The 72,089-nt window shown below is 36.6% G+C and overlaps 1 protein-coding gene and 1 non-coding gene across 2 annotated transcripts; one reads left to right on the top strand and one right to left on the bottom strand.

Moving 5' to 3' along the window:
• Nucleotides 1-16,578: 16,578 nt before the first annotated feature.
• LOC131169398 (vegetative cell wall protein gp1-like) lies at nucleotides 16,579-61,050 on the bottom strand. Its single transcript, XM_058128619.1, has 4 exons — nucleotides 60,502-61,050; nucleotides 60,078-60,159; nucleotides 59,914-59,987; nucleotides 16,579-16,659 (listed from the first exon to the last, which is right to left on the bottom strand). Exons 1-4 carry the CDS (start codon nucleotides 61,048-61,050, stop codon nucleotides 16,579-16,581), a joined length of 786 nt encoding a protein of 261 aa, XP_057984602.1.
• A 6,036-nt stretch (nucleotides 61,051-67,086) lies between these two features.
• LOC131170181 (small nucleolar RNA R71) lies at nucleotides 67,087-67,193 on the top strand. Its single transcript, XR_009141117.1, has one exon. It is a non-coding gene; the product is annotated as a small nucleolar RNA R71 (small nucleolar RNA).
• Nucleotides 67,194-72,089: the final 4,896 nt, after the last annotated feature.

Here is a 72,089-nt window from a genome sequence, read left to right as displayed (position 1 = left end):
TTGGGAATTTTGTGACAAATTTCCATATGACTAAACAAGAATGCACCTTGGTTGGTTTACTCAACATGCTAGTTATTGCCCAAAAGAATATGTCGAGCAATAAAGGAAAAGAGGTAGCTTTGATTGCATCTTCTTCTACTGGAAATTCCAACAAGAAGAAGGGTAATAAGAAAAAGAAACCTTAGATTCCTGGTCCTTCCAAGAAAATAGCTAAAAAGAAAGGGAAGACTAAAGCTGATGGAGGCAAAGGAAAGTGTTTCCACTGCCAGAAGGATGGGCACTGGAAGAGGAACTGCCCAGAGGATCTTGCTTCTCTGAAGGACAAGAAGGATAGACCTTCGGAAGGTATGTCCATATCTTGTTATTTAGATTCTAATGATACTCATAGTTTATCTACAGCTTGGGTTTTAGATACTGGTGCCAGTTCTCACATTTCTAATTATATGCAGGAACTAGCAAATAGTAGCAGCTTGCGTTCTCGAGATGTTAGACTCTGAATTGGTGATGGCTCAACTGTTGAAGCTTTAGCCATAGGATCTAAATCTTTTTACATGTCTGGACATGTTTTGTGTTTGGATAATATTTATATGTACCTGATGCTTTTAAGAACATCATTTCTATATCTAGTTTGACTAGAAATGGCTATGAATTTTAGTTCACAGATGATGTTTGCAATATTTATTTTGGAAATAAATATGTAGGTTCGGGTTATATGAATGATGGTCTTTATTATTTGGATAATAAAGACAAATACAAAATGAATGCAAGTGATCTAAATGAATGCAATGCCATAGTGAAAACCAACTCAAGTTCAAAATATATTTGGCACTTAAGGTTATGTCATGCTGCAGAAGATAGGATTGCAAAACTGGAGAAATTGGGGATTCTATCCTCATTGGGCTCTGAGCCTACTCCAACTTGTGAATCTTGCCTTTAGGGCAAAATGACTAGATCACCCTTTGTTGGACAAGGGCTAAGAGCTAAAAATATTTTGGAGCTAATACATAGTGATGTATGTGGTCCATTTAAGGAAATGGCTAGAGGCAATTTTCATTACTTTATTACCTTTACTGATGATAAATCAAGGTTTGGGTATTTGTATTTGCTGAAATACAAACATGAATCCTTTGAAAAGTTCAAAGAATTTAAATCTGAAGTAGAAAATCAAACAGGAAAGAGTATTAAAGCTCTTCGATCAGATCGTGGAGGTGAATATTTGAGTACTGAATTTGATAAATATTTGAGAGAGCACGGCATTGTTTCCTAGCTGACTCCTCCACGAATGCAACTGTTGAATGGTGTATCAAAAAGGAGAAATCATTCCCTATTAGATATGGTAAGTAGTATGATGAGCTATACTGATATGCCAATCTCCTTTTGGGGATTTGCATTAGAATCAGCTTTATATATTCTGAATAGGATTCCATTAAAATTAGTTTCTTCCACACCTTATGAGATATGGCATGGAAGAAAACTAAGTCTTAAGCATGTTAAGATTTGGGGTTGTCCAGCTTAGAAAAAGGGTCGATTTGTTGGATATCCAAAAGATAGTTTTGGATATTATTTTTATTTGCCTACATCACAAAAGGTAGTGGTGAGTAGAGATGCCATATTTCTTGAACAACAGTTTGTTCAAGAAGGAGGCAAAGGAAGGCAAATAGAGTTAGAATTGGAGAATTCTGACCAACCAACAGATCAGATGGATATAGATCCATCTAGTCAACCTACACCCATTGATGAAACATCTATAGCTGTTCCTCGTAGAACAACCAGGGTAATCTCACCCACCAGTGAGATATGGTTTCCTTCATGAAGAAGAACAAGAGTTGTCTACTCATGAAGAAGTAGAACATGGAGATGATCCAGTTACCTATGAAGAAGCTATATCAGATATAGACTTTTCAAAATGGATTTATGCTATGAAATCCGAGATTGATTCTATGTATAAGAATCAAGTTTGGGATCTTGTTGATCCACCTGAAGGTATTGTACCTATAGGGAACAAATGGGTTTTCAAGAAGAAAATTGGTTCTGATGGAAAGGTAGAGACCTATAAGGCAAGGCTAGTAGCGAAAGGGTTTCACCAAAGGCAAGGAATCGACTATGAGGAGACTTTCTCGCCCGTTGCCATGCTTAAATCAATTAGGATTCTATTAGTAATAGTTGTATACTATGATTATGAGATTTGGCAGATGGATGTCAAAACAGCTTTTCTCAATGGATACATTGAAGAAAACATTTTCATGGAACAACCTAGGGTTTTCGAATCTCAAGATGGTTCCAAGGTATGCAAGCTAAAGCGATCCATTTATGGATTGAAACAAGCTTCGAGGAGTTGAAACATCCGTTTTGATGAAGCTATTAAATCATTTGGTTTTATCAAAAATCAGGATGAGCCATGTGTATATAAGAAGGTTAGTGACAGTGCTATCACTTTCCTTGTCTTATATGTGGATGACATACTGTTGATGGGTAATGACACAGGTATGTTGACAACTATAAAGGTATGGTTGTCAAATACATTCTCCATAAAAGACTTAGGGGAGGCAACCTATATTCTTGGGATTCGCATCTATAGAGATAGAGCGAAAAGAATAATTGGTTTATCCCAAAGTCTATACTTGGAAAAGGTGTTAAAGAGGTTTAACATGCTTGATTCCAAGAGAGGATTGTTACCAGTGAGACATGGTATCCACCTTTCAAAAGAGATGTCTTTAAAGACACCTGAAGAAAGAGATAAAATGGCCAGGATTCCATATGCTTCAGCTATTAGAAGTTTAATATATGCAATGTTGTGTACTAGGCCGGATATCGCATATACTGTTAGTTTGACTAGCAGGTATCAATCCAATCCAGGTTTGGAATACTGGATAGCGCTCAAGAATATCCTTAAATACTTGAGAAGAATTAAGGATTTATTCTTGATTTATGGAGGTGGAAACTTGCAATTGGATGGTTATACTGATTCTAATTTTCAATCAGATATCGATGATCGAAAGTCTACCTCTGGATATGTGTTCATTTGTAATGGAGGTGCAGTCAGTTGGAAGAGTTCCAAACAGAGCACGACTGTAGATTCCACTATCGAGCCTGAGTATATTGCTACATCAGATGCTGCAAAGGAAGCTATTTGGATAAAGAAGTTCGTGACAGAACTTACAGTAGTTCCTTCCATTGAGTCAGTAGTTCCACTTTACTGTGACAACAATGGAGCAGTCATACAGGCTAAGGAACCCCGGTCTCATCAGAAATCCAAACACATAGAAAGGCACTACCACATTATCAGAAAAATAGTTGGGTAAGGCGATACAGCCATGCAGAAAATATCATCAGCTGAAAATCCAGCTGATTCATTTACTAAGCCTTTGTCACAGACTCAGTTAGACCGACATCTTGAGAAGATGGGTCTAAGATATTGTAATGAATGGCTCTAGTGCTGGTGGGAGATTATTAGTAATATGCCCTAGAGCATATCATTTAGTATGTATCTTGTACATCTTTTATTAATAAAAGACATTTCCACTTTTCCATTTACATAATATATTTATGTGTAACAGAAAAGGTCTGTAACACCCCTATTTGTATAGCCTGGTATATTTCACTATTCTAGTGACCGGAGTCGGTTCAGACAATTGAGGGGATTAGAGTCACACTTAGGACAACTAGAAAAGTCATAAATACAAATAATTAGTAATTGCCAATTAGTTAAGTATAAGTAAGAAAAACAGAACATAAGAGGTTAAACGAGCCGAGAGTTACAGTGATGGGTGATCTTCTCGGGAACGACTGCGAAGTCATTTTAAACTCAAATTTCGAACCGTAAAATGTGACGCTGCGGTCCTTAGGACCATTATAAACACAGTGGAAAAGAGAAAATCACGAAAAAGAACTGTTAAGCCAGTCAAATAATTAGGTCAGGGAGCCGAAAGAAATATTGAATTATTCGCAAACCGGGATGAACTGGCGAGGGGCAATTTGGTCAATTGACCCCGAGAGCTGACTCCTGACCCAACTGTCAAATAAAATCGGAGAAAAGAAAATTTCTGAATCGAGAATTAAATTAAAGAACTAATAGAAAAAAAAAAGAAAATGAAAAAGGTGTAGGGAGATGACATCATGCATGACATCATGCATGATGCCATAAATATTATAATTAATATTTAATTAATTAGATTTTTTTTGGGGTCTTCCATAAGCTAAAATAGATAAAAGAAAAGAAAAGAAAAAAATAAATAAATCCATCTTCCTTGCCCAAACTTGCCGCCTCACTCTCTCCCTTATTTCTCCATGGGAATTCTTCCATTAAAGCTTGTCTTCAAGCTTTGAAACCCTTACCAAATCCCAACTTTTTCCATAATCACTTCATAAAACCTTATTCCCCTCCCTTGAGAAAGAAATTTAACAAGAAAGAAAGAAGAAAAGAGGAGAAAAATTGAAGATTGGGTATTAAAGTGGAGGTAAGTATATCAATTTGAAAGTTTGAGATTTGATTGTTGTGTTTTTAGTTTGAATTAGCTTGTAATATGCTTAAAATGAAAAAAAAAAAAAAACTTGTGAGGGACCATTACTGAAATTTCGGCCAGCTTGAAGGGGAGTATGATTTGCATAGTTTGATGGATTTGAATGAGTATATAAACCCCAATTAACTTAGTGATTATAGTTAAAAGCATTAAATGTAGTTAAATACAACAATTTACTAAGTTAGGGTTTTGGGACTTAGGGTTTATGAACCAAAAATGTAAGAAATGAGTAAATGGTGTCTTTGACCTATTGTGAAGTGAAAAATGGTCATTTATGACCAAATGAGTTGTGTTGGAATGATTGGAATTGAAGCTAAATTCGGAGGGAGTGTGGTCATGCTGCTGGCAGCATGACCAAGTCAACTTTGAAGGACCAAAAATGAAATTTTACAAGTCCAATGGATATGGGACCAATTGGGGATGAAAATAGACGTAAAATGACACAATTTTCATTTAGGAACCATGCCCAAAAAGTGACCAAAACCTAGTGAACAAATTGACCAAAGTTGGATAAGTGCAGGCTGCCCTGTACAAACTAACCAAATGAACAGTGTTTATTCATTTGGTCATAACTCGAGCTAGGAAGGTCCAAATGACCTGAAATTTTACCAGTGGTTAGATGAGATATAGACTTAAAAATTTTATGAAGAACATAAACCCAAATTCTGCCAGCAACCAAGTCATTTGGCCACCCCAAGTTGGTGACCCAAAACTGCCAGCACCAAAATTGCCCAGAAAATTTGGGTTGTTTCCAATCCGGCAGCCATGGTTCAAATGGCCATAACTTGAGCTACAAAATTCCAATTGGGGTGATTAAAAAATGAGAATAAACTTAAGACAATAATGAATATTTTCTATGAAGGAAGTTTTATCAAATTCTAACAGTAAAATTACCAATGAAACAGTGCAACTAGGAGCACCAAAACTGAAAATTTGACAATTTTGCCAAAAGGACTTAAGCTTTGAGAAAATGACCAAAACCAACAAATTTAATGACCAAAATGTGGTATGTGGGTGAAGTTGGAGTTCCCATACCTATTAAGCCTTAAAAATTCAATAATTTAACTTGAATAGTGTAGTGAATAGCAACCCGAAACACAAAAACTTCAAGAACGTCGAATTTAGCACATTAAAACTAGGTAAAAGTGAAGTTAAATTTATTTTTAGATTTATGCTAAGTTATGGTACTGAAACACTGTGAAACTGTGTGTTTCAGCTGAAAAAGACTTGGAAGCTCTGAGAGACTGAGTCAAGGCCTAATGGCGACTCATGTCAGGTCTGTACACAATAATTCTTGTTTAAATGTTTTATTCTCAAAAATTTGACTTCTGTGATTAATTATGTACTGTGTTGCCATTTTATAATCGCAAATATGACTTTGGAAATTGATCAGATTTCTCACAAATTATTTGAATAAATTGTTTTGAATTGATTTTGTGTTCACACTTAGCCTGACAGTATCACATTATTCCTTCTCCATTTATGGGGTTGAGATCGTTTATTTTCCTCCCTCTCTGGCTTGCCAGTTGAGGTTGAGATCGGATGAGTACTCATTAGCTAGCTAGCCAACTCCCTCATTGATTTCGATTAATGGGGTTGTAGATTGCTTTGTCGTGGTGTACAACACGGCATTGATTGGAAATTTTGTGTCATGGCTTAAGTTGTGTATGATTTTGGCAACACTATGTTTATTAAATTATTTGATTAAATTGTGTTATTATGAGTTTTGATAATTTGTGAAATGTGATTGAGAAATATTTAAATTGCCTTTCATCAATGAATGATTTATGTATTATATTTTAAATTTTTATTGTGCACCACTGAGTATTTTTATACTCAGCGATAGCTTATTTTGCTGTCGCAGATAAGAGCAAGGAAAAAGCAGCAGAGTGAGCTGCTATTGAATTTGGGCCTACACTGATCTTTTGTATGGGTATTATTTTATACCCTTGTAGTTAATTTTGATGTAAATATTATAACGCTTTATGTATCAATATAAAGTTGAGCAGTTGTAAAATAAATTGTAATAATATTATTTTTGGATTTTCTTCTGTAAATTAATATTTGTACTTGTGAATTTCATACTTTATGCATTGTGCATGAAGTTATTAAATATTTTGAGATCATAAATTTTGATTTGGATTGTGGAATTATTTCGAAGTGAATTGAATTGAGTTGATTTGAGATTAATTGAAGGTTGGGAGTTGAGAAAATTATTGGAAGTGTTTTTTTTTAGGTATTTGAAGAACTGTTTTCTTCAAATACAAACGGAACTCTGTCAAAATTTTTATAAAATTTGCGGCAAAATTTAAATGGACAAAAATTTTTACTAGTATTTAAACTTCGAATAAATAGTTTTTAATTCCTACCAAAATGCTCACCACTTCCAAAATGTAAGAAAATTGTTTTAAAATCCCTTGTAGGGTACTTAATGAGTTATCGGTAGGTAAAGTTCGGTAGTTCATTGAGTATTCTACGGGATCATGTTATGCCTTACAGAGGGGTAAGGTGTGACAAGGTCCATTGATATTTTGTTAGAAATTCTATTATTAAGTTATTAAGAATATGAGTGACAGTATTTCTAGTATAAAGTATCATAAATAGGTTCACAATCGAGGATACTTCATAATAAGGACATGACTTATCCAGAAAGATTGTATTCATGTTTGTTCCCAAGTTATTTATATGAGATATAATAAGATGGAATGGTGTGTCTCATGCCATATAACAAATATCATAGGCACTTATACATGATAAGTAGGCCGAACCAGTGACACTTATGACAAGCACATAGAGTTTACTCTTGTCAATGTATTGTCATAAATCATATCAGTGCATATAATCTTTAGACTTAAGATAGCACAGTTATCTTGTATATAGGTGGTTTGAGTTTGATACTGCTTTCATACTTGTACTATGTATGGGTATATGGGCATGTGTTGGCTCCTCCTAGTTAAATATGGAGGTAGGTGTTGATCAAGATGGAATCTGTTCCTCTAAGTAAATAGAGATAAAATCCTATGTTCATGTAACGTCCTCACCGTAGGTAGTCTGTACATTTTACTGTTCCGACGACTAATATCTATTTGGACAGTCAGGATATTTGGAACTACACTTAAACTATAGTGAGGAGGCATAAATTAATGAAATAAATATTAAAAAAATATAGGAAAAATTTTGAGAAATAAAATAAAATTTAGAGAATTTATTAATTGGTATAAATAATAAAAATAACCCGATGAGCACCAGGAATGGCATTTTGGTCATTTCACCGCTAGAGGTGAATTTTGACCTAAATGTCAAATTAAAATTAGAAAATAAAATAATTAACATAAATTAAATTTATGAATTTGAATTTGGAAAATGAGAAGAGAAAGAAGAAGAAAAGAAAAGAAAAGAAAAGAAAAGGAAAGAAAAGAAAGAAAGGAAATAGATTTATGGCATTTAAAAAAAAATAAAGTACAATAATTGTAGAATATATATAAGACACAAGAGACAAGAATTCACCAACCACAAGTCTTCTTCATCTTCCTAGATTTCCCAAGCTTTCTCCCCATAAAACCTTAACCTCCCTTCACAAAAAATACTCCCCACACCCTAAGGAAGCTTTAGATACCCATTTGAAGAAGAGAAATTGAAGTTTGCAAGTTGGGTCACAAGGTAAGTGCAAAAATACCACTCCTTCTCTTCTTTAAATCTTGTAAGAATGATGAGATGAGTGAGTATTCCATGAAAATGAAAACAAATAAAAAGGAATTGAAGAACCCTAATTTTGGCAGCCATGAATCTTGTGAGGTTTGCTGTTTTTAAATGATAAAAAATGGTTCCATAAGGATGTTTGAATAGTTGATATGATAAGAAGTGTAAAAGAGTTGAGTTTGTGTAAATTGGGTGATTGGAATTAAGGTTTACGTATATGATGTGGGGACATTATGTAAATTCTTGAAATTGACTTGGTTGAGTTGAGATTGATTCTTATAGAAGTGCCATACATGCTTATGTGGAGTTTGGAAGAAGGAGGAGATTGAAATTGGGAGTGTGAATTTTCTGCAGGTTGTGTTGTTGTTGAATCCAGTAGCTTTTTATTGCCATATCTCCCTTTGTGTCGCCCCAATTGGTATGAGGCTAATTGGAGGTGTTTTGGGACATCCAAACCTTCATTTTTCAAGAGGAAACCCTGCCCAAATTCTGTCAAAATAATAACTAATTCTCTACCTAAACCTGGATGACCAAACACTGCCAACCCAGAAAATGACCAAATGAACAGTACGTGTTCATTTGGTCATAACTCTCTCTATACTGGTCCAAATGACCTAAAATTTCATCAATGGAAAGCTTAGACATAGGGCTACACTTTTCATGAGGACTACCTGACCTAGTTTTGCTTTTAACTAAATCAAATTGTTAGCACAAGTTGAGTCACTAAAACTACCAACCTAGAAATTATCCAAAATACTGCTCCTTTGGTATGCTTGACCAGTTTTGGCAAAAATGCCATAACTTGGTCTCCAAAGCTGCAAATTGAGTGAAACTAGTGCCAAATGTTTTATAAGACATAGCACAAGAATTTTTATGTTTTGACCAAGCTCTAGAAACCATTGCATCCTAGGGAAAATATTAGCCAAAGTTAGGAATTGAAATTTGGAAAATATTAAGTTGAACCCAGAATGCCATTTGATACCCATGTGTTCATTTGGCCATAACTCCCACTAGGAAATTCCATTTGAGATGTGCCAATATGATCTGGAAACATGATACTTAGGGCTACAACATTGATTTAGACACCTTTGCCAAATTCTAAGTGTAAAGACCCTAAAAAGAGGGTCAAACATACTGCCCTGAAGTTGGTTATTGCCCTTATAGGACTGAGAGTCCAGGTTAATACACTTACTATAACTCACTATACCAAGCTTGAAAAATTATGAAATTGTACCTGGGAGTCCCTAAGACATAGAGGAACATATCCTGTGAAGGAACCTAAGTTTAAAAATGACCATAAAATGATAAAATGACTGGTCAAATTTTGTTGACTAGGAATTGTAAATTCTGGATAGCTTAGAGGCAAACGGACCAGTTATGGTATTTTGACCATAACTTGAGTTCTGTAACCCCAAATTCAGTGATTCAAAAACTGAAATTCAAGTTTAAATATAGAGGAGCAATTGTTATGAAGGAAGTGTGACTAAATTGACATCCTAACCTAGTTAAATTCCTAGATAAGAATAACACATCAACATAAACCTAAAGAAAGGTTCATGGGAAAAATGCTATATATGATAATTAAAATACTCATAAGGATAATTAAATATTAAAAATGATATGAAAATGTAAATTGGGACTATTGTCCTATTAATATGAAATTAATGTTACCAATGAACAGTACCAGAAAATAGTAACAGTGAATAGTGCTAAAATAATTAAAAATGTTTAATTACCCATAGTATACCTAGACTTATTTATTTAGTTTGGATAAATTGGTATATCAATTAGGGACCACAGATAGCAGTACTGCTTACAGAGCAAATCATGAACTGACATTATATGTCTGGTATGATTGTTCTACAGGCTATATACCTACTTCATCGATGAGGTCTCGTGTCTCGATACCGCCTCGTGCGACAAACCGCCTCATGCCTGACAGATGTATACTGGGTAGACATATGGCTGTCTAACCCATATACTCCCGTGTATCCAGCTTTTATAATTTGTTATAGGTTTCTTAGGCATTGATAATAATTAATTAATACTGAATATACAATAAGTAAACAGGAAAGATCCCAATAATTTTAATTGTTTCCAAAGTGTAATAAAAAAATGTAAAAGACCCAGAAATTATGATTCGCAGATATTAATTCAATTGTTTAATTATTGTTATTATAAATTATGCACCACTAAGCGTTATGCTTAGCGCGTTGGTTTTTCATTGCGTAGGTACTGGAGATCAGTCTCAGGAGCCGTCACAGCACCAGCTGCCACAGTAGTATTCGGATAGAGTTCCGACCAGATCTGACACCGACCAGAGTCACCTCACCAGTCTTTTGTATTTTGGTAGGGCCCATGTATAGACTAGTATTTTGGTTCATTATGTTTAGTCATGATGTATTTCATTTTGGACTTGTAATTAAACTTTGAGATTGAAATGAAAACTTGTAATTTATTATCTATGAATTTCTATATGAATGCAATAGATGATACTTCATTTTTAGATCTCATAAATAATTGTAAATGATATGATACAAGAGAATATGATATGGAAATGTGTAAAATGAATATGGACATGTTAACAGGTGATTAGTGGAACCCGCCAGATGCTAATAAAATAAGGGAGGCTTTGTTCGGGTCTCTACAGAAATAAGATATATATATATATATATAAATTCTACACATAGATTACTACTTTTAAATGATATTAAAAGTTTATAATAGATATGATAAAACATGATAGGGTGCTCCGGCACCGAATGTGGCACTTATCGCTCGGCTACACTGTAGACGGGTGAAGGGGGTCACATTTTTGTGGTATTAGAGCCGCTCTGCGTGCAACCTTGAGTGATGGTGGGGCAAACCTCAGCGAGGACGCTGAGTCCCATAAGGGGGTGGATTATAACACCCTAAGCAAATCTCACATCGGCAAAACACGGGAGAGATGCTGGGTTTATAAGTTGGTGGTTCATAACCCCTAGTGACACATTTTAAAACCATGAGGGTTTCAGCCCAGAGCGGACAATATCACTAGTGGACCGGGCCATTACAGTTCATTTAATTGTTCTTGATGTTTCAAGTTCCTGGCCAGGACAGATAGATTTAATCAGAAAAGAGTTTATGATGAGAAAATCTTTTAATCAAGAATTGGAATTAAAAGAGAACATAATATTCATAGCAAATGGGGTTTGACATAAACCATGACTCCAGCTTGAGTTGGGATTTTGTAACAGAGAGATTCTAGTGCATGGTAACATATGGTTATAGGTTCATTCAAGGTAAACCTTATTGCTAATTGGGTGGCCATGGCATGGTATACTAGGTGTTAACCATGGTCTATGAGGTGCATAAAATGATTTAGATAAATCATTTATGGTAAGAAAGAGTTCTGATGATATTAAGAGTTAATATCATGTCTCATTGTCAATTAGTGATGAGCCTAGCAAGTCACACACATACATAAGTAATCACCAAATTAAATATGATTTAATTAATTAATTAAAGAGTTTAATTGATTAATTAAACATGTTTGGTTTGTAATTAGATTGACCCTAGCATGACTTGAAACCAAATCTAGGTTATTGGATGTATAGTATAAGTTAAATTTATATTTAAAGTATTTAAATATGAATTTAATTATTGAGAAATTAATTAATAAAGATTAATTAATTAATTTATATTTGATATAAATTGATTAGAAGAAGAGAAATAATTATTTTGGGTTGAGAACTCAAAATTAAGACACAAGGGTATTTTGTTCATTTCACAGGGTGACATATGGTATCATGAGATGGTAACACATGGCACTACACATAAGCTTGCCAAATATTTTTAATCATATAAGATGATTAAAATTAAGATTAAATATAGGTTTGACACTTGGCACAATGTGATTGGGTCAATTAAACCTAGACCAATCAGAAGGTGACATGTGGCAACGGTTTTAAGTGGTGACCTAACTATATAAGTGTTGTTATGAAAAAGAAAAATAACAACCAGCTGCTGCCTTCCATTTGTGCCGCCACCCTTGAAGCTCCCATTTTCTCTTCTTCTTCATCTCTCATCAATTCTAAGAGATTAGCAAACAATCTCTTGAATTAAAAATACTAAAAATTGTTTCTAGTGTCCTGTTTACATCTTTAATATCTTAAAAGGCAAAACTTGATTTTCTAATTAATAGAAAAAGCTTTAGAAGTTGTTCAAGGGCTGCCATAGGTGATCTTGGTGTGGACAAGTTAGAGGGACAACGTCTGGTGTCCTAAGGACGCATCCCAAAGGTACAAATACGCTGCAGTGCATCAAGAAGTTAGTGTATTTATTCTTGATTTAATCTAGGGTTCTAAAATTAATCTGATTAATTTTAAAATCTTAAATTGCAAATACAGATCCAAAAACATATTAAAAGAGTTTTAATATGTTGTTTATCATTGAAATCAAATAGATAAAAATAAATCTTGCATGATGCATGTGTCCCTAGGTGAAATTTTTTTAATTCAATGATATAAACTTATGTTTTTCATGCTTCCGCTCCTTCAGTGACTGCCATATTTTTGTACTTAGCTTGTTCTATCCTAGGTTGAGTGTGTTGGGGAGTCTGGTGATTAGGTTAATTAGTTGAATACTACAAGCTAAGTTTTTCCTAAATTTTGATTAATAAAATTTATTATTACTTATCCAAAAAAAAAAGAAAATGATTGTTGTAGTATTAATTTATAAATATTTCATGGGTCAATTTGAATATTGTTTGAATTTGAGTTTTTTTCTTTAACCACTGATAACTGATTTCTTTTTAGGGAGAAGTACAAAAAATTACTATGTAGTTTTATGCTTTGACATATAAAGGACTGTAGTTTAATTTTTATCAATTTGATACCCTATATTTTCCTCCGCTAATAAACGTGGTCCAAACCGTTAATTATTATTAAATGATGCTAACGCGGCGAACACATGGTGCTGACATAGTGACACATGGGTGCCCCACCAGCGCCATGTCAAACTTTAAAATAATTTAAAATAAATATATTAAAAAAGAAAATAATAAATTATCCATTATATAAAACAATTAAAATTTAAAGGCTTAATTTAAAAAAATAAATTTTTCATGTTTTGGCAATCTAATTCAAGCATTTAAATATTGGCAAAAATAGCCAAAGTAGTTCAAATTTTATCTAATTTTCATTAATTGAATTTTTGAACTTCATTTTTTGACTTGTTCATGGCAACTATTGAAAATCCAACATTATAACATTCATCAACATTTCCATAATTTCTTTTTAATAATCATTAAGCATCAAATAATAATGAGATTTGGTGGTGGTGAAAAAAGAGAGTTCATGACTAAAACCTTCTAATTTGATCAAATGACCAAAAATTTTGATGCATTATGGATGTCAAATGAAATTTGAAAGTAATTGATATGTAAGGTTTGATCAATCAGAAAATGAAGTAAAAGAATAAGTATTTTAAAATTTTTGCTGATTATGCTAAAATTGAAATAATTAATTGAATAAAATTGATAAAAACACAATAAGATTTGACGTTTTTTTAAATAGGCCAAATTTAAGTGATCCAATTCCTTTACTGCCTCTACTTATAGAAGTTATAAATATTAACTATGCTTAACTAAAGCTGTTACTTTGAAAAAAAAAAATGTTAATAAAGTGTTTTCTCTCGCTTTCAGTGGCGAGTTTCATTTCATCATGGAGTCTTTTTTTGATAATCTGACTATTGTTGACAATGAAGAAGATGTGTTGATTTTGGATTTGCCTGAAATTGGGGAAAAAGTGGACGAGAATCAATTTATGTTGGTGGGTCACTTGTTAACGGATCGACCGATTAATTTTGGAGCTTTGCAAAACATTTTGTCGAACATCTGGAGGCCGAGTCGAGGGGTTTTCATGCTAGAGTTGAGACCAAATCTTTATCTAATTCACTTTTTCCACCCGATTGAATTGAAGCACGCGATTGATGGAGGGCCATAGTCGTTCAATAACCACCTCTTATTTACCCATCACTTGCAATCAGGCGAGAATGCTCTTTAGGTTTCTCCCAATTTTGCTGTATTCTGGGTTTAGATTCACGATGTTCCTCTTGGGTGTGTATTTGAGCCTGTTGCTAGGCAATTGGGTAATTATATTAGCACTTTTATTTCCTATGATTCTGCTATGACTAATGGAGGCTGGAAAAGTTATATGAGGATTTGAGTTGCGTTAGATGTTCGTAAGCCCATGAAACGTTCGAAAAAAGTCATGATTAAGGGTGATCATGAATTTATTGTTAATTTTAAGTATGAGTGGCTTCCTGTTTTTTGCTTCATTTGCGGTCATTTAGGAAATAATGAAAATTTCTATGATACTTTATTTGAAACAATGGATAGTACAATGGTGAGGGGATGGGGTTCTTGGCGTAGATCATTAGTTAGACAATCCTCCATGGTAGGGAATCAGTGGCTGCGCGATAGGGGAGGAGCTCGAATTCCTGAAATTTCACCAGGATCACAGGGGTTCAAAAAAGATTATCCAACTCCATTTACATCACAAACTATGCATGTTAATCTCGAAAATCATGAGAAGTCAAATTATGTACATTTGAATTCTCCTTTAGTTGTGGATTTTCAAATGGGTCAGGGAGTTAGGCCTTCTTCAGGAAATAATGGCCCAGTAGTTGATGAAGGTGGGTTGTCCAATTCAACTGATGAGGATGTTGCTATTCAGCTTACTGAAAATAATACAAGGTAGAGGCTTGCTGCTCAATAACTGAACTAGGAGGTGAATGTCGATTCAGGTGCATCACCCATTCTTGTTGCCTATTCTTCACCTGATAATCTTCCAACGGTGAGGTGGGACTTGGTCACCAGGCTTGCTGAGAGCCTTGATTTATTTAAGTTGGAACTGCAGAGGGCTCGGCAACCCGTGGGCAGTTCGTGCTCTTAAGGAGCTTATTAAAAATAAAAAGCCGGACATCATTTTCCTTTGTGATAATTTACTTCATGCTAATCAAATTGAAGAAATAAAAATATGTGTTGGTTACACTAGTTATTTTAGGGTTGACCGAAAGGCTGTCATATGGAGATGTGACTCTCTTGTTACCATTAGTGGGTATTCTTTGAATTTTATTGATATGATAATTGCTGGTCATAACAATGTTAGTTGGAGGCTTATACGTTTTTATGGTTTTCCATAGCATACTAGACGCTAGGATTCTTGGAATCTTGTAACTAATTTGGTAAGGACATCTTCTATTCCGTGGGCTTGTATTGAGGATTTTAATGATTTGCTTTCTATGGAAGATAAAAGTGGTGGTAATCCCCATCCTGAAAGCCTCTTTTGTGGTTTTCGTGATACAGTTGATAGTTGTTAGTTACATGATCTGCCTCTTTTAAGCTGCCCTATTATGTGGGAACGGGGTAGAGGGTTAGCTAATTGGATCCGTGAGAGACGTGATAGAGCTTTGGTTTCTCAAAGTTGATTGGATCTGTTTTTAAATTGTAAGCTCTCAAATTTGCACTCTTCTATCTTAGATCACTCTCTAATTTTATTAGAAACTGATTGTAGTAACTGGATGGATTATGTGAAGCATTTTTTGTTTGAAAATTTTTTACTCTCTTATCCTGACATTTTTGATATCGTTAAAAATTCTTGAAAGGCTTCGGTTTGTAATTTTATTTTGCATAAAATTGCTTTATGCAATCAACAGCTGCATGATTAGGGTAAGTCTCTAAGAGTAATTTTAGGAAAGAAGCCACAAGAATTCATAGAGAGCTTGATGCCATTCGTGGGAGAGATGACGAGACTTTTGTAGTTCTTAAGGACAGTCTTAAGGAAGATATTAATAGGATTCTGGTGGATGAGGAAGTTTTTTGGAAGCAGAGATCAAAGAATTTTTGGCTTGAGGGGGACAGTAATACCCATTTTTTCCATGCTCATGCTTTGTAACACCCTGAATTTTTAAATAATTATTATATATGTAAATTATAATATTTTTATTTTATTAAATATTATGGGAATTAAATTAGAATTTTCAGGATTTTTAAAATCGGATTTGATTTTCTTGAGACAATAAATTCTATCGATTTTTAAAAATTTATTTAAAGACCACGAGACAAATCTAAATATATATTTGGACTCCATAAATTTTTTTGAGTTTTCTGTATTTTCTTTAGAATTTTCGGGCCTCGTTTTAAGTCCGAAGACAGAGTAAAAATTGAATTTTGAGTACTTTGAATCGAACCGGTCGAATCAAATTGAACTGAATTGAACCGATCAAATCGAAACGATCCATTTCTTTTTTTCTTCCTCTTCCCCTTCACATTCGACACCCTTCCTTCCCCTCTCATTTTCTCTCTCCTCTCCCCTCCCTACTGTCGGCCAGCCACTCTCTTCTCTCCCCCATTCGCTGGCACTCCACCAAGACGCCTCCTTGCTGTCGGCCGCAGCCCCTGTCATCGAAAAAATGAGCCCAAACTCCCTCCTATGCACAGCATGCCGTTTCGACTTCCAGGACCGATTCTGACCAATTTGGCCACCAATTGGACTGGGTCCACTCCCAATTACATTCTACTCTCCGAGTGCTTTCCAAAGACACCAGGAACACAAATTTTTGTCTAGTGGTTTGTCCTATTTAAGCCCATGAAGCTTTAGCCTATTTTAACTTTTGGGCTAAATTTCTCTCAAACTAGGAATCCCACGGCAATTCCGAGACTGCCAGCACACTCTATTTGACGAGAGCTTCGCAATGATATAAATTTCAGAATTTTTTGACATCGAAAATTCAATGGGTCCCGCAAACTTCGCAGTATTTTTTTGAGCCATTAATGAGCTTATTTAATTAAATAAAAATTATATTCTAAATCGTGATATTGCTGGCAGATAGAGATCAGTTATACAGGTGATGAAGGTGGTAAGGCAAAGAAGAATAAAGCTGAAGGATCATTTGATATGCCCTATATGAGTACCATGGGTGGTGGCAGCCAGAGTCATCATAGTGAAAGAACTAGGGGTAATAAGAAAGGTGGCTTCAAACACAGATCTAGAGGGTAATAAGAAACCTTTTGGACTCATTAAAGCACCATCAGCCTTTATGGATTTAATGAACAGGGTGTTTAGGCCATTCCTAGACTGCTTTGTCATTGTCTTCATAGATGACATTTTGGTGTATTCCCAAACTAAGGAAGAGGATGTTTGGCACCTGAGAATAGTGTTGCAGACACTGAGGGAACATCAGTTGTATGTAAAATTTTTAAAATGTGAGTTCTGGCTGGAGAGCATCTTATTCTTGGGACATGTGGTTTCTAGTGAAGGTATTCAGGTGGATCCCAAGAAAATTGAAGCAGTAATTGATTGGCTAAGACCTACCACAATTACTAAGGTGCAGAGTTTTCTAAGCCTAGAAAGTTACTATAGGCGTTTTGTGCAGAATTTCTCTAAGGTAGTCGCTCCTTTGACTAGGTTAACTCGAAAGAATGTCCCATTCTTTTGGTCAAACAAGTGTGAGGAAAGCTGTCAGAAGCTCAAGGAATGTCTAAATACGCCCCTGTGTTAACCCTACTAGTGAGTGGAGAAGGATATACAGTGTACTGTGATGCTTCCAGAGTTAGGTTGGGGTGTGTTTTAATGCAGCACAGTAAAGTAGTGGCTTATGCTTCAAGGCAGTTAAAGAGAAATGAGCAAAATTACCCCACTCATGACTTAGAAATAGCAATTGTAGTCTTTGCATTAAAAATTTGAAGGTACTATCTGTACAGTGAGGTGTGCATATATACCAACCATAAAAGTTTAAAGTACATCTTTCAGTAGAGAGATTTAAATCTAAGGCAGAGGAGATGGATAAAGCTTTTAAAGGATTATGATTGTACCATCCAATACCATGCAGGTAAGGCGAATGTGGTGGCAGATGCCTTGAGCAGGAAATCTTTTGGCAGCTTGGCATATATATCAGCAAAAATGAGACTATTGATTCGAGAGATATATGAGTTGATGGATTAGGGTCTACTCTTGGATGTGATAGATGTGAGTGCACTTTTAGCACACTTCAGAGTAAGGCCAAACCTAAGGGATAGGATTAGAGTTTCCCAGCATCAAGACCCATAATTAATGAGGATTGTGGAAAGGGTACACTAGGGAGAAGAATGTGAGTTTGGGTTTGCTATAGATAGTACCCTTATGCAAGGCTCCAGGATATGTGTGACAGATGTGGATGACCTCAAAAATGAGATTATATAGGAGGCACATTATACGCCCTACAGTATTCACCCAGGCTCCGCAAAGATGTACCATAATATGAAAGATAGGTACTGATGGAATGGCATGAAGAGGGACATAACAGATTTTGTGTCCAAGTGCTTAACTTGTCGAAAGGTGAAATTTGAACATTAGAGACCATTAGGGAAGTTGCAGGATATTTCCATCCTAGAGTGGAAGTGGAAAATGATCACCATGGACTTTGTGACTAGGTTGCCTCATACTACCAATGGTTATGATTCTATTTAGGTGATAGTGGATCATCTGACCAAGTTGGCTCACTTCTTGCTGGTATGGACCACTTATTTAGTAGCTCAATATGCAAGAGTGTACATCTATGAGATAGTAAGATTATATGGAGTTCCTTCTTCTATAATATCTGATAGAGGGCCTCAGTTTACTTCTCAATTTTGGAGGAAACTTCAAGAAGCCCTCGATACACAGTTGAACTTTGGCACTGCTTTCTACCCACAAACAGATGGGCAATCTGAGATGACAATTCAGATATTAGAGGATATGCTACGTATGTGTGTCCTGGACTTTTGAGGACAGTGAGATCATCAGCTGCCATTAATGGAGTTTTCTTACAATAACAGCTATCATTCCAACATTGGGATGGCACCCTATGAGGCATTGTATGGTAGGAAATGTAGATCCCTTTTATGTTGGATAGAAGTGGAAGAGGAAAAGGTACATGATGTAGACCTGGTGTAGTACACTTTAGAGATGATCCTTTTAATTAGGGAGCATTTGAAGATAGCCTTTAGCAGATAGAAGAGTTATGCAGATCCTAGGGGGAAGGATGTAAAATTTATAGCTGGTGACTATGTATTCGTAAAGGTCTCTCCTATAAAAGGGGTTATGAGATTCGAGAAGAAAGGTAAGTTGACGCCTCGTTACGGAGGACCTTTTGAGATCACTGACAGAGTGGGAACAGTTGCTTATTGGTTGGAGTCACCACCGAGCCTTTCTCATATCCATTCAGTATTCCAGATCTCCATGCTTAGAAAGTACATTCCTGATCCTTTTCATGTGCTGTAACCAGATACAGTGGAGTTGAATGAGGACTTAACTTTTGAGGAGCAACCAGTAGCTATAGTGGACTATCAAATGAGACAGCTTTGGTCAAAGTAGGTCCCTGTGGTTAAGGTTCTGTGGAGGAGCCAATCAGTGGAGGAATGCACCTAGGAGTCAGAGAGAGATATGCGCAGCAAGTACCCGTATTTGTTTAATATGTAATCCTGTATTTTTATTCTGCCTTATGTAAAATTCAAGGACGAATTTTCTACAAAAAGGGGGGGGGAGAATGTAACACCCCAAATTTTTAAATAATTATTATATATGTAAATTATAATATTTTATTTTATTAAATATTATGGGAATTAAATTGAAATTTACTGGATTTTTAAAATCGGGTTTGATTTTCTTGAGACCATAAATTTTATCGATTTTTAAAAATTTATTTAAAGAACACATGGCAAATCTAAAATATATTTGGACTCCATAATTTTTTTTTGAGTTTTCTGTAATTTTTTCAAAATTTTTTAGCCTCATTTTGAGTCCTAATGCAAAGTAAAAATCGAATTTTGAGTACCTTGAATCGAATAGATCGAATTAAACTGAACTGAATCAGACTGGTCAAATTGAACCGGCCCATTTCTCTTTTTGTTCCCCTTTCCACACCCGTTGGACACCCTCCCTTCCGCTCTCATTTTTTCTCTCCTCTTCCCTCCCCACCATTGGCCAACCACTGCCCTCCCTCCCTCACTCGCCGGCTCCTCATCAAGATGCCTCCCCACTGTCGGCCACTGCCCCAGTCACTGGAAAAATGAGCCTAAACAGCCTATTATTCGCAGCATGCTGTTTCAACTTCCAGGGTCAATTTCGGCCAATTTGGCCACCAATCATGCTGGGTCTAATCCTAATCACGTTCTATTCTCTGAGAGCTTTCCAAAGACACCAAGAACACTAGTTTTCATCAAGCAATTTGTTCGATTTAAGCCTGAAAGTTTTAACTCATTTCGACTTTTGGGCTAAATTTCTCTCAAATCGAGATTCCTACAGCAATTCTGAGACTACTAGCATGCTCTACTCGACGAGAGCTTTGCAATGATATAAATTTCAACATTTTTTGACATTAAAAATTTGGTGGGCCTCGTGAACTTTGCAGTATTTTTCTGAGCCTTTAATGAGCTTATTTAATTAAATAAAAATTATATTCTAACTCTTGATGTTGTGGGTTTCGTGTTTTGTTTAGCAGAAATTCCACCGACGTTCGGATCTGCATTTTAGGGTCGGGATGCATTTAGCCGCCGAGTCGCTCAAAACTAGTTGAAATTACAGTCCTCACCACCATTTTAGACGCCCTAGACGCATTTCAAGAGTCAGAATTGGCGTAGATAAACCCAAACTTCGAGTTCTTTATTTTTGCCTAATACTGAGCTTAGAATAAAAATTCATAAAATATTCATAGCTGGTTAGAAAATTATATTTCCTTTTGTAATAATGTTATAGCATTGTGGTGGACCCCGGGGCACAATTTTAAAATTTTTAGAGCTAGTTTGGATGATTTTTATAGAATGTCAGGTTTAAGGACTATAAATGAATTGTCTGATTATGTGGATTTTGCCTAGTATAGAGGGCCCAGGAGGAGCCACGTGATGTTGTTAAAATGTAGACTTGAGGCTTGTGACCTTAAAAGTGTTATTTAATCTATCTTGCAAGTTGAGTAGATCCTAGGTATAGAGAAAACTCTGTCAGATTTTTAGCATAAATTAGAGTATCTTTTGCCTCTTTAAAGTCTTATTTTGGTGTTGGTACTGATGAAAGTATAATATAATTGTTTAGGTGATCAGGGTTAGCCCTCTTTCTCCACTCACTGCCACAAAGAGCTTCAAGTTAATCACAAGAGATATTAATTTTATTTATAATTTTAATATTATTATATATATTCAAGGCATGCTTATGTATTCACTTATAAATATATGTATATAGTTAATTATGAGACACGCCTTGTATTGCATATGTATATGAAGAATTTGTTATGGATGTTGCTTTATAGTAATTTAGAGTTGGGTCTGTGTCGGCGTGCGTGCGGTGTGATTATGGATATGGGTAGGATAGGTAGACATGGTTGGAGCTTGACTCTCTGGGACCCGATCTTTTTTGTGAATAAGTCGAGGTAAGTATGGCTTTGAGTTGATCTCATTGATCCCTGTATTTGGATTATTAAGCAAAAGTCTGGCTTGAGTTGATCTCGCTGACAGAGGTTGAAAATAAGAGAGTTGTATAGGGGATCAGCTCCCATATATATATATATATATAATGCCCTCAACGTAGGTAGTCCGTACATTTTACTCTTTCGACGACTAATGTCTGTTCGGAGAGTCAGAATGTCTGGAACTACATTTAAACTATAGTGAGTAGGCATAAATTAATGAAATAAATATTAAAAAAATATAGAAAAAATTTTGAGAAATAAAATAAAATTTAGAGAATTTATTAATTGGTATAAAATAATAAAAATAACCCAATGAGCACCATAAAGGGCATTTTGGTTATTTCACCCCTAGAGGTGAATTTTGACCTAAATGTCAAATTAAAATTAGGAAATAAAATAATTAACATAAATTAAATTTACGAATTTGAATTTGGAAAATGAGAAGAGAAAGAAGAAGAAAAGAAAAGAAAAGAAAAGAAAAGAAAGGAAATAGACTTATGACATTTTAAAAAAATTAAAGTTGTAACATCCTCCCGGTAGCAACTCCGTACATTCTACTGTTCCGGTGACCAGTGTCGATCCGGACAGCTAGAACGTTCGGAAAAATATTTAAACTAAAGTGAGGAACCATAATTAACTCAAATATTAATAAAAAAATTTAGTAAAAATTTTAGAAATAAAATACAATTAAGTCAAATGAGCCGGTGCCCAAGCGATGGGTAACTAGAGGGAAGTTGCGGTTCTCGCAACTAGGAGCCCTAGACCCGGGGAAAAATTCATAAAATAATTTTTGGGACTCCAGAGAAGGGTCATTGAGGTTCTTATGACATTAGGATGCCAAGAAAATACTTAGAAAATTTTTTCAATCAGTACAGACAATTTTGGCCCGTTAAGCCAAACGGAGGGCATTTTGGTCATTTTGCCTTCAGAGGCAATTTTTGGCTGACTTGTCCAGTTAAGTAAATAATTATTATGACTCAAAATATGAATAAATATTGCTAAAAATTAAATTGAAATGTGGTAGAAAAGAAAAGAAAAGAAAAATAGTGGAAATTAAGGATAATGACATCACATGATGTCATTTACTTTCTCCCAACCAATCACCATTCAACAAGCTTTCTTAAATCACTTAAAAGAGTCAAAGAAGACCAAAAAAATTCTGCTCTTCTTCTTCTTCTTCCTCAAGACGTGAACCTCTCCTCCATAACCCTCCATGAATGTTTCCTTTAATTACTTCCATTTCCCATAAAATTCCACTACTAAACCCTAAGTCACCTTCACTAAAATTAATCCACACACTCTAAGGAAGCTTTTGGCAGCCAAGAAGAAGAAAGAAAGTGAAGTTAAGCTTGGGAAAATTCTGCCCTACAAGAGGTTAGTGCACCTATCTACTTAAAACCCTTATTTTCCATGTTAGAGACTTGAAATAGGTAAAAATTTGTGAATTAAATGAACCAAATATATGTGTATGTCCACCATGAATTTCGGCAGCCCTAAGGAAGGAACAATGATGGAGTGTTTTTTATGGTTTTAATGGACTTAGAATGAATTAGAGATTATGTTTAAGGTGTATATACACATATATAATGAATGAAAGTGTTTAACTAGGTGTATGGGTGAATTGAAATGGAAATTAGGGTTTTGGGAGTGAAGAATTGGACTTGGCTTATGAAGTGATTAATGGACATTCTAATGGTCAATTAGTGACCATTTGAGGCAAGTTAATCATAATTTGAAGTGAACTAAAGTGTCACAAACCAAGTTGGTAGGCTGCCTAGTGACAGCAGCAATGAGGCTGTGATTCCAGCCCACTTAGATAGCCATAACTTTGGCTGTGTAGGTCCAATTGGTGTTTGGCCAATTGGACATAAAACTAGACTTATAATGGCACATTTTTGCTGAAGAAACCATTCCCAAAAGACCAAAGCAAGTGGACCAAAAGTTGGCCCCAATCCGGGTACCCTACAAGCCAATTCTGCAGAATGACCAAATGAACAGTAATTGTTTATTTGGCCATAACTCACTGTAGAAATGGTCAATTGACCTAAAATTTTTACAGCAACAAGTTAAGACATAGACAAACAACTTTCATGAAGAAAACTACCCCAAATTATGACCAGAACCTAACCAAAATGGCAATCACAGTCACTGTTCATGGTACTGTAGATTTGGTAATTCTGCAGTTTTTCCAATCCGGCCAGCTGTGGTTTTCGGACCATATCTGGGACTACAAAACTATAAATGGAGTGATTCAAAAAAGGAAATTTAACTAGACAAAATAAGGAACAACTTTCATGTTTACCATTTCTTCAAATTCCCACTGCAACAGTGCTTAATGGAACAGTAAAGTTAGGCTTCAAAAACTGAAAATTCTACCCTCTTGTTTTAAGCTTAGAAATGGTAATGGCAATCAATTCCAACAAGTTTTAAATGTAAAATGTGGTGCATTGGGAGTGTTAAAACCAATGTACCTATTTTCTATCCAAAAGTCAACATTTTTGTTGACCAATGAGGTGAATAGTGACACCAAAACTTGAAATTCAAAATTTGAAATTAGAAATGCATCTAGGGGACTTTAAATTGCAATTGGCAATTAATACTAGTAAATGTAAAACTCAAAATGTGGGATCTTGGTGTAATTAGAATTAATATATCCATTAAGTATAAAAAGGTCAACATTTTGGTTGACTAGTAAGGTGAATAGTAATCAAAATGATTAGTAAATTAAGATGAAGACCTAGAACCAATTCTAAGCTTAAATGCTTAGAATTGTATGACAAATGTGGACTATACATCCTAGTCAAAATTGTTAAAAAGAAATTAAGGCCATAAATTGGAAATCCATGAAATATTTATGGATTACTTGAAACATGAAAAATAAGTCACCAAATTGATGTGAATAAATAGTTAGGGCCTATATGCCCATCACAAATGGAATTCATAAAATATTAGTAACTCAACTTGAAATATAAAATTTGTAATTACATAAGTACATTCTTGAATGTATAAATGAGAAAGGAAAAATGTTTTGAATACAATGGTACATGTGAACCACTGTTTAGAAGTGTGATCAATATGAATAACATAATGAATGAATAAATGAACTATATTAATGTATGAATGAGACATTAGTTCTCATTATTATAGAAAGGAGAAGTATTTTGAGTACAATGGTATAAAAGGATAATCGATGTGAATTGTGATCATATAAATGATCTAATGAATGTATGAATTATAATTGAAATTTATCATGAAATAATGAATTCATAAAACACAATGTATTAATATTTAATGATATTATGTGCCCTTGTATTGCCTAGACACGTTTTTCAGATTGGATAGATTGGCATGCCAATAGGGTATTGTTTTAGCAGTACTGCGAAAGGCTTTATGCCTGTATTCATGGCTTTGTGCCCGTATTCATGGCTATGCACCCGCATTCATGGCATTATGCCAACATTCATGGCTTTTATGCCCGACTATGTGTTATCATGGCTCTTTAGCCATACTGACTGCATACGTGGTTGACGTTCTGCGTCCCATGGTATGACGGCCTGAGGCACCGCGGTGTCCTGTGCCAACGACCTGTTATCCAGTTTAGTCAGCTTGTCATAGGTTACTTGGGCAGTGTAATTTATTGAAACAAATTAAGACTATTAGTAATTAAAAATATTAGAAATCAAATAAATGAGTTAATAAGACTTCAAAAGAATTAGTTACAATTATGAAATGATCCAAACCACATAAAAATTGTTAAGTAAAATGATAAAAGAGTTGCAAAAATAGGTATAACTTAACTAAATACTTTAAATGTACCTTCTATTGCCATATAAATATAAACTGAGTATTTTTATTAATTCTGTATGTTGTACATTATCACTGTGAATTTCGGAATTAAACGCTTCCAAAGCGAAACAAATGAGAACAAAAGATAATTAATATTAGACACATTGTATTAAATTAAATTGATTCTTAAATATTCAAATTATGCTTCGTTCTTTCTTTATTTGTATATTTTATTTTCTCGTTCTATTATTGCACCACTAAGCAGCAATGCTTAGCGCGATGGATTTGTTTCCTCGCGCAGGTACTTTGACTAAGATTTTTGGAGTCCAATCTGCAGAAGTGGCTGGAGTATTCAAGGCTGTCACCTCCTCAGCAATGCATGTAGATAGGGCCCATATAGATCATATTTTGTATTTAGTATAAAATGCTAGATATTGTATTATAATGTAGATTATGAGCAGGTAATTAATAGAAATGTAATGTAATTTAATAAATTAGCTTTTTCATATGTACTTAATTTATATATCATGTAAATTATGAAATTATATAAATTAAAGAAATTTGAAAATTTTACTTATGTGATTTGAGCATGAATGAGATTGTATAGATTCGAAGACAGATTTGAAATATATAGATAATGAATGGAAATGAATATGAAATTGAGATATATGAATGAGATGTGAATTATGAGATGGTTATGAAAATAATTGATGAGATTTTATTTGTAAATATTATTGAAACTTTCAAACAGGTGAATAGTAAAATACGTCAACTGGTAATAAAATAGGGGAAACTCCGCTGGTTTCTCCGTCGAAAAATAATTAATATTAAAATATAACGAGATCAAAATATGAAAGGAATAAAGTAAGATAAGATAGGGTGCTCCGGCACCGAATGTAGCACACTTTGCTCGGCTACACTGTAGTCGGGCGAGGGGTGTTACATTTAGTGGTATCAGAGCGCGGTTTAGGAGTTTCTGGACCTAGATAGATTGCATATCATGCATTGCATTCATATGAGTTGAGGTGACACTAATGCAGATCTATTTTCTTGGTTATTTTAGGTTAAGGTATGGACTCAGAATTGCAGAGGGCAGTAGAAGAAGAAGTAGTAAGCCGTATCCCGACTGAGAGTGATATTAGAAATCGGGGAGATCCTACTCCACCAGTGCAAGAGGTGCCTGTACAACCCCAACAGGCCTTGTTTGAGCAGATGACTGGATTCTTTCGACAGATGACTGGGGTTGTTCCACCACTGTCTCAGCAGAAATCACCTCTAGGAAAAATTAGGAAGTATGGAGCTGTAGATTTCAATGGTAAAAAGGAAGACGATTCTTCAGCGGCTGAGTATTGGTTAGAAAGGACTGAAAGAGTCCTGCAGTAGCTCCATTGCACACCGTAGCGAGTTTGGAGTGTGCGCTTCATTGTTACAAGAAGCTGCATATCGATGGTGGGATGTCGTAACCAAGGTAGTACCACCACCGACGTAACTTGGGAATTCTTTACGATAGAGTTCGAAGAAATATATTAGTCGTGTTCATGAAGAGGAGCAGAAGAGGAGTGGTGATCAAAGAAAAGAGAAAATTTGGACAAATAGTAATAAGAGGCCAAGAGAACAATTAAGTCGACATCCGATCAAAGTAGGAGATCTAGACCTGTGCCTATACCTGTAAGAGATCAACCGAAAACACTAGTAGTGAGTGCACCAGATTAGCAAGAAAATGTGGCCATTGTAACAAGTGGCATAAAGGTGAATGTAGGGGATTGACTGGAGCTGTTATAGATGTGGGGCCATAGACCATCGTCGAAAAATTGTCCTAAGAGGAATTTACCACGGACCTGCATGCAGACCGTGGAAGGACCAAGTACAACAATAACACCACTTCCAAATGTCACCCAAGCCGAGAGAGCAAAGAAGAAGATGTGAATTTGAGGTGAAGTATTTCCTTTATGATATGCCTAAGTGTATAATGATATATTCGGAAAGACTAAATGGTACCATATATATAAAAGAAGTAGACAGAGGGAGCAATAGAAAGGTAAAAGAATTATCTTAGATACCTACACCCAGTAAATTTTGAGGACGAAATTTAAATAAGAGGGGAAGAGTTGTAACATCCTCCCGGTAGCAACTCCGTACATTCTCTTATTCGGTGACGATGTCGGTCGGACGACTAGAACGTCCGGAAAAATATTTAAACTAAAGTGAGGAACCATAATTAACTCAAAAATTAATAAGAAAAATTTAGTAAAAATTTTAGAAATAAAATACAATTAAGTCAAATGAGCCGGTGCCCAAGCGATGGGTAACCAGAGGGAAGTTGCGGTTCTCGCAACTAGAAGCCCTAGACTCGGGGAAAAATTCATAAAATAATTTTTGGGACTCCAGAGAAGGGTCATTGAGGCTCTTATGACATTAGGATGCCAAGAAAATACTTAGAAAATTTTTTCAATCGGTACAGACAATTTTGGCCCGTTAAGCCAAACGGAGGGCATTTTGGTCATTTTGCCTTCAGAGGCAATTTTTGGCCGACTTGTCCAGTTAAGTAAATAATTATTATGACTCAAAATATGAATAAATATTGCTAAAAATTAAATTGAAATGTGGTAGAAAAGAAAAGAAAAGAAAAATAGTGGAAATTAAGGATAATGACATCACATGATGTCATTTACTTTCTCCCAACCAATCACCATTCAACAAGCTTTCTTAAATCACTTAAAAGAGTCAAAGAAGACCAAAAAAATTCTGCTCTTCTTCTTCTTCTTCCTCAAGACGTGAACCTCTCCTCCATAACCCTCCATGAATGTTTCCTTTAATTACTTCCATTTCCCATAAAATTCCACTACTAAACCCTAAGTCACCTTCACTAAAATTAATCCACACACTCTAAGGAAGCTTTTGGCAGCCAAGAAGAAGAAAGAAAGTGAAGTTAAGCTTGGGAAAATTCTGCCCTACAAGAGGTTAGTGCACCTATCTACTTAAAACCCTTATTTTCCATGTTAGAGACTTGAAATAGGTAAAAATTTGTGAATTAAATGAACCAAATATATGTGTATGTCCACCATGAATTTCGGCAGCCCTAAGGAAGGAACAATGATGGAGTGTTTTTATGGTTTTAATGGACTTAGAATGAATTAGAGATTATGTTTAAGGTGTATATACACATATATAATGAATGAAAGTGTTTAACTAGGTGTATGGGTGAATTGAAATGGAAATTAGGGTTTTGGGAGTGAAGAATTGGACTTGGCTTATGAAGTGATTAATGGACATTCTAATGGTCAATTAGTGACCATTTGAGGCAAGTTAATCATAATTTGAAGTGAACTAAAGTGTCACAAACCAAGTTGGTAGGCTGCCTAGTGACAGCAGCAATGAGGCTGTGATTCCAGCCTACTTAGATAGCCATAACTTTGGCTGTGTAGGTCCAATTGGTGTTTGGCCAATTGGACATAAAACTAGACTTATAATGGCACATTTTTGCTGAAGAAACCATGCCCAAAAGACCAAAGCAAGTGGACCAAAAGTTGGCCCCCAATCCGGGTACCCTACAAGCCAATTCTGCAGAATGACCAAATGAACAGTAATTGTTCATTTGGCCATAACTCACTGTAGAAATGGTCAATTGACCTGAAAGTTTTACAGCAACAAGTTAAGACATAGACAAACAACTTTCATGAAGAAAACTACCCCAAATTATGACCAGAACCTAACCAAAATGGCAGTCACAGTCACTGTTCATGGTACTGTAGATTTGGTAATTCTGCAGTTTTTCCAATCCGGCCAGCTGTGGTTTTCGGACCATATCTGGGACTACAAAACTACAAATGGAGTGATTCAAAAAAGGAAATTTAACTAGACAAAATAAGGAACAACTTTCATGTTTACCATTTCTTCAAATTCCCATCGCAATGATGCTTAATGGAACAAGAAATTAGGCTTCAAAAACTGAAAATTCTACCCTCTTGTTTTAAGCTTAGAAATGGTAATGGTAATCAATTCCAACAAGTTTTAAATGTAAAATGTGGTGCATTGGGAGTGTTAAAACCAATGTACCTATTTTCTATCCAAAAGTCAACATTTTTGTTGACCAATGAGGTGAATAGTGACACCAAAACTTGAAATTCAAAATTTGAAATTAGAAATGCATCTAGGGGACTTTAAATTGCAATTGGCAATTAATACTAGTAAATGTAAAACTCAAAATGTGGGATCTTGGTGTAATTAGAATTAATATATCCATTAAGTATAAAAGGTCAACATTTTGGTTGACTAGTAAGGTGAATAGTAATCAAAATGATTAGTAAATTAAGATGAAGACCTAGAACCAATTCTAAGCTTAAATGCTTAGAATTGTATGACAAATGTGGACTATGCATCCTAGTCAAAATTGTTAAAAAGAAATTAAGGCCATAAATTGGAAATCCATGAAATATTTATGGATTACTTGAAACATGAAAAATAAGTCACCAAATTGATGTGAATAAATAGTTAGGGCCTATATGCCCATCACAAATGGAATTCATAAAATATTAGTAACTCAACTTGAAATATAAAATTTGTAATTACATAAGTACATTCTTGAATGTATAAATGAGAAAGGAAAAATGTTTTGAATACAATGGTACATGTGAACCATTGTTTAGAAGTGTGATCAATATGAATAACATAATGAATGAATAAATGAACTATATTAATGTATGAATGAGACATTAGTTCTCATTATTATAGAAAGGAGAAGTATTTTGAGTACAATGGTATAAAAGGATAATCGATGTGAATTGTGATCATATAAATGATCTAATGAATGTATGAATTATAATTGAAATTTATCATGAAATAATGAATTCATAAAACACAATGTATTAATATTTAATGATATTATGTGCCCTTGTATTGCCTAGACACGTTTGTCAGATTGGATAGATTGGCATGCCAATAGGGTATTGTTTTAGCGATCGCGAAAGGCTTTATGCCTGTATTCATGGCTTTGTGCCCGTATTCATGGCTATGCACCCGCATTCATGGCATTATGCCAACATTCATGGCTTTTATGCCCGACTATGTGTTATCATGGCTCTTTAGCCATACTGACTGCATACGTGGTTGACGTTCTGCGTCCCATGGTATGACGGCCCGAGGCACCGCGGTGTCCTGTGCCAACGACCTGTTATCCAGTTTAGTCAGCTTGTCATAGGTTACTTGGGCAGTGTAATTTATTGAAACAAATTAAGACTATTAGTAATTAAAAATATTAGAAATCAAATAAATGAGTTAATAAGACTTCAAAAGAATTAGTTACAATTATGAAATGATCCAAACTACATAAAAATTGTTAAGTAAAATGATAAAAGAGTTGCAAAAATAGGTATAACTTAACTAAATACTTTAAATGTACCTTCTATTGCTATATAAATATAAACTGAGTATTTTTATTAATTCTGTATGTTGTGCATTATCACTGTGAATTTCGGAATTAAACGCTTCCAAAGCGAAACAAATGAGAACAAAAGATAATTAATATTAGACACATTGTGTTAAATTAAATTGATTTTTAAATATTCAAATTATGCTTTGTTCTTTCTTTATTTAGACATTTTATTTTCTCGTTCTATTATTGCACCACTAAGCAGCAATGCTTAGCGCGATGGATTTGTTTCCTCGCGCAGGTACTTTGACTAAGATTTTTGGAGTCATGATCTGCAGAAGTGGCTGGAGTATTCAATGTTGTCACTTCCTCAGCAATGCATGTAGATAGGGCCCGTATAGATCATAATTTGTATTTAGTATAAAATGCTAGATATTGTATTATAATGTAGATTATGAGCAGGTAATTAATAGAAATGTAATGTAATTTAATAAATTAGCTTTTTCATATGTACTTAATTTATATATCATGTACATTATGAAATTATGTAAATTAAAGAAATTTGAAAATTTTACTTATGTGATTTGAGCATGAATGAGATTGTATGGATTCGAAGACAGATTTGAAATATATAGATAATGAATGGAAATGAATATGAAATTGAGATATATGAATGAGATGTGAATTATGAGATGGTTATGAAAATAATTGATGAGATTTTATTTGTAAATATTATTGAAACTTTCAAACAGGTAAATAGTAAAATACGTCAACTGGTAATAAAATAGGGGAAACTCCGCTGGTTTCTCCGTCGAAAAATAATTAATATTAAAATATAACGAGATCAAAATATGAAAGGAATAAAGTAAGATAAGATAGGGTGCTCCGACACCAAATGTAGCACACTTTGCTCGACTACACTGTAGTCGGGTGAGGAGTGTTACAAAAGTACAATAATTATAGAATATATATAAGACATAAGAGACAAAAATTCACCAACCACAAGTCTTCTTCATCTTCCTCTTCTCTCTCTCCTTGCCGTCTCCATTGTTCTCTCCCCTCCGCCATTTTTGCTCAAGTTTTGAGCTTGAGTTTCTCTTCATTTATCCACCAATACCCCTAGTCCCCTTTGTTAAAAATCCTCCCCACTCCATAAGGAAGCTTTAAATACCCATAAGAAGAAGAAAAGTTGAAGTTTGAAGTTGGGTCACAAGAGGTTAGTCCCTAATCTTCCTTTCTTCCTTTATTAATCCTTGAGTTAAGGTTAAAATGAAGTGAAATTTGTAAGAAACTAAAAGAAATTAGTGAGTTATGAGGGAAGTGAATTATTGTTACCCATGGTAAGTGATGGTCTTTGATGACTTTAGTGTATATAAAGTGATTTAGTGATGTTGATTGATGCATTTATAAGTATTAGAAGTTGATTTACATTGAAGTTTCATGAGGTTGAAATTGTGAGTTAGGGTTTAATCTAACTTGGGTACTTTTGTATTATATCTTGCAATTGGGATTGTTGAGATGTGTTGTTGACATTTAGAAGTGGCTTGAATCTCAAATTGAAATAAGGAAGTTGGAGGAGATTGAATATTGGGACTGCCATTTTTTGCAGGTTTGGGACTCAATGAGTCCAGTGTGTTTAATGAACCATAATTGATTGTGTGTTGCTCCAATTGGTATGAGGTCAATTGGAGATGAAACTAGACCCAAAATAGCCCATTTTCCATGAAGAAACCATGCCTAAATTCTGTCCAAAACTTGACCTAAATACTGCCCAAATCCGAATTACCCTGCACCAAACCCAAAAAATGACCAAATGAACAGTGTTCATTTGGTCATAACTCCCTCTATATTGGTCCAAATGACCTGAATTTGATACCATTGGAAAGCTTAGATATAGGGCTATAATTTTTATGAAGACCACTGAACCCAGAAATGCCAAGAAACAAGCCAAATTGCTGGCCCAAGTTGGGTTACAAACTGTCCCAGACTGTGTTGCCTGTAAATTTCTGGACATGAACTTACCCGATTAGTTTTGGCAAAATGGCCATAACTTGGTCTACAAGAACTCAAATGTAATGAAACTAGTGGCAAAATGTCCACAAGACACAGACCTACAAAATTAGTGTTTTGACCAAAACCCAGAAAATAAGAGAACTCGGTCAAACAGTTCGAAAACTCACGCATCAAAACCTGTAACTGAGCAAACTTCACTTGACCCCAGAACAGTCTTTTTGTCATAACTCCCACTAGAAAAAATCCAATTGAGATGAGCCATACCTTTTCAGAAACCTAAGAAATAGGGCTACAACTTTGTTTTAGGAACCTTCCTCAAATTATGAATTTAAGAATCTCAAAAAGTGACCTACAGTCACTGTCCTGAACTGAGCCCCTGTTAGCACAGGGTACATGAACCCAGGTCAGTTAATTGGCCATAAATAATTTCACAAAACTTGAAAAATTGTGATACAAATTTCTCAATAATCATAAGACATAGGGCAACAATTTTTATGAAGATCACCATGCCTAAAAGTGACTGCAACCTGTTCCATTAATTAGGTAAAATTTAAGTCTAAAAGTTGCCTAGTTAAGGAACCAGAATCTGGGAATGAGTCAGTTATGGTTATCTGACCATAACTTGAGTTCTAAAAATCAAATTGAAATGATTCAAAAGGGAAAATAAAGATAAGACATAGAGGAACAACTTCCATGAAGGAAGTGTGGCCAAACAGTGGCTACAAACTAATCATATGGATAGGTAAAAGTAAGACACAAAAACTGAAACTAAAGAAAGGTCAATGAGGTAAATTATCTTATGGTAGGAATTTAACCCTAACAAGCCATTAAACACTAAACTACATGAAATAGGTATGTGGGACCTACTTTGCCACTACAAAGTGATATGAAATTAGTTGATACATAAAATGTAAATTTACCTAAATGGTTTGCTGAACACATAAGTCATAGTAAAATACACTTGAAAACTATATTTCCATCATATATGAAATAACAATACTATAAATATGTATAGTACATGACATAAAATAACGAGAGTGATAAATACATAAGTTATACGAATAAGTGCTTGGGACCTATGTTGCCATTATAATAACATAGAAATGGTATAAAGCATAGGTAATACATGAAGTGAAATAAAAATATGTTATAAACCCTTAATAGTACATAGCATGAAATAATAAAACTATAAGTGCTTAATAGTACTAATTTGCCCAAAGTATGCCTAGGCTTATATGTATATAGTTGGATCGATTGGTATACCAATTAGGGACTACAGATAGCAGTACTGCTTATAGAGCAAATCATGAATTGATAATCTATGTCTGATATGATTGTTCTACAGGCTATATGCCTACCCATTGGCCATTGTAACTAACTTTATTTCTGGCTTTACAAGCCTGACAGCGGGTCTCGTGCCCGACAGCTAGCCTCGTGCCTGACAGACGTATACTGGACAGACATATGGCTGTCTAACCAGTATACACCCGTGCATCCAACTTTTATAATTTGTTATAGGTTTCTTGGGCATTGATAAAAATTAATTAAGACTTAAAATATAATAACTAATCATAAAAGATCCCGATAATGTTAATTGTTTCTAAAGAGCAATAAAAATGTAAAAGACCCAGAAATTATGATTTGCATATATAAATTCAATTGTTTAATTATTGTTATTAACTCCACTTAAGTAGTTTGCGCTTAGCAGGTCCCAAGCCCGGATAAAGGAGGAGGGTTATGTAGGTGACAACCAACAGAAAATTTCACACACCCTATGATATGGATTCAAATGATATAAACGTTGGGGCATCCTCTACTAATAACGCGCCACATTGGAGCTCGGGTGTAGTGATAAATATGCAAGGGTGTAGGGCGTTCACCGAAAGCGACGCTCCATACCGGCACCCGGGTGTGGTGTTAAGTGAGCAAGGGTACCCACATCATGGACAGGTGTGGGTAAAGAAGTTAGTCCATAGGACAGATAGTAGAACAAATAGTGGAACATAACACAAGATAGACATAGAAAACAATAGAAGATACCATAGAAGGAGACCAATTAGGAAGGAGCAGGATAAGAGGAGGAACAGGGTTGGTACTTGGAATGTTGGATCACTTACAGGAAAATTAATTGTGACACCCCTTACCCGTCTACAGTATATCCGAGTAAGATATGTCACACAGTGTACCGGAATACTCTATTTTATCTCAATCATTTTTATTCTTCTTTAATTTATTTTTATCATAGTTTTGAATAAAATTTGTGAAATATAATTTATTTAAGTCATTTATTAAAATTATACTTTATTTGAGGTTCCGAAAATTTTATAGAAAATCCGGCAGAGTACCGGCTAAAAATGGAGAAAGCAGTTCTTCGGAACCTGTGAAAAACACTTCCAATAATCATTTTCAATCAATCCCAACTCCATTATATCAACAAAATCTCAATATGTTTTTGAACAACATTTCCATTTCTCAATCATCCATCTCATATGATAATCATGTAAAAGTCGTAAATAAATATTCACTTTTTCATTCACAAACACAATTTCCACTATATACATTAACATCAAATTACATTATATAAGTCTCATTTACACAAGAGAAAATAAAAGATAGTTACAACATACCAAAATGAAACCTAGTGTCCTACCAATGCACTGAAGATGGTGAGGTGACACGAACACTATGCAGAGCTGCAGGAGGTCTCACCCAGTCTGTGGTCTACTGGGCTCTGGCCAAGATTCTCGGAACTCACGCGTGGCAAAAGCAACGCGCTAAGCAATAATGCTTAGTGGTGCCAATAATAAAATAAAAATAAATAACAGAAAATAAATATGCAGTGAATGTATCGATGTCTTATTGCAAATAAATTTTTGATGAGTATTTGTAGTCTTACTTATTTTGTACTTGTTATATTCATTATTTCATTAGATTTATCCACTTTTATTTTTGGTTGCCCAAGTAACCTATACTAGACGACTGGACTGGATAAACGGGTAAACTGGCACTGGGTATCAAGTACCTCGGGCCGTCACACCATCGGTCACATATGTATCTCCCGGTGTGCAACAAAACAGCTAATAAGCTGTAAATAACATTAGGCACAAGGCCAAATCTCAACACAATGTCAGAATGGCTAAAAGCCATGAAATCACCGAATGGCATAATGCCATGTGCAGTACTGCTAACTGAACCCTATTGGCATGCCAAACTATCCAAACCAATATTGTTAGGTATATTAGGGCATTTGATACTTTTGAATTTTTCAATTTTTGAATTTCAAGTTTTGGTGTTACTATTCCCTTCATTAGTCAACAAAAATGTTGACTTTTGCATAGAAAATAGGTACATTGGTTTTAACACTCCCAACATACCACATTTTACATTCAAAATTTGTTGGTATTGTTTAACAATACCATTTCTAAGCTTAACATTAATAGAGCAGAATTTTCAGTTTTCATACCCTATCTTTACTATTCCATTAGTTGCTGTTGCAGTGGGAATTTGGGAAAATGGTCAACATGAAAGTTGTTCCTTATTTTGTCTAGTTGAATTTCCTTTTTTGAATCACTCCATTTGGAGTTTTTTAGCTCAAGTTATGGTCCAAAAACCACAGCTGGCCGGATTGGGATTTTTCTGGACTGACCATATCTACAGTGCAGTGAACAGTGATTGTAACTCTCTTGTTGGATAAGTTCTGGTCATAATTTGGGGTAGGTTTCTTCATGAAAGTTGTTGGTCTATATCTTATCTTGTTGCTGTAAACATTTCAGGTCAATTGGGCATTTCTACAATGTGTTATGGCCAAATGAACAATCACTATTCATTTGGTCATTCTGCAAAAACTGGTTGCAGGACACCCGGATCGGGGTAAGTTTTTGGTCCACTTGGTTTGGTCTTATGGGCATGGTTTCTTCACCAAAGTTGTGCCATTATGTGTCTAGTTTCATGTCCAATTGGTCAAACACCAATTGAACTTACACAGCCCAAGTTATGGCTGTCCAAACAGGCTGGACTCACAGCCACCCTGCAAGTCTCACTAGGCAGCATACCAAATCAGTTTTCTAATGCTATAATTCACTCCAAGTTATGGTCAAATTACCTCAAATGGTCACTAATTGACCATTAGAATGTTCATATACCATTTCATAAGCAAACCCTAATTTTGTTCAAGTCTCCAAGTTCTCAAAGTTCAATTTATACATTAAACTTGCAATTTCAACTTAAATCATGTCCTTAAACATGAATTGAGTGAGAGAGAGAATAAATTGGGCACTAACCTTAGGAGGGCAGAATTTTTCCTTAGCTAACTTCAATTTTTCCTTCACTTTCTTGGCTTTTCTTGGCAGCCAAACACTTGCTCAAGATGTAATATTAAATTTTTATGAAGGAAGGTAGGGATTTTATGGTGAAAAATTCAAAGTTAGCAAGGTGTAATGAAGGATAACAATGGTGGAAATGGGAGAGGTGGCTGCCGGCTGGTTTAGGAGAGGAAGATGCAGATTTTTTTTTCAATTTTTTTTCTCAATTATCTCCTTTTAAAGTGCTTGTTGAAATTTGATTGGTGGAGGGCATTGCAATGACATCATATGATGTCATAATTCTCAATTTCTTTCATTTTTCTTTTCTTTTCTTTTCTACTCATTTTCAATTCAATTTTTAGCAATATTTATTCATATTTTAGATCATAATAATTATTTACTTAACTGGGCAAGTCGGCCAAAAATCGTCTCTGAAGGCGAAATGACCAAAATGCCATCCGTTTAGATTAACGGGTCAAAATTGTCTGCACTGGATTGAAAAATTTTTCTAAATATTTTCTTGGCATTCTAATGCCATAGGAACCTCAATGACCCTTCTCTGGAGTCCCAAAAATTATTTTATGAATTTTTCCCCGGGTCTAGGGCTCCTAGTTGCGAGAACTGCAACTTCTCACTAGGTTACCCATCGCTAGGGCACCGACTCATTTAACTTGGTTGTATTTTATTTCTAAAATTTTTGCTAAATTTTTCTTATTAATATTTGAGTTAATTATGGTTCCTCACTTTAGTTTAAATATTTTTCCAGACGTTCTAGCTGTCCGACCTACACTAGTCAGGACAAAGAGAATGTACGGAGTTGCTACAGGGAAGGTGTTATAACTCTTCCCCTCTAATTTAAATTTCGTCCTCAAAATTTACCTGATGCAAACAGTTGAGGGAACTGTTGCCTCATCGTCTCTTCACTTTCCCAAGTTGCCTTTTCGGTGTTGTGGTGCCTCTAAAGCACTTTCACCAGTGGAATCTGCTTATTTCTCAACTCTTTCACTTCTCGAGCCAGGATCCGTATGGGTTCTTCTTCATATATCACATCCGGTTGTACTTCAATTTCTTCCATGGAGATGACATGTGAAGGATCTGAGCGGTATCTTCTTAGCATAGACACGTGGAACACATTGTGGATCTTGTCCAGCTCTGGTGGTAAAGCTAGCCTATAGGCCACTGGACCCACACGTTCAATGACTTCATATGGGCTAATGAACCTAGGGCTTAACTTACCTTTTCTTCCAAACCTCAATACCTTCTTACACGGTGACACCTTGAGGAACACTTTGTCGCCAACCGCATATTCTATTTCTTTTCTCTTCAGGTCGGCATAAGATTTACGTCTATCCGAGGCAACCTTGATTGGCTTTGATTAGTTTTACTTTCTCCTCGATCTGCTTCACTGTGTCCGGCCCTACTAATTTGTTCGCCAATTCACCAAAGACACTGAGTTCTACATTTTCTCCCATACAAAGGCTTCATACAGGCCATTTGGATACTAGCTTGGTAGCCGTTGTTGTATGCAAATTCTCGCTAGTGGGAGGTATCTATCCCAACTTCCTCCAACTCAATGACACAACTCCTCAAAGATATCCTCAAGGACTGACATATATTTCATGTTATTATTATCATTTTAGTTCAATATTTGTATTAATTCAATTGGTTCAATTGTTTACCGGATTACTCTTTTCCGATTGCCCATCCGTCTCGAGGATGGAAAGTCATCTTGAAGTGGAGTTGTGTACCCAAGGACTAATGCAACTTCTTCCAAAATCTCGATGTAAACCTTGGGTCTCGATCGATATGATGGAAAGTGGAATTCCATGTAGTCTAACTATCTCACCGATATACACTCGCTAACTTCTCCAAAGGAGTAGTCGGTCCTAATCGGCAGAAGTGTGTCGACTTCACAATCTATCTACTATCACCCATACCGCATCATACTTCTTTGGGTGAGAGGTAGACCACTTACAAAATCCATGGTGACTGATCCCATTTCCATTCGGTATGCGTATAGGTCAGAGCAAACCCGATGGAACTTGATGTTCGCCTTTAACTTGTCGACATGTCAAGCATTTAGTCACATAGTCGGCTATGTCCTTCTTCATACTGTGCCACCAATCTGAAGCTTGGATCATGATACATTTTTGTACTTCCGGGTGCATAGCATAAACACTCGTATGTGCCTCTTTGAATCATCGCCTTCAATTCCCATCATCCGTACACATACTCTTCCTTTGTAGTGCAGACACCCATCCGCTTTCACCTCATAGTCGCTGCTTTTCCTCCGAGATTTTGCTCATAATAGCCATTAACTTTTCATTTGCCTTTTGCCCATCTAAAATCTGTCAGAGTGTTTGGCCTCACTTGCAACTCACCAAAATAGCTCCATCTCGAACCAAAGATAGACGGCATTCAATGATCTCAAAGTCGTGATGGATTTTACGCTCAAAGCATCAAGAACTACATTTGCTTTCCTGTGATGGTAGTCAATTACACAATCATAGTCCTTCAGAACTCAATCCATCGCCTCTCGCTTCAAGGTTGAGCTCCTTCCGGTTGGTAAGTATTTCGTGCTTTTATGGTCCGTGTAAATGTAGCACTTTTCACCATACAAGTAATGCCTCCATATCTTCAAGCATAAGATAATTGCCGCAAGCTCTAGATCATGGGTAGGGTAATTTTGTTCATGTGGCCTTAGCCGCTGGAAGCATAAGCGACCACCTTCCCTCTTGCATCAATACACACCCTAACCCATTATGAGAGGCATCACCGCGACCACAAAGTCCTTTCTCGACATCGGCTGTGTTAACACCGGTGCCTCTCACAACATAGCCTTCAACTTCTCAAAACTGGTCCGACACTTATCATTCCACCAAATCTAACATTTTGTGTAACAACTTGGTCATTGGAGCAGCTATTAAGGAAAATCCCTTCACAAATCTTCTCAGAATACCCACTAGCCCCAAGAAAATTTTGACCTCGCTTGTATTCTCGGGAGGCTTCCATTCCATCATCGCTTTCTATTTTCTTGGGATCCACCTAATCCCATCACCGACACTATGTGTCCAAGGAATGCAATCTCATTCAACCAAAAGTCACACTTGGACAACTTAGCATACAGCTTCTTTTCTCTCAGGGTTTGCAGAACAATCCTCAAATGCTCATCATGTTCTTCCCTGGTCTTGGAATACACCAAAATATCATCAATAAAGACCACTACGAACCGATCTAGGTATGGATGGAAGATATGGTTCATAAGGTCTATGAATGCTGCTGGTGCATTTGTTAGGCCAAAGGGCATCACTAGGAACTCATAATGCCCATATCGGTCTGAATGCGCCTTTGGCACATCTGCATCCTTCACCCTCAACTGATGATACCCTGATCTGAGATCAATTTTAGAAAATATTCCTGCTCCCTTCAACTGATCAAACAGATCATCAATTCTAGGCAATGGATATTTGTTCTTCACAGTCACTTTATTCAATTGCCGATAATCAATGCATAACCTCAAAGTCCCATCCTTCTTTTTCACAAACAGCACTGGAGCTCCTCATGGTGACACACTGGGACGTATGAATCCCTTTATCCAAGAACTCCTCAGAATCGGATTTTCGATTCCTTCAATGCTGGGTGCCATCCTTTATGTAGCAATAGAGATTGGTGCTGTATCTGGCAGTATCTCAATAGCGAATTCAACTTCCCTTTCTGGTGGCAAACCAGGCAATTCTTCAGGGAACACATCTGAAAAGTTTTTTACTGTGGGTATGTCACACAGATCTGGCTTAGTCTGCCTAGTATCCACTACATGTGCTAGGTAGGCTTCACAGCCTTTTCTCATCAGTTTTCTTGCAACTGTGGCTGAGATGACATTGGACAAGAAATATGTCCTTTCCCCATAATCGTAATCTCATTACCCTCGGGAGTTTTCAAAGAAATCCTCTTGATTTACAATCAACCATTGCACGATGACGTGACAACCACCCATTCCCAAAATCACGTCAAACTCATGGAAAGGCAACTCAATCAAGTCGCCAAAAATTCATACCCACAATCCTTAACAGTGCAACCCTTGTACACTTTGTTCACAACTACACTGTGGCCCAATGGATTAGTGACAGAATGTCTTGGTCACTCTCCCCCACTAGTATCCCCCTTTCTACGGGTAGGTTGATGCAGATGTATGAATGAGTGGATCTTGGATCCACTAATGCATGCACAGATGTATTGTAGAGGAGAACGCACTCGATGACGTCCGAGGCATCTTGCTCCTCCTGGGCTCTCATGGCATAGGCTCTGGCAGGTGGTCTACTCTCAGGCCTCTCTGCTAGCTCAGATGCAGGCCTCTGTGATGGTCCCACTGCCTCAGATTTGCCAGATTTCCTACCCCTTTGTGGTGCAGGAGCAGGTCTGTCTACTTGTGTTGGAGCAGCTGTAGCAGTTCTGCTTGGACAGTTCCTCAATTGATGCTCTGTTGACCCACCCCTTAGCAGCACCGCCACTCTCAACACTCCTTATGCCATTTCGCACAATGTGGACATGCAGAAGATGCCGGGCTGGTCCTCAACCCTGTCCCTGGATAGCTGCCCACTGATGGTGTGGACTAACCTCTCCTAGGGGTGAACTATGGCCTGGGCCCCTGAGACTGACCCTGACCTTGTGGTTGACTTGAACTCTGTGCAGGTGGACCTTTGAACTTCTTCCCAGGTGCAGGAGATGAACGAGACTGACCCGGGCCCCTCTTCTGCTGTCTCTCTCTTCTGGTCTGCTCACTTATTCTAACCTTTTCAACCTTTATTGCAGTTTCCACTAACTTGGTGAAGTCGGTGATTCCCAAGGCAGTGATCATGATCTTTATGTTGTCATTTAATCCCTCTTCAAATCTCTTACACCTTTCGGCCTCATTAGGGACTATCTCCCTTCCATAGCAGCTTAATCTGACAAATTCCTTTTCATACTCGGCCACATCACACTGCCTCGCTCAGTTAATGAACTCTCTTCTTCTCTCTTCCATGTATACACTACCCACATATTTCTTCTTGAATTCGAGAGGAAGAAGTCCCAAGTTATTACTTCGTCAGTACTTCATCGACACCGTATCCCACCATTCATATGCATCGCCTTGTAACAGAGATATGGCAGCTTCTAGGTTTTGCTCGAGTGCAGTGGAGTTGTTTTAAAACTCACTGCCTGCTCAACCAATTTTCGATCGCAATGTAATCATCTTCTCTCTTTCCAAAGAAATCCACCGCTCCAAATTTTCTCAATTTTTCCGTGTGTGATTTCGTTGTGGAGGTGGTGGTGGTGGTGGCATTACCTCACCATTTGTTTGAAAAATTCGCCATTTGTTGGAACACGGCTGTGGAGGCCGAAAGGTGCTCGCTTGAGCCGGGCAGAGCAGTTCTCCCCTACCCCGCCTCGCCATCGCAGTGGAGTATGACTCTCCACTTCCTCCTCAACTGCCCTCTGAGATGTAGGGTCCATATCCTATTCAAAATAACAAAGACAAACAGATCTGCATTAGTGTCACCTCGACTCTTACAAATGCAATGCATGGTATGGACTCAATCTAGGCCCAAAAACGCCTAAACCGTGCTCTGATACCACTAAATGTGACACCCCTTACCCGTCTACAGTATATCCGAGTAAGATATGTCACACAGTGTACCGGAACACTCTATTTTATTTCAATCATTTTTATTCTTCTTTAATTTATTTTTATCATAGTTTTGAATACAATTTGTGAAATATAATTCATTTAAGTCATTTATTAAAATTATACTTTATTTGAGGTTCCGAAAATTTTATAGAAAATCCAGCAGAGTACCGGCTAAAAATGGAGAAAGCAGTTCTTCGGAACCTGTGAAAAACACTTCCAATAATCATTTTCAATCAATCCCAACTCCATTATATCAACAAAATCTCAATATGTTTTTGAACAACATTTCCATTTCTCAATCATCCATCTCATATGATAATCATGTAAAAGTCGTAAATAAATATTCACTTTTTCATTCACAAACACAATTTCCACTATATACATTAACATCAAATTACATTATATAAGTCTCATTTACACAAGAGAAAATAAAAGATAGTTACAAAATACCAAAATGAAACCTAGTGTCCTACCAATGCACTAAAGATGGTGAGGTGACACGGACACTATGCAGAGCTGCAGGAGGTCTCACCCAGTCTGTGGTCTACTGGGCTCTCGGTCAGTATCTCCAGAACCTACGCGTGGCAAAAGCAACGCGCTAAGCAATAATGCTTAGTGGTGCCAATAATAAAATAAAAATAAATAACAGAAAATAAATATGCAGTGAATGTATCGATGTCTTATTGCAAATAAATTTTTGATGAGTATTTGTAGTCTTACTTATTTTGTACTTATTATATTCATTATTTCATTAGATTTGTCCACTTTTATTTTTGGTTGCCCAAGTAACCTATACTGGACGACTGGACTGGATAAACGGGTAAACTGGCACTGGGTATCAAGTACCTCGGGCCGTCACACCATCGGTCACATATGTATCTCCCGGTGTGCAACAAAACAGCTAATAAGTTGTAAATAACATTAGGCACAAGGCCAAGTCTCAACATAATGTCAGAATGGCTAAAAGCCATGAAATCACAGAATGGCATAATGCCATGTGCAGTACTGCTAACTGAACCCTATTGGCATGCCAAACTATCCAAACCAATATTGTTAGGTATACTAGGGCATTTGATACTTTTGAATTTTTCAATTTTTGAATTTCAAGTTTTGGTGTTACTATTCCCTTCATTAGTCAACAAAAATGTTGACTTTTGTATAGAAAATAGGTACATTGGTTTTAACACTCCCAACATACCACATTTTACATTCAAAATTTGTTGGTATTGTTTAACAATACCATTTCTAAGCTTAACATTAATAGAGCAGAATTTTCAGTTTTCATACCCTATCTTTACTATTCCATTAGTTGCTGTTGCAGTGGGAATTTGGGAAAATGGTCAACATGAAAGTTGTTCCTTATTTTGTCTAGTTGAATTTCCTTTTTTGAATCACTCCATTTGGAGTTTTTTAGCTCATGTTATGGTCCAAAAACCACAGCTGGCCGGATTGGGATTTTTCTGGACTGACCATATCTACAGTGCAGTGAACAGTGACTGCAACTCTCTTGTTGGATAAGTTCTGGTCATAATTTGGGGTAGGTTTCTTCATGAAAGTTGTTGGTCTATATCTTATCTTATTGCTGTAAAAATTTCAGGTCAATTGGGCATTTCTACAATGCGTTATGGCCAAATGAACAATCACTGTTCATTTGGTCATTCTGCAGAAACTGGTTGCAGGACACCCGGATCGGGGTAAGTTTTTGGTCCACTTGGTTTGGTCTTATGGGCATGGTTTCTTCACCAAAGTTGTGCCATTATGTGTCTAGTTTCATGTCCAATTGGCCAAACACCAATTGAACTTACACAGCCCAAGTTATGGCTGTCCAAACAGGCTGGACTCACAGCCACCCTGCAAGTCTCACTAGGCAGCATACCAAATCAGTTTTCTAATGCTATAATTCACTCCAAGTTATGGTCAAATTACCTCAAATGGTCACTAATTGACCATTAGAATGTTCATATACCATTTCATAAGCAAACCCTAATTTTGTTCAAGTCTCCAAGTTCTCAAAGTTCAATTTATACATTAAACTTGCAATTTCAACTTAAATCATGTCCTTAAACATGAATTGAGTGAGAGAGAGAATAAATTGGGCACTAACCTTAGGAGGGCAGAATTTTTCCTTAGCTAACTTCAATTTTTCCTTCACTTTCTTGGCTTTTCTTGGCAGCCAAACACTTGCTCAAGATGTAATATTAAATTTTTATGAAGGAAGGTAGGGATTTTATGGTGAAAAATTCAAAGTTAGCAAGGTGTAATGAAGGATAACAATGGTGGAAATGGGAGAGGTGGCTGCCGGCTGGTTTAGGAGAGGAAGATGCAGATTTTTTTTTCAATTTTTGTCTCAATTATCTCCTTTTAAAGTGCTTGTTGAAATTTGATTGGTGGAGGGCATTGCAATGACATCATATGATGTCATAATTCTCAATTTCTTTCATTTTTCTTTTCTTTTCTTTTCTACTCATTTTCAATTCAATTTTTAGCAATATTTATTCATATTTTAGATCATAATAATTATTTACTTAACTGGGCAAGTCGGCCAAAAATCGTCTCTGAAGGCGAAATGACCAAAATGCCCTCCGTTTAGCTTAACGGGTCAAAATTGTCTGTACCGATTGAAAAATTTTTCTAAATATTTTCTTGGCATTCTAATGCCATAGGAACCTCAATGACCCTTCTCTGGAGTCCCAAAAATTATTTTATGAATTTTTCCCCGGGTCTAGGGCTCCTAGTTGCGAGAACTGCAACTTCTCACTAGGTTACCCATCGCTAGGGCACCAGCTCATTTAACTTGGTTGTATTTTATTTCTAAAATTTTTCCTAAATTTTTCTTATTAATATTTGAGTTAATTATGGTTCCTCACTTTAGTTTAAATATTTTTCCAGACGTTCTAGCTGTCCGGACCTACACTAGTCACCGGGACAGTAGAATGTACGGAGTTGCTACAGGGAAGGTGTTATAACTCTTCCCCTCTAATTTAAATTTCGTCCTCAAAATTTACCTGATGCAAACAGTTGAGGGAACTGTTGCCTCATCGTCTCTTCACTTTCCCAAGTTGCCTTTTCGGTGTTGTGGTGCCTCTAAAGCACTTTCACCAGTGGAATCTGCTTATTTCTCAACTCTTTCACTTCTCGAGCCAGGATCCGTATGGGTTCTTCTTCATATATCACATCCGGTTGTACTTCAATTTCTTCCATGGAGATGACATGTGAAGGATCTGAGCGGTATCTTCTTAGCATAGACACGTGGAACACATTGTGGATCTTGTCCAGCTCTGGTGGTAAAGCTAGCCTATAGGCCACTGGACCCACACGTTCAATGACTTCATATGGGCTAATGAACCTAGGGCTTAACTTACCTTTTCTTCCAAACCTCAATACCTTCTTACACGGTGACACCTTGAGGAACACTTTGTCGCCAACCGCATATTCTATTTCTTTTCTCTTCAGGTCGGCATAAGATTTCTGTCTATCTGAGGCAACCTTCAGATTGGCTTTGATTAGTTTTACTTTCTCCTCAGTCTGTTTCACCAGGTCTGGCCCTACTAATTTGTCTTCGCCCAATTCAGTCCAGCACACTGGAGTTCTACATTTTCTCCCATACAGTGCTTCATACAGGGCCATTTGGATACTAGCTTGGTAGCTGTTGTTGTATGCAAATTCTGCTAGTGGGAGGTATCTATCCCAACTTCCCTCCAACTCAATGACACAACTCCTCAGCATATCCTCAAGGACCTGACATATATTTCATGTTATTATTATCATTTTAGTTCAATATTTGTATTAATTCAATTGGTTCAATTGTTTACCTGGATTACTCTTTCTGATTGCCCATCCGTCTGAGGATGGAAAGCTGTGCTGAAGTGGAGTTGTGTACCCAAGGACTAATGCAACTTCTTCCAAAATCTCGATGTAAACCTTGGGTCTCGATCAGATATGATGGAAAGTGGAATTCCATGTAGTCTAACTATCTCACTGATATACAATTCTGCTAACTTCTCCAGTGAGTAGTCACCCTAATCGGCAGAAGTGTGTCGACTTTCACAATCTATCTACTATCACCCATCTTTGCATCATACTTCTTTTGGGTGAGAGGTAGACCACTTACAAAATCCATGGTGACCGATCCCATTTCCATTCGGTATGCGTATAGGTCAGAGCAAACCCGATGGAACTTGATGTTCGCCTTAACTTGCGACATGTCAAGCATTTAGTCACATAGTCACTATGTCCTTCTTCATACTGTGCCACCAATATCAAGCTTGGATCATGATACATTTTTGTACTTCACGGTGCATAGCATAAACACTCGTATGTGCCTCTTTCGAATCTGGCCTTCAATTCCCATCATCCGGTACACATACTCTTCCTTTGTAGTGCACACCCATCCGCTTTCACCTCATAGTCGCTGCTTTTCCCTCCGAGATTTTGCTCATAATAGCCATTAACTTTTCATTTGCCTTTTGCCCATCTAAACTCTGCAGAAAGGTGTTTGGCCTCACTTGCAACTCACCCAAAATAGCTCCATCTCGAACCAAAGATAGACGGGCATTCAATGATCTCAAAGTCGTGATGGATTTTTCGCTCAAAGCATCAAGAACTACATTTGCTTTCCTGTGATGGTAGTCAATTACACAATCATAGTCCTTCAGAACTCAATCCATCGCCTCTGTCTAAGGTTGAGCTCCTTCGGTTGGTAAGTATTTCGTGCTTTTATGGTCTGTAAATGTAGCACTTTTCACCATACAAGTAATGCCTCCATATCTTCGGGTAAGATAATTGCTGCAAGCTCTAGATCATGGGTAGGGTAATTTTGTTCATGTGGCCTTAGCTGCCTGGAAGCATAAGCGACCACCTTCCCCTCTTGCATCAATACACACCCTAACCCATTATGAGAGGCATCACTGCAGACCACAAAGTCCTTTCGACACCGGGCAGTTAACACTGGTGCCTCTGTCAACATAGCCTTCAACTTCTCAAAACTGGTCTGACACTTATCATTCCAGTCAAATCTAACATTTTTGTGTAACAACTTGGTCATTGGAGCAGCTATTAAGGAAAATCCCTTCACAAATCTTCTGTAATACCCAGCTAGCCCCAAGAAAATTTTGACCTCAGTTGTATTCCTGGGAGGCTTCCATTCCATCACTGCTTCTATTTTCTTGGGATCCACCCTAATCCCATCAGCTGACACTATGTGTCCAAGGAATGCAATCTCATTCAACCAAAAGTCACACTTGGACAACTTAGCATACAGCTTCTTTTCTCTCAGGGTTTGCAGAACAATCCTCAAATGCTCATCATGTTCTTCCCTGGTCTTGGAATACACCAAAATATCATCAATAAAGACCACTACGAACCGATCTAGGTATGGATGGAAGATATGGTTCATAAGGTCTATGAATGCTGCTGGTGCATTTGTTAGGCCAAAGGGCATCACTAGGAACTCATAATGCCCATATCGGGTCCTGAATGCAGTCTTTGGCACATCTGCATCCTTCACCCTCAACTGATGATACCCTGATCTGAGATCAATTTTAGAAAATATTCCTGCTCCCTTCAACTGATCAAACAGATCATCAATTCTAGGCAATGGATATTTGTTCTTCACAGTCACTTTATTCAATTGCCGATAATCAATGCATAACCTCAAAGTCCCATCCTTCTTTTTCACAAACAGCACTGGAGCTCCTCATGGTGACACACTGGGACGTATGAATCCCTTTATCCAAGAATCCTCAGAATCGATTTTCAGTTCCTTCAATTCTGTGGGTGCCATCCTATAAGGAGCAATAGAGATTGGTGCTGTACCCGGCAGTATCTCAATAGCGAATTCAACTTCCCTTTCTGGTGGCAAACCAGGCAATTCTTCAGGGAACACATCTGAAAAGTTTTTTACTGTGGGTATGTCACACAGATCTGGCTTAGTCTGCCTAGTATCCACTACATGTGCTAGGTAGGCTTCACAGCCTTTTCTCATCAGTTTTCTTGCAACTGTGGCTGAGATGACATTGGACAAGAAATATGTCCTTTCCCCCATAACTGTAATCTCATTACCCTCAGGAGTTTTCAAAGAAATCCTCTTCAGTTTACAATCAACCATTGCCTGATGACGTGACAACCAGTCCATTCCCAAAATCACGTCAAACTCATGGAAAGGCAACTCAATCAAGTCTGCCAAAAATTCATACCCCTGAATCCTTAACAGGCAACCCTTGTACACTTTGTTCACAACTACACTGTGGCCCAATGGATTAGTGACAGAATGTCTTGGTCACTCTCCCCCACTAGTATCCCCCTTTCTACGGGTAGGTTGATGCAGATGTATGAATGAGTGGATCTTGGATCCACTAATGCATGCACAGATGTATTGTAGAGGGAGAACGTACCCCTGATGACGTCCGAGGCATCTTGCTCCTCCTGGGCTCTCATGGCATAGGCTCTGGCAGGTGGTCTACTCTCAGGCCTCTCTGCTAGCTCAGATGCAGGCCTCTGTGATGGTCCCACTGCCTCAGATTTGCCAGATTTCCTACCCCTTTGTGGTGCAGGAGCAGGTCTGTCTACTTGTGTTGGAGCAGCTGTAGCAGTTCTGCTTGGACAGTTCCTCAATTGATGCTCTGTTGACCCACACCTTAAGCAGGCACCAGTCACTCTCCAACACTCCCCCTTATGCCATTTCAGACAATGTGGACATGCAGAAGATGCTGGGGCTGGTCCCCTGAACCCCATCCCTGGAGAGCTGCCCACTGATGGTGTGGACTAACCTCTCCTAGGGGTGAACTATGGCCTGGGCCCCTGAGACTGACCCTGACCTTGTGGTTGACTTGAACTCTGTGCAGGTGGACCTTTGAACTTCTTCCCAGGTGCAGGAGATGAACTAGACTGACCCGGGCCCCTCTTCTGCTGTCTCTCTCTTCTGGTCTGCTCACTTATTCTAACCTTTTCAACCTTTATTGTAGCTTCCACTAACTTGGTGAAGTCGGTGATTCCCAAGGCAGTGATCATGATCTTTATGTTGTCATTTAATCCCTCTTCAAATCTCTTACACCTTTCGGCCTCATTAGGGACTATCTCCCTTCCATAGCGGCTTAATCTGACAAATTCCTTTTCATACTCGCCATCGTCACACCGTCTGCCTCAGGTTAATGAACTCTCTTCTTCTCTCTTCCATGTATACACTACCCACATATTTCTTCTTGAATTCTGAGAGGAAGAAGTCCCAAGTTATTACTTCTGGCTGTACTTCACTGGACACCGTATCCCACCATTCATATGCATCGTCTTGTAACAGAGATATGGCAGCTTCTAGGTTTTGCTCTGGAGTGCAGTGGAGTTGTTTTAAAACTCTGCCTGTTCTGTTCAACCAATTTTCGACTGCAACAGAATCATCTTCTCTCTTTCCAAAGAAATCCACTGCTCCAAATTTTCTCAATTTTTCCAGGTGTGATTTCGGTTGTGGAGGTGGTGGTGGTGGTGGCATTACCCCAGCCATTTGTTTGAAAAATTCGGCCATTTGTTGGAACACGGCCTGTGGAGGTCGAAAGGTGCTCGCTTGAGCCGGGCAGAGCAGGTTCTCCCCTACCCCAGCCTCGCCATCGCAGTGGAGTATGACTCTCCACTTCCTCCTCAACTGCCCTCTGAGATGTAGGGTCCATATCCTATTCAAAATAACAAAGACAAACAGATCTGCATTAGTGTCACCTCGACTCTTACAAATGCAATGCATGGTATGGACTCAATCTAGGCCCAAAAACGCCTAAACCGTGCTCTGATACCACTAAATGTGACACCCCTTACCCGTCTACAGTATATAAGAGTAAGATATGTCACACAAAGGTAAATTTAACACTCTATTTTATTTCAATCATTTTTATTCTTCTTTAATTTATTTTTATCATAGTTTTGAATACAATTTGTGAAATATAATTCATTTAAGTCATTTATTAAAATTATACTTTATTTGAGGTTCCGAAAATTTTATAGAAAATCCAGCAGAGTACCGGCTAAAAATGGAGAAAGCAGTTCTTCGGAACCTGTGAAAAACACTTCCAATAATCATTTTCAATCAATCCCAACTCCATTTCATCAACAAAATCTCAATATGTTTTTGAACAACATTTCCATTTCTCAATCATCCATCTCATATGATAATCATGTAAAAGTCGTAAATAAATATTCACTTTTTTATTCACAAACACAATTTCCACTATATACATTAACATCAAATTACATTATATAAGTCTCATTTACACAAGAGAAAATAAAAGATAGTTACAAAATACCAAAATGAAACCTAGTGTCCTACCAATGCACTGAAGATGGTGAGGTGACACGGACACTATGCAGAGCTGCAGGAGGTCTCACCCAGTCTGTGGTCTACTGGCTCTCACAAGATATCTCCGGAACTCACGCGTGGCAAAAGCAACGCGCTAAGCAATAATGCTTAGTGGTGCCAATAATAAAATAAAAATAAATAACAGAAAATAAATATGCAGTGAATGTATCGATGTCTTATTGCAAATAAATTTTTGATGAGTATTTGTAGTCTTACTTATTTTGTACTTATTATATTCATTATTTCATTAGATTTGTCCACTTTTATTTTTGGTTGCCCAAGTAACCTATCTTCGACGATCGGATCGATAAACGGGTAAACTGGCACTGGGTATCAAGTACCTCGGGCCGTCACACCATCGGTCACATATGTATCTCCCGGTGTGCAACAAAACAGCTAATAAGTTGTAAATAACATTAGGCACAAGGCCAAGTCTCAACATAATGTCAGAATGGCTAAAAGCCATGAAATCACCGAATGGCATAATGCCATGTGCAGTACTGCTAACTGAACCCTATTGGCATGCCAAACTATCCAAACCAATATTGTTAGGTATACTAGGGCATTTGATACTTTTGAATTTTTCAATTTTTGAATTTCAAGTTTTGGTGTTACTATTCCCTTCATTAGTCAACAAAAATGTTGACTTTTGCATAGAAAATAGGTACATTGGTTTTAACACTCCCAACATACCACATTTTACATTTTCTAAGCTTAACATTAATGGAGCAGAATTTTCAGTTTTCATACCCTATCTTTACTGTTCCATTAGTTGCTGTTGCAGTGGGAATTTGGGAAAATGGTCAACATGAAAGTTGTTCCTTATTTTGTCTAGTTGAATTTCTTTTTTTGAATCACTCCATTTGGAGTTTTTTAGCTCATGTTATGGTCCAAAAACCACAGCTGGCCGGATTGGGATTTTTCTGGACTGACCATATCTACAGTGCAGTGAATAGTGACTGCAACTCCCTTGTTGGATAGGTTCTGGTCATAATTTGGGGTAGGCTTCTTCATGAAAGTTGTTAGTCTATATCTTAGCTTGTTGCTGTAAAAATTTCAGGTCAATTGAGCCATTCTACAATGAGTTATGGCCAAATAAACAATCACTATTCATTTGGTCATTCTGCAGAAACTGGTTGCAGGACACCCGGATTGGGGCAAGTTTTTGGTCCACTTGGTTTGGTCTTATGGGAATAGTTTCTTCACCAAAGTTGTGCCATTATGTGTCTAGTTTCATGTCCAATTGGTCAAACACCAATTGAACTTACACAGCCCAAGTTATGGCTGTCCAAACAGGCTGGACTCACAGCCACCCTGCAAGTCTTACTAGGCAGCATACCAAATCAGTTTTCTAATGCTATAATTCACTCCAAGTTATGGTCAAATTACCTCAAATGGTCACTAATTGACCATTAGAATGTTCATATACCATTTCATAAGCAAACCCTAATTTTGTTCAAGTCTCCAAGTTCTCAAAGTTCAATTTATACATTAAACTTGCAATTTCAACTTAAATCATGTCCTTAAACATGAATTGAGTGAGAGAGAGAATAAATTGGGCACTAACCTTAGGAGGGCAGAATTTTTCCTTAGCTAACTTCAATTTTTCCTTCACTTTCTTGGCTTTTCTTGGCAGCCAAACACTTGCTCAAGATGTAATAGTAAATTTTTATGAAGGAAGGTAGGGATTTTATGGTGAAAAATTCAAAGTTAGCAAGGTGTAATGAAGGATAACAATGGTGGAAATGGGAGAGGTGGCTGTCGGCTGGTTTAGGAGAGGAAGATGCAGATTTGTTTTCAATTTTTGTCTCAATTATCTCTTTTTAAGTGCTTGTTGAAATTTGATTGGTGAAGGGCATTGCAATGACATCATGTGATGTCATAATTCTCAATTTCTTTCATTTTTCTTTTCTTTTCTTTTCTACTCATTTTCAATTCAATTTTTAGCAATATTTATTCATATTTTAGATCATCATAATTATTTACTTAACTGGACAAGTCGGCCAAAAATCGTCTCTGAAGGCGAAATGACCAAAATGCCCTCCGTTTGGCTTAACGGGTCAAAATTGTCTGTACAGATTGAAAAATTTTTCTAAATATTTTCTTGGCATTCTAATGCCATAGGAACCTCAATGACCCTTCTCTGGAGTCCCAAAAATTATTTTATGAATTTTTCCCCGGGTCTAGGGCTCTTAGTTACGAGAACCGCAACTTCTCACTAGGTTACCCATCGCTAGGGCACCGGCTCATTTAACTTGGTTATTTTTTATTTCTAAAATTTTTCCTAAATTTTTCTTATTAATATTTGAGTTAATTATGGTTCCTCACTTTAGTTTAAATATTTTTTCAGACGTTCTAGCTGTCCGGACCTACACTGGTCACCGGGACAGTAGAGTGTACGGAGTTGCTACAGGGAGGGTGTTATATTAATGGAGCTTGTGGATACCTTGGAAAGGAGAAGGGTGAATATTGCTTGCATTCAGGAGACTAAATGGGTAGGAGAGAAAAGTAAGGAAGTGGGTAATTCAGGGTACAAACTGTGATTTACCGGAAAGGAGAGAAACAAGAACGGAGTGGGTATAATCATAGACAGGACATTGAAAGACGCAGTAATAGCTGTGAAAAGAGTAGGAGATAGAATTATACTAGTAAAGCTAGTACTAGAAGGAGAAATAATAAATATAGTTAGTGCTTATGCCCCGCAAATAGGACTAGACAGTGAGAGTAAACAAAGGTTTTGGGAAGATATGGATGATTTAATGCAAAGCATACCGAATGAAGAGAATGTTTTCATTGGTGGAGATTTGAATGGACATGTAGGAAGTGATAGACAAGGTTATGAGAATGTTCATGGAGGTTTTGGTTTTGGAGTCGAAATGAGGAGAGAAAAAGCATCCTGGATTTTGCTATGGCATACGATCTAATACTAGCAAATACCTACTTTATAAAAAGAGAGTCACATTTAATGACTTTCAAAAGTGGGCAACATAAAAGCCAAATCGACTTCCTCTTATCCAGGAAGACAAATAGAGCTCTATGCAAGGATTGCAAGGTCATTCCAGGAGAGGCTTTAACAAGTCAATATCGGTTGGTGGTCTTAGATGTCAAGTTTAGGAACAATTCAAGTAAGGTCAGAAGAAATAGTGTAGCTCAAACAAAGTGGTGGGAGTTCAAAGGAGTAAAGCAAGTGAAGTTCAAAAATGAGCTTCTCGAGTCCGAAGTATGGAAGCTGGATATGGAGGCCAATGATATGTGGATACAGATGGCATCAAAGATTAGAGAAGGAGCTAGAAAAGTACTTGGAGAGTCTAAAGGACATGGACCACCCTCAAAAGAGAGATGGTGGTGGAATGAGGAAGTACAAAAGGCAGTGAAGAGAAAAAGGGAATGGTATAAGAAATTACCTAAATGTGATAATAATGAGACATATGAACAGTACAAGATAGCAAAGAAAGAGGCAAAAAAGGCAGTTAGTCAAGAAAGAGCACAGGCCTTTGAAAAGTTATATGAGAAACTTGGAACTAAAGAAGGGGAGAAAGATATTTATAAATTAGCAAGAACGAGAGAAAGGAAATGTCAAGATCTCAATCAAGTTAGGTGCATTAAGAATAAAGAAGGAAAAGTGTTGGTGAAAGATGAGGACATTAAAGAAAGATGGAGAAATTATTTTAATGATCTCTTTAATAATAGTCAAAATGGTAATAGCGTGATATAGATAATAGATCAATAGAAAAGAATATGAATTATACTAGAAGGATTCGATCTTTAGAAGTAAAGGAAGCACTTAAGAGTATGAAAGTGGGTAAAGCCTGTGGACCCGATGAAATACCAATTAAAGTGTGGAAGTATTTGGGAGATATGGGAGTGGCATGGTTAACTAAATTATTTAATAAGATTCTAAACTCAAAGAAAATGCCTGATGAATGGAGGAAGAGTATTTTAGTACCTATTTTTAAAAATAAGGGAGACATACAGAGTTGCTCAAATTATATGGGGATTTAAACTCATGAGCCATACTATGAAGTTGTGGGAGAGAGTTGTGGAGCATCGACTACGTCATGATACTTCTATCTCTCTCAATCAATTTGGTTTCATGCCCGGTCGTTCAACTATGGAAGCGATCTTTCTCATTAGAAGCTTGATGGAGAAATATAGAGATGTGAAGAAAGATCTACACATGGTTTTTATTGATTTGGAGTAGGCTTATGATAGTGTTCCAAGAGAGGTCTTATGGAATGTGTTAGAACAAAAGAGGGTATCTATTAGGTACTGGTGTGGCGAATCCGCAAGTATACGGGTCGTCTCAAGTAATAAATTGATGAATCAAGTATCGTTCCCACGAGGATTTGCTGTTTGATTACTAAACTATGAATGAAGCGATTATTTGGGCTAATGATTAATGAATAAATGGTAAATGTAAATGAGCAAGGTAAATTAAATAATCTAATTGAAATGGGTAAAGAGCAAACAAATAAATTCTAATTCTAGTTCGCAATTAAACTAAAATTAACAATGGATAATTTAAACGAAAGTCTAATTATGGTAAAAGTGATTCCAGAATTGGGGGTTTATGCATAAATTAATTGGGATTTGTCTTGGGCATTCCAATTTTTTTTAGGAAAAATAGAGTTTGAAGGAAATTGATTCTAAATCCCTTTGATATCTTTTCCAAGCAAATCAAAGCGTATTCTAAAATAACCAAACCTACTTTCGTATGTATTTGATTATTTTAAAACCCATTAAGTTTTGTAACCAATAATTAATTCCTCTTAAAGTCCTAGTTTATTTCTAAATCTAGGTGATTTTAAGTTCCAAATCCATGATTACCCATCAATGACTTTCACCTTTCGGTCCTTCAATCAAAGATTAACACAATACCCAATGGGTACCAACATTAGGCAAGTAAATCAAGCACACAAGGAAGGAATCAAAACTCATATTCATATAAAATAAGGAAATACCCAGTCCAAATCCACAAATTAATCTAAAACATATTTCCCAACTCTGAAATCTAAAGAGTTTACTCACTCATGATGGTATTTACAAGAAATATTGATGGAAAAGTAAAGGTAAACATGATAAGAGGACTGAGATAGAAAAACCCAGGTGGAAGAACCAAAATCTCTGGTTTCTGGAGCTCAAAAACTGGTGCAGCAGCTCCTCCCCCAAGAGAAATGGCGCCTCCTCTCTCTTTCTATTAAAATTTTCTTTTCTTTTTTTTTTTCTCTCCCTTTCCTCCTATCCTCCTCTTCGAGAAAATAAGGAAATGATCCCTTTATATCGTCCCTAAAAGTTGCCCTAAAAGCAAATAAAAGGCAAGGAGTGGATAGGAAATGAGATGTAAAATTATCCAAGTCAGCAGCACTATTCACGTTCTGGGCAGTCTGCTTAGAGTTCGGCTTAACCCTAAGCAGCTTTTTAGCAAATTTCAGCTTCTGGTCGCACTGTCTGCGTAAGGTTAAGCAGACCTTCAGCAAATCTCGGCAGACTTAGAGTAAAATAGACTTTTCTGCTCATGCTTGACTTGTGCTGCACCTTAAGCACTGCCGCTTTACCCTAAGCATGATCTTAAGCAAAGCCTCAAGAAAATTTCGGCTGGTTTACTTTTTCAAGGTTTGATTTCTTTAACTTTCCTCCATGCTTAAAGAACTCCAAATTTCTTCAAATCACTTCCTATTGCACTCATTGATCTTCGATTTGCCACAAAATCCTATCAAAAACAACAAAATTACAAAAATCACATATAAAGTATTTAAATTTAACAAATAAGCTAAAATAAAGCTAAAAACATAAAATATACTAAAATATAAGGGCAAAATGGATGCAAAACTACCCTAAAATGCCTATATGAAATGAGTGTAACAAATTCCCCCAAACTCAAACCTTTGCTTGTCCTCAAGCAAATTAAAGCAATTAATGCAATTTGGGGTACCTTACCTTAAATTTATGAAAATTACTTATCCAAACTTTCAAGCTTACCTTTAGCCACCAACAAACCATATACCCACTTTCAAGATGCAAAGAATTCAATTCTTCCCAAAGTTATCACCGCTTAGCCTTGGGTCAATTATTCATATCATCAAGCCCAAACCAATCAATTACAAAGAATAATCATGCCTAAATAGACTATAGGGTAATCCACAAACTAAAGTGTCTCAAATAATGATGGAAGTAAATGAATGGATTAATGATATCACAATCCCATAGGCAATTCTCCTATTCCAATCTCCACTAATGTAGCAAATCACCATCAAAAGATCAAAAGGACTTTCAAGGGTTGTAGGGGCTAAGGGGGTGATAATGTGGCTAACAAGAAAGGGATAAGGGTAACAAAATATGAGAATAGTCAAATTATTAAGAGATCAAGAAACACAAATTCCTTTTTTTTTATATATTATTTTTATTTTTATTTTTATTTTATTTTATTATTTTTTTATTTATGAATCAATTGGGAGAAGGAATTTTATAACTATTCACCAATGCTAGCATATAATTTTGAAGCTTTTAGAGGGACTACATAAATAACATTGACTTTGAATTACAATTGTCCCTTTCAATTCACCCCCAAACTCATTTCTTTGCATACTTGAGTGGTGAATTACTTTACATACCATAATTGAATTTGCTAGCCTTTTTACTTTAGCCACTTCTCCCAACTAATTATTATTATTATTAAATTTTTTTTTAAGTGTATCTATCACTCAAAGAATTATTCTCATGGAGGGTAGGTAAGTGTTTGGGTTTGTGGCTAGGCATTAATGTGGGTTCCAAAGAAATAAGAGGGATAAATGTAGGCTCAAATTGGTTTCAAAGGAAATTTTGAAGTGAGGTTGGCTAAGGCTAAAATATGGGTTTAAAATTCAAAGAATGCCTAGATCATTTCTTTTTCAAGTGTATGCTATGATTTCGCCTTGAAAGGTTTAGGAAGATTGTTCTAGGATTGGTGAGACATCAATTAGCTACTTCTGACCCTAGAGTTTTCTCTAAGCACTCAAAGTCAATGCAATTGATTGGGTGGCCCTTGGCTAAGAAGATATAAACTAAAGCAAGAATCTAATAACTTTGCACCTATCCAGAACTTTCAATCCATCAAACCCTTCTAAAAGTAAGCTCAATTGCTCTTCAAAACAATTCTCAATCCTCTAAGGATAAGGTAAAAATTTATTTTTATGATATGCATGATCCTCAAATGAATGCATAAATCAAATTAAAACTAAGTGTAATCTATATGAAAACTATATGCAAATGTATGTATATGGGTATAGACATGTGTGTGGTATATGTAAAAGTGTATGGATTATCTATATATGGATGAATGAAATGCAATAAATGAATGAAAGAAAATTTTAAAAAATTTTGCAAAAATATTGCCCTCACCCCCAAACTCAAATGAAACATTGTCCTCAATGTTTAAAATGAATGCAAAGATGGGCAAAATTGTGTGAATTACTCAATTATTGAAATTTATACAATTGGGGATTAAATCAATGTAAGCTCAAGTATTTCAAAATTAGCTCAAAATGATATTAACAATGAAGCTTTAGAGAGAAAAATGTGAAAAAGTATCCCAAATGTATGAATTTACACTGCTTAAGATGTTGCTTAACCTGTTGCGTAGGGTAAAGCGAAAGCATAAGCATTGGCAACATACCATAGGCATAACTGGTGTAAGGGAAACTGTTACCTTCAACTGATGTGGAACAGTTGCAGCTCAAAGAAAATTTGTGCAACTCATCAATGTCAACAAAATTAGGATTGAAGAAAAGATAAAGTGCAAAAATAATATGCAAGAATATGAAAAAGTGTAAAGAAATAAAATGTAACAGTTAAATAAAAAATTAAACCAAAAAGCATTCACAGAGTAACTATGTTCATAGCAGAAAATAAAATAGAGTAAACTAAAAGAAGGAAGTGCAGGTATAATCATAAAAACTAATTACCAAAGTATTACAACCATGACCAAAGTTTGAAAATTAAAATAAACAGATTACAAAATAAACCTAAAACAGAAATTAGAACTATTGCTACTGATCAAGCTTTGCTGTCAAGGATTTGCTGCTGAACCAGGGTGTGCTTCATGTTCTGCAGCAGGTTCATTGTGATCCGAAGCTTGTAAGGATTTCAAGTTTTCATAAGTCTTTCATTTCTTGAAACATGGCTTGGCCCCAATGATATAAATTGTTGTAGGATTGGGCCAGTTTGTTGTAAAGCTCCAGCATTTGAAGTTGATGTTGCTTCTGTTTCTTTTTAAGAGATAAAAGTCTCTTTTTAAGTTTCTTTTCTAGCTTCTTCTTTTGGTTAACCTGCTCCTGACCCATGGTTTCAATTTTGATTTCTAAGCTCTTCAAGGTAGCAAGAATTTCTGTGGTGTCAGGTGAGGGAACAGATGGTTGGACAGTGAAGCTTGTTATTCTGGATTCCAAGGATTTTAAGAGGGATAAAATGTCTGCTGAAAACTGTGGGGTAGAGGTTGGTTGTGGTTCTGCTGGTGCAAAGGTGGTGGGGTCTGCAGTACCAGTGGTATCAGGATGTTGCTGTAACAGGGTATAGGTATGGCCCATTTTCTCACAAACATCCATATGCAGCAACATTGTGCTGTCTATATATGATTCCCCAGAAACTGGCAGCAATTTATATAGACTAGCATCAAAACTAAATGAGTTTGCTATAGCAGTGATATACCCCCCAAAAACAATACTACCTTTAGTATGCTTTGTGACAGTTTGGTGCCAATGGTAAGCTATGAAATGGGCTGTGCTTACTGGTTTTCTCTCCTTCATGCACCACAAGAGAAACAAATCCCCAGCACCCACAATACTGTTACTGTGTCCCCTTCCTAAAACAGTGTAAGTAATGAACTTATGGAGGTATTTCAATACATGGTCAACTATCCTAGAGGCTTTTGCAGTCCTCTGTTTATAATAACCTCCAAAAGGTGCAATATCCTTCCAGAATTTAACAGGGTCATAAACAGTTTGCTGCCACTCAATGTTTTTATATCCTGAATCCTGAAAACCAAAAATTGCATTCATAGCAGCCATGTCTAATTCCCTATCAGTTCCAGCACATCGAAAATATATCATATCTCTATGTTCAGGCACTGCTGGTTTGAAACTCAGCCTTAGGGAACTCAAAAATTCCAGGGTTAGATCTTTGTACACTGGTTCCCTAATTTTAGCAAAGTCATCCAAACAAAGATTCAAATAGGCAAATACAGAGTCATAAATGCCTAATTCTTTCAAAATCTGCTCATCCATATACTTGTTTGCCAAAATTGTTTTAGAAACTAATTTCTCATAGGCCTTTTTCATACCCATATCCCTAAAAGCCCAAGGTAATGGAGAAATTACCTCCTCGATATTATCTGCAGATGATGCAGGTGCTGGAGAGTGTAAGGGAGACTGAGGTACTGGTGTTTGGACCGCTGGTGTTGGGGTTTGCGAGGAAGACCTGGTCCGTTTGCTAACTGGTTCAGAGGACGGCTGAGGTGGAGAGTTCAGGTCGAAGGGAACAGAAGGTACTCGTTTCCGTTTTCCGAGAGGGGTTTTCTTAGGTTTACTTGCAGCCCTTTTTGTTTTGCCTTTTGTTTTTGTTTGAGTAGACACAGGTTCAGGCGCTGGTTCTGGGGAATGGGTGTCGGGAATTGGTGTTTCATTTTGTGGCTCGGATTGCAGCGAGAGGGGAGTAGGCGGAATGAGAGGTGGTATTTGGCTTGGGGGTGGTGGCGGTGACTGAGGTGGTGGCGATTGTGGTAGTGGTGGCGTTTGTGGTGGTGGGGACTGAGGTGATGGCGGACTGGGGCTGGGGTTAGGGTTTGTGGGTAATGAGGATGGAATACCCATTTTAGATTTGACAGAATGTCGAAGTCCACTGAGTTTGGGTTTGTGAGAGGACCACATTTTGGTTCTTACCATTTTAATGAAAAGGAGGAAACCTTTCGGCTTCCTGTAAAAATTGCCGGAAAAATGGCGTGAGGAAGGAAGTCGACGAGGTTTATCGGGAGTGTTGGCGAGGTTTTTGGAAAATTGGCGGAAGTGCTGGGCCTTTTAAAATGTGGGGTAGACATGTGGTATTTTGGGCCATGCTTAGGGTTAGGCATAAGGTTCAGCAGAATTTGCTTAAGACTTTGCTTGACAAGCAATGTCATCAGCAAGTTTCGGCAGGTTTTGGGCAAAATTGTGGTTTTGCTTACCAAAATCAGTCCAAAAGCTATGGAATGCTATTGTGACCCTCAGCAATTACCAAATACACACAAACACCATAAAATTGAGGGATTTAAGTTCATCATCTCTTAGAACTCATCAAACACCATATATTTTCATTTACCTCATGCAAGCATTTTTTCAATTTAGGATCAATTTTTGACTACCTTTGTACACATTTAATGAAATGGTCTCCCTTCTTACTTATACCAAAAGCACATTTCAGCAGCATTTGAGACAAGTTCCAATCAGTCAAGAATTGTAGAAAAGACATGGAAATTGACCTTTTTAGCAGCATGAACAGTAGCATGAACAGTAGCCAAAATCTGCAGATTTCAAAAATTAGCAGCAATTCCAAACAAAAGCATGCAAATTCCTATCAGACTACAAAATTGTATATACACTAAAAGGTGAAACTTAACAAACATTATTTTTGCACTTCAATAAAGCTCACATCAGTCCTAAATATCAAAATTGATCCTCATTCAAGTTGCATTTCACAGAATTTACACAAAACACAAAATCAAGCATGTGCTATCAAGTGGATTGCAATATCAACAATTTAGCACAAGTTTAAAGGTGTTACTGTTCACAAGCACTGCATAAAGTGCAGAATGTTGCTTCTACTTGCTCTCTTTTCAATTCTTTGTTTTTTTGCCAAAAGTGTAAATTTGCCCCATCTTCATGAATGACCTACAAAAGATAAACAAATGTCACTTTTGAGATTAATTAGGGTGAAAACTGAAAGTGAAATGAAATGGAAAATTAATGAACTATAAAAGGATACGCTTAGGTTGCCTCCCAAGAAGCGCTTGTTTAAGGTCTTAAGCTTGACCTTCCACTCCAATTCTCCTAAGTATCCCTGATTGGAGAACTAAGCCATGAAACCTCTACAAACTTTTGCGTGGGTTCTCCAACAATATAATGTTTTAATCTCTGCCCATTAACTTTGAAAGTCCCTGAGGTTTCATTGCCTATCTCAACAGCTCCATAGGGGTATACTTTTATAACAGTGTAGGGCCCTGACCATCTTGACTTCAATTTTCCTGGAAACAACCTTAACCTAGAGTTATATAGGAGAACAACATCACCTTCTTGAAATTCTTTCCTCCTAATATGCTTATCATGCCATCTCTTAGTTCTTTCCTTGTAAAGCTTGGCATTTTCATAAGCATCCAATCTAAGCTCCTCAAGTTCATTTAGTTGCAGCATTCTTTTTTCTCCTGCAATTTTTAAGTCGAAGTTCAGTGTCCTTATGGCCCAATATGCTCTATGCTCCAACTCCAAAGGTAAATGACAAGCCTTCCCATAAACCAATCTAAATGGGGTAGTTCCGATAGGAGTTTTAAAAGCTGTTCTATAGGCCCAAAGAGAATCATCTAACTTTAGTGACCAATCTTTCCTTGAACTATTCACTGTTTTCTCAAGAATTCTTTTCAGCTCTCTGTTGGAGATCTCCACTTGACCACTAGTTTGTGGATGGTAGGGTGTTGCAACCTTATGCTTCACTCCATATTTTTGCAATAATCTTTCAAAATGATGGTTGCAAAAATGAGAACCTCCATCACTTATAATGGCACGTGGAGTTCCAAATCTTGTAAAAATGAACTTTTTAAGGAACTTAATCACAACTCTAACATCATTAGTTGGAGATGGTATAGCTTCAACCCATTTGCTCACATAATCTACTCCAACTAAAATGTATTTGTGTCCCAATGACGATGGAAAAGGTCCCATGAAATCAATGCCCCACACATCAAATAGTTCCACTTCCAATATATTTTGGAGGGGCATTTCATCTCTCTTTGAGATATTACCTATCCTTTGACACCTATCACATGCATTTACAAACTTCCTCACATCCTTAAACATGTGTGGCCAAAAGAACCCTGCTTGAAGAACTTTTTCTGCAGTCTTTGTCACACTCATATGACCCCCATAAAGTGAAGAATGGCAATCTCTAATAACAGTCCCTATCTCCTCATCAGCTAAACATCTTCTAATCAGCCCATCTCCACATCTCTTGAACAAAAATGGCTCTTCCCAATCATAATCCTTCACATCAAAAAGAAATTTCTTCTTTTGCTGCCATGTTAGATCAGGTGGAAGGATTCCACACACTAGATAGTTCACAAAATCTGCATACCAAGGGGTTTTTGCATTCATGATTACTAACAGTTGCTCATCAGGAAAATAATCATCTATTGGGGGTTCTTTTCCCAGATTGTCTCCTTGTTCTTGCCTCAATCTAGATAGATGATCTGCTACCACATTTTCTACTCCTTTCTTATCTTTAATTTCCAAGTCAAACTCTTGAAGGAGTAGCACCCACCTTATCAATCTAGGTTTAGCCTCTTTTTTCTGAAGGAGATACTTGATAGCTGCATGATCCGTGTACACTATTACCTTAGACCCCACAAGATAGGACCTAAATTTGTATACTGCAAATACTACTGCTAAAAACTCTTTCTCTGTAGTAGAGTAGTTTATTTGAGCATCATCTAAGGTCCTACTCGCATAGTATATTGTGTACACCTTCTTATCTCTCCTTTGTCCCAAAATAGCCCTAATGGCATAATCACTAGCATGGCACATTAACTCAAAAGGTAATGACCAATCGGGTGGCTGCATAATAGGAGGAGATATCAGAGCCTCCTTTATCTTGCAAAAAGCATTCATACAATTAGTATCAAAATTAAATTCCACGTCTTTACTCAATAAATTGGTAAGAGGCTTAGAAATTTTAGAGAAATCCTTGATGAATCTCCTGTAAAATCCAGCATGCCCCAAGAAACTCCTCACTCCCTTCACAGATGTTGGGGGTGGCATTTTCTCAATAATTTCTACCTTTGATTTATCCACCTCAATACCCCTGTTTGACACAAGATGCCCCAAAACAATTCCTTCTTGTACCATAAAATGGCACTTTTCCCAATTCAAAACTAAATTGAACTCTTCACATCTCTGCAAAACCTTAGACAAGTTAGATAAGCATTCATCAAAAGATTTACCATACATAGAAAAAATCATCCATGAACACTTCCATAATACCCTCAATCATGTCAGAAAATATGGACATCATACATCTTTGAAATGTAGCAGGGGCATTACATAGTCCAAATGGCATCCTTCGCTATGCAAAGGTACCATAAGGACATGTGAAGGTAGTTTTATCCTGATCATCTGGGTGAATAGGGATCTGAAAGAACCCTGAATAGCCATCCAAATAGCAAAAATAAGAATGATGAGCTAGTCTCTCAAGCATTTGATCTATAAATGGTAATGGAAAATGGTCCTTTCTAGTTGCCTTATTCAATTTCCTATAATCTATACACATTCTCCATCCAGTTACAGTTCTTGTAGGTATTAGTTCATCATTTTCATTTTTCACCACTGTGATGCCCCCTTTCTTAGGTACAACATGAACTGGACTTACCCAATTGTCGCCGTAAATGTGGTAAATGATACTGCATCAAGCAATTTCAAGATCTCCTTTTCACAACCTCTTTCATGTTTGGATTCAATCTCCTTTGTGATTCTCGAGAGGCTTTATGGTCATTTTCCAACAAAATTCTATGCATGCACACAGAAGGATGTATTCCTTTAATATCATCAATGGTATAACCAATTATCCTTCTATGCTTCCTAAGAACTCTCAATAATTTTTCAACTTCACAATCATTCAATTTAGCACTAACAATCACAGGATATGTGGAATTTTGCCCTAGAAAAGCATACCTGAGATTTGTTGGAAGAGGTTTCAACTCTACCTTAGGTGCTTCACTTTTCTCAAGCTTTGATGATGAAGTTGTTTCTTGCTTCAAGTCCCCAATTTTTTCAATATCAACCATAGGCAATGGTGGATTTCCTTCCAAAATTGTAGCATATTCTGCAGCTTCCTCAATCTCATCCCTTTTTTTGATGTTATGAACCAAACAAGCTTCTAAGGGATCTTTAGGATGTTGCTTTTTAAGCACTTCTCTAACCTCTTCATCTATCACATCAACTCTCAAGCATGAGTTTGAATCATCTTTCTTTTTCATTGCTTGAAACAAATTAAATTCAACTTTCTCTTCCCCAACTTCTAATGTAAGCCTCCCATTTTTTACATCAATCACAGCTCCAACAGTAGCAAGGAAAGGTCTACCAAGAATAATAGGAATGTGTACGTCCTCCTCCATCTCCAATACCACAAAATCCACTGGTATGAAAAATTTTCCAACTTTTAGAGGAACATTCTCAACTATTCCAATTGGAAATTTAATAGACCTATCTGCTAACTGTAGTGATATGGTAGTAGGCTTCATTTCTCCAATCTTCACTTTCTCATAGATAGACAATGGCATCAGACTAACACTGGCTCCAAGATCGCATAAAGCCTTATCTATACTGATATCCCCAATGTGACATGGTATGGAGAAACTCCCAGGATCTTTCAGTTTGGGTGGAAGCTTATTTTGCAAAATAGCACTGCTTTCTTCCGTGAGAGCTACAGTCTCAAATTCCTCCAATTTCTTCTTGTTAGATAAAATTTCCTTCAAAAATTTGGCATATGAAGGCATTTGTGCTAAGGCATCAGTGAAAGGAATAGTCACATGCAAAGACTTCAATACCTCCAAAAACTTCCCAAATTGTTTATCCAATTTCGCTTTCTAAAACCTTTGTGGGAATGGTAAAGGTGGCATGTAGGCTTTAGGTGCAACATATTTAGGTTCTTCCTCTTTCCTCTCCCTCTTCTTACTTCCTTTTTCTTCCATTAAATTTTCTTTCTCAGCTTCAATTCTAACTTCAGCTTCAGTTTGTTCATCTCCTTCTCTGTTTTTCTCTTCTTCAACTTTCTCTTCAATCTTTTTATCTCCATCCTCCAATATCTTTCCACTCCTCAATGTAATAGCCTTGCAATGCTCCCTTGAATTTTCTGGCTGGCTAGGGAGCTTCCCAAATGCTTTGTTACTTGAAGAGCTAGCTTGTTGAGCTATTTGATTCTCTAACATCTTGTTGTGTGTTGCCAATTGATCCACTTTAGATGCTAATTGAGAAATCATTTCTTGTTGACTTTGATGGCTCACAAGTAGAGTTTCAATCATAGATTCCAATCTAGCTGTCTTGTCTAGTTGTGCTTGTTGTGGTAGAGGTGGAGCAGGTGCATTTTGAGGTTTAGAAATTCCAGGAGGAGGACCTCTATTCTGCTGAAAGTTCTGATGTTGTTGATATCCAGAAGGTTGCTGAAAATTTTGATTTTGCCCTTGTCTACCTCCCCAAGAGAAATTTGGGTGGTTTCTCCATGCTGGATCATAAGTTGCAGAAAATGGGTTACCACCTGGTCTTTGATTGTAGTTCCCCACATAATCCACTTGCTCACTTGAAAAATCTTGATTTAGTGCAGAAAAATCTGCTGCACAATTGACATTTGCAGCTCCAACTTCTAGTGAATTACTAGAACCTCCGGCTGAAGAATCTACTTTCATGCTTAGCTTGTCCATCTTCCTTGTCAAAGCATCAAACTTAGCATTAATCATATTCATGGCATCAAGCTCAAACATACCAGCTGGTTTCTTGATCTCATTCCTCTCACAACTCCATTGGTAGTTGTTATAAGCAATTTTATCAAGAGCAGAAAAAGCTTCATCTTCAGATTTTTCCATAAGATCACCTCCAGAAGATGCATCAATTGTGCTTCTAATAGCTGGTGAAACTCCATTGTAAAAGTGTTGAACAAGCATCCACTTAGGAATCCCATGATGTGAACATCTCCTTTGCAAATCCTTGTACCTCTCCCATGCTTCATATAAGCTCTCATCATCTCTAGGTTTGAAAGAAGTCAGCTCATTTCTTAGCTTAGCTGTCTTGCTTGGTGGAAAATATTGAGCCAAAAATGCTTGAGAAAGTTCATCCCATGTTGTGATAGAACCCAGTGGCAAAGAATGTAACCACTCTCTAGCTCGGTCCTTCAGAGAAAAAGGAAATAATCTGAGTCGAATTGCATCATCAGAAACTCCATTTATCTTCAACATATCACTAATCTCAAGAAAGTGTGCTAGATGCACATGTGGACTTTCACTTGGATTTCCTCCAAATTGTGCTTGTTGTACCATTTGACAGAGTGCAGGCTTCAGTTCAAAATTATTAGCTTCTACCCTTGGTCTTGTGATACTTGGCATGAAATCTCCAATGTTAGGATAGGCATGATCCTTTACAGAGCGGTTGTTATTGTTATTGTTGTTGTTGTCAGCCATTTCTTCTTGTAATTGATCTTGCTCTTGTGCTCTTTCTTGTTGTTGTTGAGCTTTAATTTCAGCTTTTCTCCTCTTAGATTCTGCTCTTAAAGCTTTTGCTGTCTTCTCTATTTCTGGGTCAAAGAATAGATTGATTTCTTCACTTTTTGTCCTTCTCATAAAATAAAGCACCTGAAAAACAAAATAAACAAATTCTCAAAGTAAAATGGTAAAAAGAAAATAAAATAAAATGCCCAAATTAACCAAACAAACAATTGTTCAATATCAAACAAAAATCAAATCCCCGGCAACGGCGCCAAAAACTTGATGTGACTAATTCCGCAAGTATACGGGTCGTCTCAAGTAATAAAGTGATGAATCAAGTATCGTTCCCACGAGGATTTGCTGTTTGATTACTAAACTATGAATGAAGCGATTATTTGGGCTAATGATTAATGAATAAATGGTAAATGTAAATGAGCAAGGTAAATTGATTAATCTAATTGAAATGGGTAAAGAGCAAACAAATAAATTCTAATTCTAGTTCGCAATTAAACTAAAATTAACAATGGGTAATTTAAACGAAAGTCTAATTATGGTAAAAGTGATTCCAGAATTGGGGGTTTATGCATAAATTAATTGGGATTTGTCTTGGGCATTCCAATTTTTTTTAGGAAAAATAGAGTTTGAAGGAAATTGATTCTAAATCCCTTTGATATCTTTTTCAAGCAAATCAAAGCGTATTCTAAAATAACCAAACCTACTTTCGTATGTATTTGATTATTTTAAAATCCATTAAGTTTTGTAACCAATAATTAATTCCTCTTAAAGTCCTAGTTTATTTCTAAATCTAGGTGATTTTAAGTTCCAAATCCATGATTACCCATCAATGACTTTCACCTTTCGGTCCTTCAATCAAAGATTAACACAATACCCAATGGGTACCAACATTAGGCAAGTAAATCAAGCACACAAGGAATGAATCAAAACTCATATTCATATAAAATAAGGAAATACCCAGTCCAAATCCACAAATTAATCTAAAACATATTTCCCAACTCTGAAATCTAAAGAGTTTACTCACTCATGATGGTATTTACAAGAAATATTGATGGAAAAGTAAAGGTAAACATGATAAGAGGACTGAGATAGAAAAACCCAGGTGGAATAACCAAAATCTCTGGTTTTTGGAGCTCAAAAACTGGTGCAGCAGCTCCTCCCCCAAGAGAAATGGCGCCTCCTCTCTCTTTCTATTAAATTTTTCTTTTCTTTTTTTTTTTCTCTCCCTTTCCTCCTATCCTCCTCTTCGAGAAAATAAGGAAATGATCCCTTTATATCGTCCCTAAAAGTTGCCCTAAAAGCAAATAAAAGGCAAGGAGTGGATAGGAAATGAGATGTAAAATTATCCAAGTCAGCAGCACTATTCACGTTCTGGGCAGTCTGCTTAGAGTTCGGCTTAACCCTAAGCAGCTTTTTAGCAAATTTCAGCTTCTGGTCGCACTGTCTGCGTAAGGTTAAGCAGACCTTCAACAAATCTCGGCAGACTTAGAGTAAAATGGACTTTTCTGCTCATGCTTGACTTGTGCTGCACCTTAAGCACTGCCGCTTTACCCTAAGCATGATCTTAAGCAAAGCCTCAAGCAAATTTCGGCTGGTTTGCTTTTTCAAGGTTTGATTTCTTTAACTTTCCTCCATGCTTAAAGAACTCCAAATTTCTTCAAATCACTTCCTATTGCACTCATTGATCTTCGATTTGCCACAAAATCCTATCAAAAACAACAAAATTACAAAAATCACATATAAAGTATTTAAATTTAACAAATAAGCTAAAATAAAGCTAAAAACATAAAATATACTAAAATATAAGGGCAAAATGGATGCAAAACTACCCTAAAATGCCTATATGAAATGAGTGTAACAGGTACATACAAGTATTGAAAGATATGTATGAAAGAGCAACTACTATTGTGCGCACAGTGGGAGGGGACACAAGAGATTTTCCGATCTCAATTGGATTACACCAAGGATTTGCCATAAGCCCTTACCTTTTTACATTAGTTTTAGATGAACTAACGAAACATATACAAGAGAGTATTCCTTGGTGCATGATGTTTGCGGATGATATTGTTATGATAGATGAGACACGAGAAGGAGTCAATAGAAAGCTAGAACTTTGGAGAAGTACTTTAGAGTCAAAGGGTTTTAAGTTAAGTAGAACGAAGACAGAATACATGCATTGCAAGTTCAATGAAGGCCAAACTGGTGATAGGGAAGGAGTTAGTTTGAATGGAGTGGTACTGTTACAAAGTAATCACTTTAAATATCTAGGCTCAGTCCTTTAAGTAGATGGGGGATGTAAGGAGGATGTTAGTCATAGGATTAAAGCCGGATGGTTGAAGTGAGACGTGCCACAGGAGTTTTATGTGATCGTAAGATTCCCAATAAATTGAAAGGAAAATTTTACCGTACAGCCATACGACCGGCTATGCTATATGGTAGTGAGTGTTGGGCACTGAAAGAGTCGTATGCATCTAAGATAAGAGTTGCAGAGATGAGAATGTTAAGGTGGATGAGTGGCCATACTAGACTGGATAAAGTCCATAATGAGAGTATTAGAGAAAAGGTAGGAGTGGTGCCAATTGAAGATAAGTTGAGAGAAGGGAGATTGAGGTGGTTTGGTCATGTGAAGCATAGACATACGGAGGCTCCAGTTAGACAAGTAGAGCACATTAGGTTAGAGGATAGAAAGAAAAAAAGGTGTAGACCTAAATTGACTTGGAGGAGAGTAGTACAACATGACCTAGAAGCATTACACATTACTGAGGATTTAACCCAAAATCGTTCAGAGTGGAAAAAGTGAATCCATATAGCTGACCCCAAATTTTTGGGATAAAGGCTTAGTTGAGTTGAGTTGAGTTAAGTTTAATTATTGTTATTATAAATTATGCACCACTAAGTGTTATACTTAGCGCGTTGGTTTTTCATCGCGTAGGTACTGGAGATCAGCAGCCGCCACAGTAGTGTTCTGACCGCAGTTGACCAGATCTGCATACAGTCCAGAGTCACCTCACCAGTATTTTGTATTTTGGTAGGGCCCATGTATAGACTACTATTTTGGTTCATTGTGTATAATCATGAGGTAATTACTAGTTTGTGATATAAATAAAAATTGTAATTATATATTTTGGATTGTAAATAAACTATGAATTTCTGCATATGAATTTCTAGATGAATGAATGATCTTCAAATTGTTTGAGAAAAAATGACATGATATGACATGTAGAGATATGAAATTATTATTAACAGGTAACTAGTGGAACCAGCCAGATGCCAATTAAACAGAGGAGGCTCTGCCCGGGTATCCACAGAAATAAATTGTTATAAAAAAAATTCACATATGAAATACCTATTTTTAAATGATATTAAAAATTTACAATGAACATGATAAGACAAGATAGGGTGCTCCGGCATCGAATGTGACACTCCTCGCTCGGCTACACTGTAGATGGGTGAGGGGAGTCACAATATATATATATATATATATATATATATATATATATATATATATATATATATATATATATATATATATATATATTTGACACATGGGTGTATGAGTGCTCTAAATTACCTTTTATGTGAATATGATTTGATTTGTTTGAAATATGTGAATGTGTTGCATTTCATCTTCAGGAATGCATTAGACTTAGATAGTTATAGAAATTATATCTAAAATCAATAACTTACTCTATGAGTGGAACGCTCACTCCTGTTTACTTTATTTTTCTAGGTTACGAGAGGACCTCTTTGTGATTAACCTACTTTCTTTTTCGCAGGTCTATTAACAGCAAATATGTGTATTTCATTCTATTGATTTGAAATCTAGAACTTTGCATGTACTATTAGTATTATGCTCTTGTCAGGGATTGTATAATTTAAATCTTTAATGTTATTATAATTTATTATGATTATGTGTGGATGTTGAGAGAGTTACCTCCTTGGATGAGGGAGCTGAGCTGCCATTTATTTGATTGACTATATTGAGGATGGTGAGGGTGAGTTGAGCTTCCCAAATTGAGATATGTTGAGTTACTTTATGTTCACAGGTCGAGTGTATTGAAAACTCTCCGTTGGATAGTCTAATTTATGGCTGGACTCTGTTCGTTTATTTTCTTGAAATTAGACTATAGTGATGTGCCTTATAGTTGGGTTAGGAACAGTTAGGCTTACTACGGGCCTTGGAGGTCTTATGCTGGCCTAAGTCTTTGTGTCAGTCCGGCCTATAATTTGGGTCATGACATGCTTCTTCTTGAAGTAAAACCAATTTAATTGATGCTTTGTAAGATTTTAAGGGTAATTGGTTTCGAGATAAAGAAGGTATGAGTAATTTAGTTTTTCAATATTTCTCTGAGCTTTTTACAGATTCTATGGGTGACTATGCTAGAGTTGTTGATTTGGTTAACCCTAGGATTTCTGATATTGATAATGATAGATTGCTTGCACTATTCTCTCCTAAGGAAT

Source organism: Hevea brasiliensis, chromosome 10, assembly GCF_030052815.1.
Source record: "Hevea brasiliensis isolate MT/VB/25A 57/8 chromosome 10, ASM3005281v1, whole genome shotgun sequence".
Lineage (NCBI taxonomy): Eukaryota > Viridiplantae > Streptophyta > Magnoliopsida > Malpighiales > Euphorbiaceae > Hevea > Hevea brasiliensis.
This window is presented reverse-complemented; position numbering and strand designations above follow the sequence as displayed.

Excerpts from the sequence above, each read along its gene's own strand:
- LOC131169398 (XM_058128619.1), bottom strand. The coding sequence starts at position 61,050 with ATGTGGTCCTCTCACAAACCCAAACTCAGTGGACTTCGACATTCTGTC. Across the intron at positions 60,160-60,501 it reads CTGCAGATAATATCGAGGAG|GATTCAGGATATAAAAACAT; the intron begins GTAATTTCTCCA and ends TTTGGTTTTCAG. Across the intron at positions 59,988-60,077 it reads GGATATTGCACCTTTTGGAG|GAAGGGGACACAGTAACAGT; the intron begins GTTATTATAAAC and ends ACACTGTTTTAG.